This window comes from Papaver somniferum, unplaced genomic scaffold, assembly GCF_003573695.1.
Source record: "Papaver somniferum cultivar HN1 unplaced genomic scaffold, ASM357369v1 unplaced-scaffold_22, whole genome shotgun sequence".
Taxonomy (NCBI): domain Eukaryota; kingdom Viridiplantae; phylum Streptophyta; class Magnoliopsida; order Ranunculales; family Papaveraceae; genus Papaver; species Papaver somniferum.
In genome coordinates this window covers 1,150,773-1,222,861 of record NW_020632152.1, presented here as the reverse complement: position 1 = coordinate 1,222,861, position 72,089 = coordinate 1,150,773, and the positions used below count along the sequence as shown (strand labels likewise).

General features: G+C 36.5%; 3 protein-coding genes and 2 long non-coding RNA genes across 6 annotated transcripts; 3 read left to right on the top strand and 2 right to left on the bottom strand.

The window, feature by feature from the left end:
• Positions 1-26,220: 26,220 nt before the first annotated feature.
• On the top strand, positions 26,221-29,162 carry LOC113340462. Of its 2 annotated transcripts, XR_003355485.1 has the most exons (5): positions 26,221-26,439; positions 26,957-28,240; positions 28,401-28,479; positions 28,622-28,771; positions 29,151-29,162. It is a non-coding gene; the product is annotated as an uncharacterized LOC113340462 (long non-coding RNA). The 2 variants fall into 2 exon arrangements; XR_003355484.1 differs by lacking the exon at positions 29,151-29,162 and having other exon boundaries at positions 28,622-28,940.
• Positions 29,163-34,786: 5,624 nt separating this feature from the next.
• LOC113340502 (dehydration-responsive element-binding protein 2C-like) lies at positions 34,787-36,440 on the bottom strand. Its single transcript, XM_026585640.1, has one exon. The coding sequence runs from the start codon at positions 36,285-36,287 to the stop codon at positions 35,103-35,105; it is 1,185 nt and encodes a 394-aa protein (XP_026441425.1). The 5' UTR covers positions 36,288-36,440; the 3' UTR covers positions 34,787-35,102.
• Positions 36,441-55,567: 19,127 nt separating this feature from the next.
• On the top strand, positions 55,568-57,688 carry LOC113340686 (pentatricopeptide repeat-containing protein At1g62350). Its single transcript, XM_026585806.1, has 3 exons — positions 55,568-56,236; positions 56,479-56,931; positions 57,300-57,688. Exons 1-2 carry the CDS (start codon positions 55,877-55,879, stop codon positions 56,890-56,892), a joined length of 774 nt encoding a protein of 257 aa, XP_026441591.1. The 5' UTR covers positions 55,568-55,876; the 3' UTR covers positions 56,893-56,931; positions 57,300-57,688.
• Positions 57,689-59,730: 2,042 nt separating this feature from the next.
• LOC113340641 lies at positions 59,731-60,274 on the top strand. The gene is made up of 2 exons (XR_003355573.1): positions 59,731-59,779; positions 59,901-60,274. It is a non-coding gene; the product is annotated as an uncharacterized LOC113340641 (long non-coding RNA).
• On the bottom strand, positions 60,215-64,549 carry LOC113340640 (BRCA1-A complex subunit Abraxas 1-like). The gene is made up of 2 exons (XM_026585765.1): positions 63,497-64,549; positions 60,215-60,710 (listed from the first exon to the last, which is right to left on the bottom strand). The coding sequence occupies exon 1, from the start codon at positions 64,491-64,493 to the stop codon at positions 63,534-63,536; it is 960 nt and encodes a 319-aa protein (XP_026441550.1). The 5' UTR covers positions 64,494-64,549; the 3' UTR covers positions 60,215-60,710; positions 63,497-63,533.
• Positions 64,550-72,089: the final 7,540 nt, after the last annotated feature.

Below are 72,089 nucleotides of genomic sequence, written 5' to 3'. Positions count from 1 at the left end.
CAATTATATAAAATATCATGCTGAAAAGAAATAACACAGACACCAGAAATTTTGTTAACGAGAAAACCGCAAATGCAGAAAAACCTCGGGACCTAGTCCAGATTAAATACGCACTGTATTAAGCCGCTACAGACCCTAGCCTACTGCAAACTAACTTCGGACTAGACTATAGTTGAACCCCAATCAGTCTCCCACCGATCCAAGGTACAGTTGTACTCCTGCGCCTCTGATCCTAGCAGGATACTACGCACTTGATTCCCTTAGCTGATTTCACCCACAACCAAGAGTTGCTGCAACCTAAAATCACAGACTTGATAATAAACAGATCTGTCTCACACAGAAAAGTCTATCAAAGGATAAATCTGTCTCCCACAGATAAACCCTAGGTTTTGTTCCGTCTGAAGATATAAAATCAAGGTGAACAGGAACCAATTGATAATCCGGTATTATAATCCCGAAGAACAGCCTAGATTAATCAATCACCTCTCTACAATCCTTCCTGACTACACAGGCGGTTTGTCGAGGAATCACAAATAGTGAGACGAAGATGTTTGTGACTTCTTTATCTTGCCAATCGGAGAACTCTCACGATATCTAGTCAATCAATCGACTGTACTCGTACGATAGAAGATGCAAGATCAGATCACACAACTACGATAAAAGTAGTATCGGTCTGGCTTCACAATCCCAATGAAGTCTTTAAGTCGTTAACATGATTTTAGAGAAGAAAATCAAAGTTTAATGGAGATTGACTCTAGCGGGTGCACTAGTAGCACACAGACGTGTGGGGATTAGTTTTGCACAATTCTAGATGTCTCCTTTATATAGCCTTCAAATCTGGGTTTTGCCTTAGGTACAAAGAAATCCTTATTCACCGTTAGATGAAAACCTGATTTAGATTCAAACTAATATTTCGCAACCGTTAGATCGAAAACTTAGCTTGTCACAGACACTTGGGTAGACGTTTACTAGGTTTGTGAAAACCATGCCCAAACGTGTACGTGTATGTTGGTTCAACATAGTAACCCAAAAAGGTTAACCATATGAGCATTTCATATCAACCTTGTTCTTCTTCACCATAACTAGTTCAATTGACTCAAATGAACTAGTTAAAGAGTTTTTCAATTGCTATGAGATCTTATGTAACTACACAAGACACAATTGAAACAAAGATGATTCGATTCGATTGAATCGGCTCATGAACATTATATCCACGGTTTGCATAAAGCATTCCTTAGTAATTTAATGTTTCATGTTCAGAGAACATCTTTAGATCATAACCTCTTAAGTTCACAAACAAGTTCGCGGACTTAAGTTAATCGGTTGAGTTTTCCAAACTCAGCAGAAATTCTTGGAAAGAGAACTTCCGCCAGTTCGCGGACTGGGTTCGCGGACTGAGTTCGCGGACTTAGCACACAAACGAGTTTTGGAAAATCTAGCAGAAATTCTCGGTCGAGAACTTCCGACAGTTCGCGGACTTGGCAAGCCAATTCCACAATCCTCCCGATTTCTCTTGATCAACAAAGTTCGAAAACTTAGGTTCAAGGAATACATGGTTATGTAATCTAAACTCTCATTTCAATCATTGAGACATTCTCAGAGAACGCTATGTAGCCGTTATTCACAGACCGATTCATGTCAGAGAAATTCTCAAAGTGATTGAAACTTTTCATGACTTTCGTTACTAGGTGAAGATAAACTTGATCAAAGCGAAACGCTTTACCAACACACGATTTCGAGATAAAAGATAAGCAATGAATGCTCATCTTGAAATGTCAAATGTGTATGATCTAGTCTATATAGCGTACGACTTTTGTCTCATAAGAAGTAGGAGATAGAATAGATAGACTTTTGAGTGATAGATAAGTTCAAGTCTCCACATACCTTTTTGTTGATGAAGTTCCACGGTTCTTTGTATAGATATTCGTCGTTGTATGATGAATCGCCATGAAGTCCTTGAGCTCAACTACACTTTTATATCCTAGTCCGAGACTTAGCTATGTAGGATAGAAATCAAGACTTATAGTTTTGATCACTAACATTGACAAACATGCTTGAGATAGCAACGCATGCGAGGTCGATCGAGCTATGCTCTAACACTTTTTACAAGATCCCTGGCATATTTTCCTTAAGATAAGTAAATTTCATCCTTATGTTGTTATATATCTGTAACCCTAAAAAGAATTTTAATTCACCAACATTGCTCGTCTCAAACTCCTTTCCAATAAAGACTTGAAAATATTTTGCAAGTTTCTCAGAGGTTAATCCATAGATGATATCATCTACATATACTTGAGCAATAACAACATCCTTCCCACTCCATTTTGTGAACAATGTTTTATCAGCACCACCTCTCGAAAAACCTTTCCTAAGAAGAGAAGTAGTTAGTTTTTCGAACCAGGAACGAGGTGCTTGTTTTAATCCATATAATGCCTTTCTGAGCCTAAAGACATGATCTGGAAATTATGAACTTTCAAATCCTTTAGGTTGAGAAACATAGACCTCTTCCTTTAAGCATCCATTTAAAAATTCGGATATGACGTCCATTTGAAATAGCTTAATCTTGAGAAAACAAGCGTGAGATAAGAGAAGTCTAATGGACTCAAGGCGTGTTACAGGAGCAAAGGTTTCGTCTAAATAGATACCTTCAATCTGTGAGTATCCCTAAGCGACAAGTCTAGCTTTGTTTCTGACAATTATGCCAACAATATTAATCTTGAATATCCAATTAGTACCAAAAATATTAATATTGGAGGGACAAGGTACGAGTTCTCATACATCTTGTCTTTGGAATTGATTTAACTCTTCATACATTGCATTCACCCACAAGGGATCGCTAAGAGCTTCATCAATATTTTTTGGTTCTACTTGCGATAGATAACATCCAAAATTGCAAATATTTTGAAGTTGTCCTCTCATCTTAGCTGTAGAATCCTTACTTCCAATAATATTGTTAGTATCATGATTCCTTTGAACCTAGAGATGCCGAGGAAGAGCAAGTTCTCGTTCCACAGGAATACCCTGACTAAGGGTTCTCTCCTCGTCACTAGAAACGTCAGGATCAGTAACCGTTGGAACAACTTCTACTGATTATGGGATTTCTTTGACTTTCTCAATTGTCTCGGTTGGAGGCAATTCAGCAGGAGGGTCATCGTGACTGAAATAGCTTAGATCGTCAATGATAACATTTTTTGATTCCGTCATAACATGGGTTATGATATTGTATACTCGGAAACCACGACTGTCAGATGCATATCCAAGAAACATACCTCTATCGCTTTTAGAATCAAATTTTCCTTCTTGTTCTCGATCTTTTAGAATGTAGCACTTACTTCCAAACACTCTGAGATAGTGTAAGTTGGGCTTCTTACCATACCACATAAGGAGTATTTAGGGTCTTTGACCGTAAATAAACACGATTGATCAAATAGCATGTTGTAAAAACAGATTTTCCCAAAAACTTTAACGGTAAGTTTTTGTTATGGAGCATTACCCATGACATTTCCTGAATATTCCTATTCTTTCTTTCTGAAACTCAATTAGGTTGTGGAGTAATGGGTGGTGAGTACTGTTGAATAATCCCCAGTTTATCACAAAATTCAAACACTTTATTGTCCTTGAATTCAGTTCCACGGTCGCTCCTAATTTTCTTTAGTGTGCGACCCTATTTATTCTGGATTCTATCAACAATAATCTTGGATTCATCAAGGGTTTCATTCTTATGAGATAAAAATGCTACCCAAGTGAATCAGGTGTAATCTACCATAGCCAAAGCATACTTCTTCCCAGCAACAGTAAGTTGTTGAATAGGTCCGAAGAGATCCATATGAATTAAATCCAAGCGGAGCTTTAGTGAGAATATCTCGAGATGATTTATGTGGAACTTTTGTTTGTTTACCCTTTTGACAGGCACCACAGACACCTTCAATCTTAGCATTGATTTTGGGAACACCTCTAACAAGTTCTTTGTTAATGATCTTAGTTAGAAGGCAGTAATTGATGTGACCAAAACACTCATGTTAAAGATGTGTAGATTCCACCTTAGTCAAATTGCAACAATTATTAAACTGATTATCTAAGAGATAGCAGTTATTTCTACCATGAGTTGCCTGAAAAATTACTTTTCTAATTTTGTCTACAATGTCACATCCATTCGCATTGACGACAACTTTATGACCTTTGTCACAAATTTGACTAACAGAAAGAAAATTAGCAGTCATACCTTTTACGTATACAACATCATGGATTTTAGGAACGCCTGGTAGTTTGATCATCCCCTTCTTGCTTATATAACAACAACTCCCATCTCCAAATGTTACTGGACCTCCTTTAAAATCGCTTGAGTTCACAAACCAAGAAAGATCTCCAGTCATATGTCGGCTATATCCACTATCAATGAAACATTGAAAGGGTGATGCTGATTTTAGAGAAAAAGCTCCCATACTAACACTACTATCCCAGTTGGGATTTCTTGTTAGACTTGTATACATTTTTAGAGCAGTAAACAATTGTCGTCCAGCTTTCTTGTGAAGATCACTAGCAACATTTAAACTTTTCTTGAAAGTATGTATGTTAAAAATGATCACGAGAACCACAAAACATACATGTACCAACATCTTTAAACTCATCTGAGAACTTCTGAGTCACATCAGGTTTTACGAAGCCTAAACCTCACTTATCCCATGTCTTACGACAATCCTTCAGGGAAGGATTAAAGGAGTTTTTCAAATCCATTGAAGATACTTTAACATACTTCAAATCCTTGTTTTTTGCAATTTCTATAACAAGATTAGTATTGATCTGAATTTTTTCATCCAACTTCTTATGGAGATTAACTACCTCTTCAGAGCATTCTCGAATACCAGAGTTTTTGATATAAATTTCGCAATGAAGACCATAAATTTTCCTTATCCACCGTTGTTTCTCTCGACAAAGATTTTTGATGATTTTCTTTAGATCAAAACACTCAACCTCATCGATGGTTTCTAGAACACACTCGGAGTTGAGCAGATCTAAATCTGGTGAAGCGTTTACAGAGACTTTGTTGTCCATAGAGTCAGATTGCTACAAACAAAGACTTATAAGGTCTTTAACTTTTTTGCCTGCTCTGATACCAATTGAAAAATCGTGGGCCTAACAACCACGCCCAATATTTCATTCGGCAATCTGTATGGACTAACTCTAATATAATTCCAAGAGAATCCACTAGACAGTCTGACACAATCAAGGAAATATATCCAAGAGTTGTATCTCCATTTCTCAATACAATATGCAATAGAACAGATAGGAATCTGTGAGCCCGATTGATATTTGATATGAGAAATAACTTGAACGGTATCAAAAACCAATGTTCAAGTGTCAATCAATTATTACCCAACAAACAAAGTCGAATTTCCCAATTGATTGAACTTGCACAACCTGTGACATTTTAATTATATAAAATATAATGCGGAAAAGAAATAACACAGACACCAGAAGTTTTGTTAACGAGGAAACCGAAAAATACAGAAAAAACCCGGGACCTAGCCCAGTTCTGAACACCACACTGTATTAAGCCGCTACATACACTAGCCTACTACAAATTAAATTCGGACTGGAATGTAGTTGAGACCTAATCAATCTCACATTGATCAAGGTACAATCACATTCCTTACGCCTCTGAATCCCAACAGGAGTCTACACACTTGATTCCCTTAGCTGATCTCACCCACAACTAAGAGTTGCTACGACCCAAAGTCGAATACTTATAAACAAATCTGTCTCCCACAGAAATGTTTATTCTAGTAGATAAATCTGTCTCTCACAAATATACCTATGATGTTTTGTTCCATCTTACGATAAATCAAGTTTCACAGGAACCAATTGATAATCCAGTCTTATATTCCCGAAGAACAACCTAGAAGTATCAATCACCTCACAATAACTTAACTATATTGTACTAGAACAAGTTATTGTGGAATCACAAAGAATGAGACGAAGATATTTGTGATTACTTTTTATATCTTACCTATCGGAGATACATCTCGAGCAAATCGTATAGAAGATAGTACTCAACACGATATAACAAGTAAGATCATAATACGCATCTACAGAGAAAAATAGTTGGATCTGGCTTCAGAATCCCAATAAATTCTTTAAGTCGTTAACCTATAATGGTTTTAGGAAAAACCTAGGTTAAAGGAGAATCACTCTAGTCGCAACTAGTACCACACAGGAGGTGTGGGGATTAGGTTTCCCAGTTGCTAGAGTTCTCCTTTATATAGCCTTTCAAATCAGGGTTTGCTAAGTTAGCTTAGAAACAAAGCATTGCATATTCACCGTTAGATGAAAATCTGATTTAAGATCCAAGCTAAGTTTGCTTGAAACTAAAGAAATATCTCTCCACCGTTAGATGGTCTTAGCTTGTCACACATAAATGAAATAAATTTTCATTTAGATATGGGTAACCGTACCTAAACGTGTATATTGAGTTGGCTCAATAATATATAGTTAACCAAAGTTAGCCATATGAACACTTTTGTCTTAACCACATTCATCTAACATCAAGATAAACTATGATGATCAATCAATTATGAAAGATAATCAAATAAATTTAATTGTGTTTCTTAGAGTTGTTCAATTGTTGACAATCACATAGAAGTATATATGATCCAAATGAAGTAAAATCGGATTGATTCGTGTATGAAGTACAAGAATCAGTTCTTGAACATTAAGCCACGGTTTGCAAAGATTGCATTCCTTATTTCATAAATGGATTTGTTCATGAGTATGTAAACATACTAAACCTATTTTAGAACATTGACCACTAAGTTTACAAACGGGTACGCAAACTTAAGTTCCGGACTTTGGTCTTGTCCAACAGTTTGCAAACAGGTACGCAAATTGTCGTCCCGGACCTAACTCAGGTAGAACCGTTCATATACTGGTATGCAAACTTAGTTCCCGGACTTTAACAGTTATAAAACTGTTCGCATAATGGTATGCAAACTTGGTTTCCGGACCTGAATCATACCAACACAGTTTGTATACTAAGTACGCATACTGTGATGTTTTCCAGACATAGGTTTTAGTTCTAAACTCCCATTTCAATCATTGAAACATTCTTAGAAGACGATAATGGGTGTCTCACACAAACCATTAGCTTATAAAAAAATTTCAAGTGATTGAGTGATCAATACGAAACTTTCCAAGTCGACATCAAATGACTGTCTCACACAAATCATGTAAGATGTTTCAAGCCAATTTCCACATGATCATCTTTTGACTTATTATTTAGTTTTCAACAAATAAATTATTTCCAACTAAACTCGTCAAGAATAATGATTAATGTAGCTAAAGCAAAAAGCTACCAACACATATTTCGAGAAATAAATAAGCGAGTTATACACAGCTAGAAATAACAAATGTGTATGATATGAAAGTCTATATCGCTATACGAATTTTGTCCCAATAGGAGATAGAATAGAATAGACTTATGAGTGATAGATTGGATTTAGTCTCCACATACTGTAGGATCAGAATCTCGCAGCAATAATTCCTCAGCGAAATTACTAACAACACAACACAACAGTGTCGTAGAACAACTTCAGAAATGACATAATAAACGACGTCAGCTAAATCATGAGAAAAATATGATGGTCCTGCGAAAATTAGGGAGTTTGCGAGATTAAAATTTGTAAGGTTGCGAGAATGTCGCAAACCATATCCGAAAATAAAGGACAGATTAGCTGTCATCCACTATGTATTTCCCTATAAATAGTCATTCAGTTGTAAAGAAAAAGAGAGAGATCTTTTTTGAGTGAGAAGCAAGTAAATAGGAGAGAGAAAATTTAGAGCAAAGTTTATTTTAGACTCCTTTATCTTTTCTTGTAAGATTGTTTAAAGATTGATCAATAAAATTAAGATTGTTAATCCAAAAATGAGTTGAATGTTAATGAAATCTTATGAGGGATGTAGTGCAGGATTTCCTGCAACTACATAATGGCGCTAGAAACAGAGAGGGGTTGAAGATTAAAGATTCTTCTAGAAGAAGTTGAAGATTAATATTGTGAATTATTAGAATTGAAAGTAATTGGTGAAAAAAAAACTTACATAATCTCTTACAATTTGTTAGTATTGAAAGAATGGCTAGAAGGAGAAATGTATCGGAACAACCGACAACTGCTAGAAGAAGAAGTAAAAGACTTGCTGGAAGGGAGAGAAGTGAAATGGGAGAATCTACTAGAAGGAGAAATAATGGAGAAAATCAAGTTCAACCGCCAGTTCAGCAAACACCGGTACAAAATGGAACAACGGATTATGATAGAGTGAGTGTATACACTTGGCGATCAAATTCAGCAGAAGAAATAGAAGAAAAGCATCAAACCAGGAACCATAGACAGGAAGAGAGAAATCAAGAACCATATGAAGGAATAATTCATGGAGATGAGGAAATTGGAGCGTTAGAAACGTTGAGACAAAGAATAGATGAAGAAAGAAGAGCTGAGGCAGAAGAACGTGCAAATTTAACAAGGAAAAATCACGAATTGAGGATGGAAAATATGAGACTACAAAGTAGAAGATCGAGAAGTACTACAAGATCATATTCAAGATCGACTAGAAGAGAGATGAGGCGAAACTCACCCACAGTTAATGTTGGAAATAATATTCGAGAAGAAATATCAAATCCTAATGAAGAACATCGCGAAGATAGAGAAAGGACTGATGACCGTTATGTTTCACAAAATGAAACTTTTGATGATAGGCAAAATGATAGAAATCAAGAGAATGGACAACGTCAGGGACAAAATAATCAAGATGGCGAAGGGAATCGAGAGGAAGGAAGGAGAATTTTACATGAGAGAGAAGCTCAAAGAAATCAACAAACGATTGAAGAAGAAATTGAAAGACACTATGCTGAACAAGCACGTTTAACTTGCGAACGTGAAAGATTGAGAGCGGAAATAAAAGAACAAGAGCTTCAGGAGACAATTCGCCAGAACAATCACGACAATCGAGAAACAAGGCGTACACAAAACCGGAATAATGGTAATCTCAATGAAGAGTATGATATAGTACATAGGATGGCTGAAAGACAGCGAATGGAATTGATAATAAATGAACAAAATCATAGAGGGGGAGAGGCATATTTATATGCAAATTCAAGATAGAGATGAGGAAGAGAATCGCAGGAGAACACGAGATGAGAATGATGAAGAAGAAATGCAAAATTTTGCGAGAGAAGAAAGACATGAACGCAGAAGAAGGGAAGCGAAATTAAAAAGACCAATGGATCAAAATTTAGGCGTAAATAAATAAATCTTAAAAAAATTGGAAGAAATGATAGGAATGCTAAATAATAGAGGAGAAGTAGGCAGAAGACAATTAGATGAAGCTATATAAGAAGCTGTGAAAACTCCATTTACAAGAGAAGTACAACTAGGAGGAATCCCTCCGAAATGCAATTTGCCCGCATTAACCAACATCTTTGATGGAACAACTTGTGCAATTCAACACATCAAAGCCTATGTGAGATGCATGTTACAGTGGGAAAATCATGATGTCGTATTGTGCAAGTATTTTGCGTCCAGTCTAACAGGAGAGGCATTAAAATGGTTCGAAGGTTTACCAAAAAATACAATAGCATCTTTCAATCATTTGCAGACCACATTCTTGGGGGCATATATAAGTAATAATTCTTCGCGACCTGGTATTGAAGATGTGTTTGGATTAAAACAAAGGATTGGCGAAAGTTTGAGGCACCTAACTAAAAGGTGGAGAACTATGTGTAGTGAAATGGCTGGCCGTGTGGATGAGAGATATCTTATCTTATCAATGCTATGTTCGCAACCAATCTATTGTATCCAAATTTTCAGAGTCAAGAATACAATCACAATATCTGAACTGCGAGAACTTCAGGAAGAATATCTTGTTCTAGAGGAAAGGAAAAATAAAATGGAATCATACCCAGTTGCGAACACCAATTCACAAGCAGCTAATGCAAGCTTATTACCTATACTAATAAATGCAGTGGCGAGCACATCGCAAGTACAACAAGAAAAGGTTACGGACAACAACAATCAACAGAAACTGGTGGCTATGGGAAGCCGAGATCAAGAAGAGCATGAAAGAGAAAGAAATTTCTACAATCGTGGTGGAAATAATAAGATTCAAAGACTTGATCAGCCGCAAGAAACTTATGGAGGTCAAAGACAAAATTATAATAAATGACAAGGAGGTCACAAGGTAGTACGGGAAGAAATCAAGATGCCACCTCTGAATGCAAGTGTGGAGAAAATATAGGAAGCTATAATTTTGATGGAGAATATACCAACACCATAGAACATGGGAACGGAACCACCTCAAATCCGCAGAAGTCATGAGTTCTGTTCTTATCATCATTTTCACAGACATACTACAAATGATTGCAGAAATATAAAGAGAATTATTCTGAGAATGATAGATCAAGGAAAACTAAACCACTTTCTGGTAGGACACACACAATCTCAACCAACACCATCACCAGAGCATCATAGAGTAAACACGATGAAAGAGAAGGAAACGTTCTTCGTAGAAGTAAGTGCAAAAGCAAAGAATCTATTCTGTCACTCTATCGTACATTCATACAAGACAATTGAAGATTTTCATGACAATGTTTTGAGTAGAGTGTTCGCAAGAGACAATGATGGAAGAGAAACTATGAACATTGCGAAAATCTCGCTACTAGAGGAATGGCATAAGCAGACTATTTCTTTTACCGCAGAAGAAGTCCCCGAAGGTGGAGAGGTACATGACAATCCATTGGTGGTAAAATTAGAAATTAATCCAAAACTGAAAGAAGATGAAGATGATGAAGCTGAAGACTCATGGGCAATTAATAGGATTCTAATAGATATCGAAAGCTCTGTGAACATCTTATTCTATCATACTTATAAAACCATGGGAGGGAGAGATGATAATATTATACCATCAACATATAAGATATATGGTTTTAATGGTACTACCAACAAGCCTAAAGGGGAGGTTACTATGCGAATTCCATTGAAGGGAATATCTTCTGAAATCCTGTTTTGTGTTGTTGACGTAGAATCACCCTACAATGCATTAATTGGTCGACCTTGGCTACATGGGATTCTAGGTGTAGCTTCAACTTTACACCAGTGCATCAAATTCACTCACCCCAGCGGTATAGGAATCATAAAAGGAGATTGGGTTGAAGGAAAGAAATGTTACGAAACTGAGGTAGAATCCTGCGAAGGAAGAGCAAACAAGAAAGAAAGTTGGCGACACAAAATCAAAGAGACACAAAGAAGTGAGAGATTGATGGTGGATGCAATCGAATGAAAAGAAGAATAAATGTTGCGAAACTAATGCTAGATCAGAATAAGAAATGGTGAACATACCACTACCAAGGAAGCATTAGCAGAAAATAACAAAGAAGCAGAGAATGGCAAAGGTAATAAAAATAAGAAGTGTATGAATGATTGATTTGTTGTGACACTCTCGCAACAAATAAAATTCTCAAAAGTATATTTTACTGAATGATAAAAAAGAGATTGAGAAGTGCAAATACGATGTGATGATATGCGAGAATCTCGCAGAGATAATGAATTCTACAAAAGACAATCAAAGAACAATGACAAAAGAGAAATGGGAGAACCTTTATGGCGTACACCCTAGTTCGCGAATACAATTTCGCAAGAGGCAAATGTAAGACCTAAAGTACGTCATATAAGGAGGTACCTGTTGCATGGCTTAGGGAAAGGCTACACCGCCCCTGGAACCTGAGTCATGGAGATTTGGGGTCAATAAATCCCATCCGGGAGAGGCACCTTGGATTCTCAACTTAAGCATATGACTTAAGTTGGGCGACTAAGGTAATAAGGACTCTCCCAAGGAGTGCAGAATCTGACAAAGGCGCCGAGGTACACGGTTGAGTCAAGAGTTCCAGGGGCGGCTGGAGCGTACCTTGCCATTCTTGACAAGTCTTGGCTTATACTGCACTCGGCCCGAAGAAAACCCCACTTAGGGTGCAGTCTCGTAACCATAAACCCTATAAGTAAAAGGGATAAGAGGCTGCAAAAACAACTGGTTGTTGTTAAGACCGGATGGGAGGAGCCAACCTTGTATGATAGAGATACACCTCCTTGAAGGGACAACCAGGAGGAGATAAGGGCGGCACCCTCCATTAGGGAGCTGATAAGTGTCTTAAGATGCAAATTTCATGAGGCTTTTTACTCACAAGGGTATTAAGGCTTGTCATATTTGTGCGACAATCCTGAAGAGGCAATAATACTAAAGAGAAAGATAAGACGAGATAAATGGGTTTTCGCATGAAAATGCGAAGACGTCCTGCGATTTCGTCGCAAGACGGCAATGTAATGGGGCTTTATTTTCGCAAGAATATTTAGGCCTGTCATATTGTCGCAACATTTCTGAAGAGGCAATAATACAAAAGAAAAAGTTAAGGCAAGATCAATGGGTTTTTGCATGAAAATGCAAGGACGTCCTGCGATTTTGTCGCAATGACAAGAGGTGGCATAATAAGACCTTTAACTAGGAAGGCAAAATAAGACCACACAGGAATGAGATTTTGAAAAGAATCAAAATTCACTTCGCATATGATTGCAAAATTATACATAAATAATTGCGAAGTTGAGGCACAAAATAAGAAAAATCTGTGAAATCTCTCATTTGGATACAAATAACAGAGGCAAGTATGGGAATGAATGAAAATAGAAAATTTTATTTGTCTCCACATGATATATTTACGCAAAAATTCAAAAATTAATGATTATGTTGATTAACCATATTGCAAGGAAGAATTGTTTTAATGAATGCAGGTCGAAATGAAAGAAACTCATATATTAAGGAATATGGGGAACCAAAAGAATTCGCAAATATATAAAAAGAAGGAATAAATGTACAAGTATTACAGAAGATCAAAGAAAGAAACAAAGACTACTTCTTAGTTGATCCTTCATCATCTCCATCAGACTTGTTCTCTTCTTCGTCTGCATCAGAACCTTTATCTTCATCAGAACCTTCATCACCATCAGATTCTTCATCATCAGCTTCGCTATCAGAGATGTTCAGACTAGGAATGTTCTTTGGGATCTCCTCCAAGAGACAAGGATAATCATAATGGGGAATACTATGGTCATCACAAACCATTTGAATAGTTTGATTGCGAAAGTGCAGAGCGTCGTTCTTAAAGTTCGCAACAGTGATCTTGATTTGATTCTTTAATCTAGAATATTTGTCGTTGCGAGAAGAAAGATTCTTTACGAGTTCCTCTTTTTCATCTTCAAGTTCCTCAACTCTTTGGCGATATCTACTTTCAAATCCCGCGAAGCATATAACAATTAATCAGTAACTTGATAAAAACTCGTGAAAAACCAAAGATTAATAAAGGAAAACAGTTAATGACCTTCTCTCTCAGAAATCATATCTTTATTCAAGGATGTATGCTCAACTTGGAGAATAACATTTACACCTAAATATTTTCTGGCGTTATCCAAGATTGTCGTGGCCCAAGCGAACTCATCATCACTATTCATGAGAAGACGAGAACGAACTTGGTTTTCCCTCTCGCTAAGCACAACATTTTGACGTTTGGCTTCATCTCGTTCAAGTTTAACCTCAATAAGAGACTCTTGGAATTTCGCCAAAGCCTTAACACCTTGATCAGAGATACGATCTTTATCATCTATAAGTTTGCTAATCTTGGTTCTTAATTCATTGATCTTCTCTTTAGAATTGAGATAAAAACGTTTAAATTGGTTGGTTAAACCTAAACTAGATCTATGATCAATCTCTAAGAGGCGAAATTTGGATTTAAGTTCATTCAAAGGAATATATGAAATTTTATCATTAGAGAAACTATTCAAATATTTATTAAGATGTTCAAGAAGAGTGTCATTATCTAAGGCATCGGGAAATGAACGAAGAAGAATGGCTTCATCAGAAAGACCATAAATGTCTGCAAAAAGGATTAATCAAATAAGATAAGACAATATGATGAATGAATGAAAAGAAAGGAGAAAAATTGCATACCATAGAGCTGATCATTAGCTTTTTGAAGAGTAGAGATTTTGTTTCTTTGCGAAGAAGTGTCGGTTTCCAGTTGTTTGTTCTTCTCGCGAAGACCTTTGACTTCATCTTCTAATTGTTCGTTCTTCTCACGAAGACACTTAGCTTCAATTTCCAGTTCCTCATTCTTTGTACGAAATTGAAGGTTCTTCTTTTCAAGAATTTCGCGTCTCCTCTCCAGATCTGAGGCAACAGCGAAAGACGCTTTTCCAGCCTGCGAGAAAATACAAGAAATGCTAAGATAAAAAGAAATTTTGAGTCACAATAATGAAGAAGTAAAAAGACGAAGACATACCAAACTATTGAGAGAATTTAGGAAGCTAGAAGTCACTGATCTGGAGACCCCACGAAGTGATATATCACCATCCAACAAAGGAGTATCGCAAATAGTTGTGATAGCTTTGCATATACTAGCGAGGCAATTATCTCCCATCCCTTGCCAAGAATCAGAGAAGATACCAGATAACTGTGCCATAGAGGATTCAGGTGGAGAATATTTATTCGCAGCAGAGTCGTCATCATCATCTTTGTTGTCTTCATCATCTTCAGAACCATCAGGGAAATGAACATCTGAAGGAGGGGGAGAATTCCCTCTCTTTCTTTTCTTTGAAGAGGATGCAGATGATTTTCCTTTGCGAAGAATATCTTTACCCTTATCACCAGCCGTCGCAGCTCTGGTGGATTCTTCTACTTCAACAATAATCTTCACACACAAATGAAGATAAGAAATAGAGGCAACAATATATTGTTTAAAATCATAAAAGAATATTTCTTACCTCATCTGTGTATGAGCGAAGAGCTAACAAGGTACTGGCTTTCCAGTCCTACGGTAGCTATCTTTCAGTTTCTGGATCTGTAGAATGTCGCAAGAATCAGCGAACAAAAGAATAAATAAAAATAAAGAAATGTAAAGTGGGCGAAACTGGAAGAAACATACCTCTTTCTTCTTCTCGGGCCAAGAGAATACCTAAGGTTGATAAGTAGCGATATTCTCAGGAAGAACATTTGACCCAGCAATGTAAGGTCGTTTCAGCATCAAGGGAAAAACGCACCATTTATCATCTTTGGATTGGCGAGGGGTTGTGTTCTTACCAGAGTGCCAATCAATGTCATGCATAAGCATTTTATCTTCAGCAATAACATCCTTCCTTTTCAAGCGAATACCCCAGCGAGTATTCTCTTTCTCCATGGATATTAATTCATAATTTTCGAAGAAATTCGCTACTGTATACTTCTCAGCGTCTATCTCTAGATCTACAAATTTAGGATCCCTAAGTTCTTTGGAATAAAGAGATCCTTTACCAGCACCACGATTAGCGAACTCCAGCATCAGACGGATGCAATCCCCACTCAATTGAAGATAGCTCGCGAAAATCCCGAGTGAGCGAGAATTTCATAGAACAAAGGAATATCTGGGTCATAAAGAGGAATGGGGAGACCTGCGAGAATTTGAACCAGCGAAACTATGATTGATTGATCGTCACAATATTGATCAGAGAAAAGTTTGATAGAAAGTGTGAAACCTTTCTCGGCAAGATCTTTTTGAACTTCCTTTAAGTTTTTCTCATGTTTTTGACCGCTTGGAGGCATATCTGAATATAGAGTATGGGAATGAATGAAAAGTAAGAAGATTGAAGAGGAAAGAATTACAGTAGAAGAACTTACGGAAGAACAAAAGAGTTGCATAGATGAGAGAGTAAAAAGAGAAGAGAAAGTAAAAAGAAAATGGAAAGAAGAGTAAGAAGAATATATAGAGAAGATTTTTTACTCGAAGAAATAAACACCATTAATGCGAAAAGACGTGAGCGGTTGAAAAGCAGCGGTTATAGATGACGTGTCAAGAAATAGATGGAAGAAAAGATACGTGTGATAAATGCAGAATATGAAGACATGGACAGCTGCGGCATTTCTCATATCATTCTCTACTTCACAGAGAAGATATAAGAAGAGGCAAGATGTAGGTTCAGAATCTCGCAGCAATAATGCCTCAGCGAAATTATTAACAACACAACACAACAGTGTCGCAGAACAACTACAGAAATGACATAATAAACGACGTCAGCTAAATCATGAGAAAAATATGATGGTCCTGCGAAAATTAGGGAGTTTGCGAGATTAACATTTGTAAGGTTGAGAGAATGTCGCAAACCATATCCGAAAATAAATGACAGATTAGCTGTCATCCACTATGTATTTCCCTATAAATAGTCATTCAGTTGTAAAGAAAAAGAGAGAGATCTTTTTTGAGTGAGAAGCAAGTAAATAGGAGAGAGAAAATTTAGAGCAGAGGTTATTTTTGATTCCTTTATCATTTCTTGTAAGATTGTTTAAAGATTGATCAATAAAATTAAGATTTTTAATCCAAAAATGAGTTGAATGTTGATGAAATCTTATGAGGGGTATAGTGTAGGATTTCCTGCAACTATACATACCCTTTGTTGATGAAGTTCCCCCGAGTTCTTCAGTAGATCTTCGTCTTCAGTTGTAACCGCCGTGAAGCTCAACTACACAATTTATCCTAGTCCTAAACTCCTATAAATAGACCAGAAATCAAGACTATGGTTTTGATTAACTAAACTTGACATACAAGTTTGAGATAGCAACGCTTGCGAGTTCGACCGAGCAGTGCTCCAACACCTACGTCCTATGAATAAGATCTTGGTATATTTACGTTATAATTCATTGAATTTTAAAGACGTTTCTAAACTTTTTTTTTCCATCTAGATATCAATGTGTTGGGCTTGACTCATGTTACCTAGCTTATATGGATCTAACTCGAAAAAATGTGTTACTTTTTTTTTTTGTCAGACTTGACTATTCTTGCGATGTTGTTTTCATCAAAGTTCTCGCGATTCCAGACTCATTCTCTTGCGTTAATTGTTCAATAAAAATATCGAACCAAAAACAAAGCATGACCTAGACCATGTATGAGGTGGAAGTAGGATCCAAAAGTTTGTTCTATGATGCGCTATAAAAAGACATGAAAAACCATATTGTCTCTTTTAAGTATCTAGATAGCAGTATAAGTTTGGTTACCAATGAACCAAAATAAAAATAAGATTTCATGTGAAAAATTCTATATTCAAAACTTCCTACATCAAACCTTGTTCACTGATGATAATAACACCGATTCAGGCTTGAACTTATTCAGGTAAAACATTAGAATTGAGTTAAAAGATAAATAGAGATATCCTCGAAGTAGAAAACCCGCATTGAATAGACAAACATAATTGAGTACTAAATTCCCCATTTTATCCCCGATATCTGACCCATACTCATTTAGTTTAAAAAAGCGAAGGGTATTGTGAAATTGAGAGAGTAATCCGGTCAATATGTATTATACTAATTTAAGTCTCCATGTCCTTGCAGTTTATATTATACTTGTTTCTCCTTACAATCTGATGGTTTGGTTGGATTTCCCACACATGATCTAGTTGAAAATAACAAATAATAAAACTGACTCTTTTATCAGCATGGCAATCAATGATCAAGAAGTATTTTCGCATCGATGCATGATAATTCTTTGATTTTTTATACACTAGAAGAGAGTTTACAAATGACTACTACAACCTTGAAATCATAGAAAGCTTTCCACTTCTATTGTCAACTAGTATCCCAAGTGGTTACAGAAAGACCAATTAAACTCAAAAGACGAAAAAACATGTAAACCATTAAAAATAAAAAGCTCCCACTTATTTAGCTTCTAATTATTCCTAAGAGGTTATAAAAGAAACCTAAAATCCTTCACAATAAATCTAAATTTGAACCAGTTTCATAAATATAGGGAATTGAAGAGCTATTATGGTGAACTAGTTACCAACATCCATACCAACTGGTAATTTATCACCATATGTACCGGATCTAAAGGTGGTTCTGCAGCTTTCCAGAAAACTATGATCTCTATGTATCCTGTCCTAAACACGTCAACAACAACCACGACCAAATCCTCCACCTCTACTGGGAAAATGAAGTATGACCAACTTCGAGAATTTGGGTAAAGTATCGTTGTCGTTTCTTGTATAATTGTTAATTACCTATTCTATAACGTATCTTCATCTTGACTTTTTTCGCTTGTTTCGTTATCTTGCAATTGCCATACATAATATTAATTTCATTATATCTTGCTAATTATTGTTTGTTAGAACATTGCTCGGTTGGACCCACCAAGTATTAGTATTTTAAGTTTGGTTGTGATATTTTAGTTCCAAAACCTGACTCTCTTGATTAAATTACTAGAGTCAACTTTATTAGGTTAGACTAGGAAATCTGGAAATATTGAGACAAACTCGTGTTACTCTAAAGAACCTGGAGACGTATCGACAACAACAAACACATTATCCTTCTGTTCGAGGTTAGTATTACAAGAATTGACTTGTTTCCATTTCTTTCTATGTTGTTTTCAAGTCATCATTTGCATGTATTGAAAACATAACATGAGAAGTTATACATATATATGAATCTATAGTATTAGTAACTATGAAACACAACTTTTGTATATTGAAACACGAAGTATTCTTTTAAACTTCGTATATGCAACATAACACTATCTCTATAATTATTTACTAGATTGTGTGATGAACTTTAAGTTGATTCTATGCCCAGAAAACTATGTTTAACTACACCAGTTTATGGAAGTAGACTTGCGAAACTTTTTCATAGTTGAAAGGAAACAAAGGGATTTGGTGGTGCGATTCCTATTGGAGATCTCTAGCAGGACCAATCCCTAATATCAATTGTATTTTTGATATTTGATATACACTTTAGGGTTTACATGGAATTCAGAATATGAGTTGCAATTTAGGAAGTTCATTGTGCCGACATAATGAGTAATTCAGATATTCCTAGATACTCAAGGTGAAATCCCAGATCGAAATATTTGAAAACCGTTTATTAAGTTTTCAAATTTCTGTCTTTACTTTCCCAGCAAGTAAAGCATATCTTTGGAGAATATATTAGTAAAGTACACTTGTACGCTAGCTAATATTGAGTTGTCATCCATGAGAAATTGCAGTACATTAGTTGGAATTAGACAAACCAAAAATTGATATTTATTCCATAACCTTTGATATTTTCGGTTATGGAAATTCCATCTGTCTAAACTACTTTCATCTATAAATTGTGAAGTGTCTTCTTCTTACAAACTTATCCCGACGTTGACTACATTTTGTAGTCAGTGTGACAGCCAACTGTTAGTATTATTCGTAATGCTATCTTGGAGAGGAAAGTAACCTAATTAGACGAAATCTCTTACATTCACTCTTTAAAGTCTTCAATGGGATCAATAAGCATCTAAAAGTACCATAGGTGGGAAACTAGAATCGTATTGTTATTTTAGTTTTTGATTATTGATTTGATTGACTAACGGTGGTTGAACCTTGATAATCACCAGTTTGTTTATTCTGGGATCCTTCTCTTCTGATATAAGGTCGGTCGAACTTGATCAAGGATCAACAAATTTCAGATATGTTTTTAAAATTTAAATATAGGCTTGTGATCATCCATTGTTAACAAACTCTTCTATGTGTAATTGATCATAAGGGAACCGATTTATTTGTGCAGGTACATTGAAGACCGAAGATTTGAAGACAAGAATATTTTTTATTGGTTTTTGAACCTTGTGATATACTTTGTTGGCACTTGATTGGATGTGGTCTGACATAGCTTGTCTATCTTGATAGCCATCTTATATCTTGTCGTAGAGATCGACGATCTATTTTTGGTGGTCTTTTTCAGGATTCGAATCTGATAAATTAAGATATGATCTGATTATCTTGATAATATAAATCTTAGTTGATCTGAACCGGTACATATGAGTTTATATTATTTAAACGGGAGGCCTTTGTATAACTCAGCATATATCTTTGATTATGTTATTGAGATTTAGAGCGGTTACCGAATACAAATTAATCCTTTATTGTTTCATAATACGATCTAAAGAAGCTGAGTGGTAGAAGTCCTCACAGCGGCTGAAGCAACTTGATCTATTTAGGATTCACGCGCGTTAACCAGATTGGTAGTAGGCGCATGGATACTGAAGGAACTATGTAACTTGGAGTTAGTTACTTGGTCTCAACTATACAAAGTTGGTAGTAGTATTTTTATAGCGATTTAATTCTAAGAGTACTCAAAATTGGAATAGATCCCGCGGTTTTTCTGCATTTGCGATTTCCTCATTAACAAAATCTTGTGTCGTCTTATTTACTTTACTTCCGCATTATTTTGCTTATCTTTATAATTAAAGTAAATAGACTTGTACGTTAATCCAAACACTCGGGTGATCCCTGTTAAGGTTCGGTTTCTGACTTATACTATATACCAAGTGTACACTTTGTGGTTGTTGTCTTCTTGACAGTCTCTATATATAGGAGATCACTCGAGGTGTGTGTCATATAGGTTGATCTCGAAAAGATTATGGTATACTTGGTACCATAATCATTTCAAGGACAAAAAATAATAATAAGGCGACTTTGATGCAAGTTCATACAATAAAAAAGTGTAACACAGACAGAAATCCTAGAAGATAAGGGATTTCATGAAAATCGAAAAGTAATAAGTTATTCATTTTCGCAATAAATCTAAGGCTCTAAATAATACCGACAACATCAAAGAACACTAACTTCAATTTATAAACCCTATATTGTACAAGAAGTTGGTGATTTTTTTATTTTTTAAAACCTAACTAACATCCGACAACAAACCTTATCAACAAAAAAATAATGACTAGATGAGTTGAAAGAGATGGAGAAGATGAGTTGAGAGAGATGGGGAGATTAGCTGAGAGATATTGACAAAATCTATGTTTGAGTTGTTTTGTTCTAATTTCGAACAAAGAAGAAAAGTCTAAAATAAAATAAAAAAATCGTTATATATAACTGAGGGAAATTTAGACATCATACCCGATTCAGAGGCATGATAGAGTCAAGGAGTGAAATAATACCAGACTAAAATGGGTGTGAGTCGGAAATTTTATCCGATTCAGATTCAGAGTTCTTCCCAGATCGAATAAACAAGTTGTAAGACATAAAGTTACAATTTACATCACAGTGAACAATTTTTTGAAATCGTGAACAGCGGAGTGACTCATTTTTTTCAATTTTGAGGATCGAATCGTATGTTAAATCGTGGCTCGAAGATTCATGGTTGATGGTGAATCTTTTATTTTAAGATTTCTTATGTTTTAGAATCGATCTTTAAAAATTTATAAGTACCAAGAATATTCAATCAGTAAACAACAACTAGCTCATAAAACAGTGAATAAGAATTTACAATTCTGGTTCGAACCTTTGCCAACTCTTGAATTTTTCCTAGGTTATTGGTCATTTATGAGTTTGATTTGGCCAAATGTTGTGACATGACTCGTACGAGCGAGTCTAAAAACATTATGAAGATCCTATTTTTTGGTTTATATATTTGCTAAAGATGATATTGTGGTGAACATAGTTTGTTGAAAAGGTCATCATAGCATATGGCTATGCTTGCAGTATATTTTTCCTGGTTTTTCGGGTCTTGAATCTTTCTTAATCTTTTGCTAGGAAAGATGATTATATTGATCCATAAAGGAGTACAAAGTTTAGAAGATGAAATGGGAACGGGTACTTCCCATTCACCTGTTACATCATTCTTTCTACTGATTTTCTCGGCCAAATTCAGATCTCGACTAACATAACAAAAATTGTAATATGAGAAAGACCTCAGAAAAAATAAACAATCATCTAAAATAGAGGAACTAGACCAGTTAATCTGGTTAGAATTTTATTTAGATAGGAAATGACATTTTTGACATCCTTATAATAGAATTCTCTGAGTAGTCTAATATTTTGAGCCATTTGACAGCTTCCAAAACTGCCAGGTTTTCAGCTTCTTTCGCGTCACTTGGTACTCTTGAGATGGTTTGCAGCCCCTGTAACCGCCTGTTGTGCCTGTTAAGATTGGACCAATTCCAAGACTTGTGAGTATTTGAATCAAATGGGGAATCAATCTTTCTTGATCTATTCATGACATTTTGCATTTTACATGGTTATTTACTAATCCAAGTCTCGGCAGTTGATATTTGGTGTGCAATTTTCTTATTAATTTTTACGTACAAGTCCAAATCTTGGTTTTCTCGCATAATTACACCACTATTAGTTAATGTCTTTTATCTTTTGCCCCCACTTCAAATAAGGGCGCTGCTACACTTATCGAAACTTTTCAACGCAAAACGTCCTTAGAAAAATGAGCCGATGAGATCTAAGTTCTCTAACACTTGAATTGGTAATGGGCAAATATGGGTCTCCCTCCTATTACACGCCCAACAGTAAACTATCATTTCCGTTTCAAATAATTTAAGTATTGCCCCCGCTATACTGAATTGCTAGATCCGGAACCGTTTGCCATCATTGGTTTAAAGGTTTTGTGCACCACTGTTTCTCTAAGAAAGTTTTCATCTCACCCTACCAAGAAAACGTTGCAGTACTATATGCTGCAGATCTTGCAAGAAAACATGAGTAAAATGCAAATCTTGTAACAAAAAGTGGCGCATAAAAGTGCAAGAATATCAACATGATATCAAAGGTGGAGGGGTCATTGACTAGTATTTCATTTCTATATGCGGCTACCTTTTGTGGAGTGAATCATTTCACATGGTTCAATGTACACCAATAAGTTCATTACCAATTAAAACAAGACATTGTCGGTAAATAAGCATTAACATAATATTAATAATAATGACTGTTATAATAGGTTACCAAATTACACAAGAGTTACCGAAAGGTTTTTTGTGCTGGATACCGATAACTTCCTGCGAAATAAAAGTTGTATTTACCTGGTAACTTCGGGTGAAATTTCATAACCCCGTTAGTAACCATGTAGCAGTAGTACTACTGGTGAAATGAAAGATTTGGTTGAGATCGTTCCAGATAAGAAATTCCATACTAGAGAGCAGCAGTACTGTAATATGAAACCTAGAAAGAATGAGTAATCACTATCCATATAGCTGCTAAGCTAGGAAGTAGTAGTGATAGTGATTCATGAATGATGATGGCCACAATCAATAGAAAGGGAAAAAGGTGTCATTGGAAAAGTGAAATTCAGAGTATCTATAGCCACTGTATAGAAGTAGGTAGTGATAAAGTACTACAAATTGATTGATTGATTGAATGATATTTGTTTGTTTACTTTTGTTTAGATTACTGTGTATAAAGAAAATGGGTGTTCATATGCCATTAAAAGGATATCTGTTCCAAATATATTTTCATGCAAAGATTGTCTCTTTGCTGTTGTTTGATTGTCATTCATTTAATTACTTGACTCTGAAAGTATATATATGCGTTGCAGTCATAGGGAGGGGGTGGCTCTAGCTCCACGGAGGTCGTCTTCAGTAGAGTCAAGACTACTGACTGAATTACTTATCCTCACCTTTCACTGGGGCTAGATTTTGACTATGAAAAAAAAGATCACTTGGAGGACGACAGAACCATGTTACTTGTTCTCAGCGAAGTTCTACTTCTAATCAGCGTTTTAACAAAAATCAGGCCTATAATATCATATTAAAATCGTAAAATTGTTGTATGTTAATACTTGCAACTTACGTCTGAACGGTGTAGGCATTTTACTTCTTACAAAGAATTGTGGCATTTCGAGATGAGGTCTCCATGATGCAACTACGTATTCAGAATCTCTGTCCGACCTGATATTATGGTTGCCATTTAAATGGTAATTACTTTGGATCCGATTAGAATAACCTAACCTTGTTGAATCTAACTCATGATGAATAAATTACTAGCTAGCTTGCTTTAGCAGAGGGAGGGATTGACAAGTCTGAGTAAGTAATTCTGACACCAGCCGTATGAAGCTACTTACTTTGTGGGGGAGGTTATGGTGTGGTCACAAGTCACAAAGTTTAGCGCAAGTTCCAAGGCGCGTCCTTACAGAGTCCAGAGAGAACAAGAGAGAATCAATGCGTCACCTTTTTTCATCGTCAGAAGAAGAAGAAGGACGCTGATGATAGATTATACTCGGATAATAATCAGAATCCTTATCATCACAAGATTGGCGAATCATGCATTATCCTCTCGCAACATGCAGCAGCAGCAGGAGGAGGATTAGTGCCCCTGCTTCATCTTTTAGTATTGTATCATTCAGGACGGCACTACACCCACCATAACAACTCATGTAAACAAAGCCAAAAGTTTACTCTCTTCAACTAACCCACCTATTTTTTTTTGTACTAGTAAGTACTTTTTACTCACATTCACATAAAATTTATTTCAACCTCGACAAAGGTTACAACGCTAACAATTTACACCATGAAAATTTTGCAATACAGTAAAACTTCGATAAATTAATAACCTCGTTAAAATAATATTTTTTACCGGTCTCGAATTGGGCCAGTGTATTAAATTAATAACCTCTCTAAATTTATAAGATAATAAAATTTTTAAGTGTCTAATAAGACCCAACTGAAATATAAATTAATAATCCTTATAATAGCACTACATTATGATGCCTTACTAAAAAAAAAAATTCCAAAATTGTTTGTTTCTTGTTCACATTTATGTAACATTGGACTTTATCTATGATATTTTGTAGTCCTTTCAGGAGTGCCTTTTTTAAATTGTAGGAGGAAATCATCTAATTTTACTATTGATAAGATTTCTTTTTTACGAGAATCTGGCTCCACAACGCAACTATCATGCTTTAGTTCCACTTCTTTGGGATTTGATATAACAGTCCCAATAATTTCTTTGCCTGTCCAAATTTACGTGTTATTATCATTTTCACCTGGATAGTATAGCAAAATGTCGACAGTTATTTGATTACGCTAATTCAACTCCTTGATTATGAATCCAAGTTCATTAATACCTCCATCTTCAACGAGTACTGGTACATATCCATTTTCCTGTGACCGAAGTTTACAATGTTGGAAACAATTTGCAATTGACTTTTGTTGAACATATGTTGTCCATGACGAAACTGCAGTATTAATTACCTCGCAAGGACATTGATTTATTATGAACTTAATTTTCCCGTTTCATAACCTCGAATATATCTGTTGTTATGAGAATTTTTTAAGTTAACTTAAATATTTCGTGTTCTTTTATTTTTGAAACTTAAAATTAGAATGTTTCGATAATTTAATAACTTATTAATTTATCGATAAATTAATACTTCGCTAAATTGATAAAATTTGACAGTCCCAACATTATTAATTTATTGAAGTTTTATTGTAAGATGATAATGCGCATGAGCAGGGGCGAAGCCGAAATTTCTAGGTTGGTGGTGCAAAAATTTAGTGTGGGCACAAACAAAATTTTCGGGTACAAAGAAAAAAGACTAGGCCATAGTCTAATATCTATTATTGGACTTAATTTTAAGTTTTGGAGCCAGCTGGGAAGGGGGTGCAAGTGCACACCCTCACAATAGGGTGACTCCACCCCTGCGCACGAGCATTTATCATCTCCATGCAAAATCGTTTAGAATCTTTGGATGCATTATGGAGTCATGAATGCTCATAAGTCGTATGCTCCCATTATCCCATCAATCTTGAAATGAAATGTAACGCCTGTTGTGAAAAACGGGGTATTCAAGTATTTCACCGTAATAGGAAGTTGGAGAAGGGAAATGCAGTGACCTTTTTGGTGCAACCAAACACACAAGTACGTACTACGTATATTGAAGGTGAAGGGTATGGATGAAAAGAGAGCGGGGGTCATTTTCCGATGGGGCATTGAGTGGACACTGGCTGAGTAAGTAGGCAGTACAATCGATTCAATTAATACTCAGAAATTCAATACATGATGAAAAAGTTATTTTAGTGTACCATTCCCCATTACTTTTACTAGTATTATTGGGGATGTCAGCCATGATATATATATCATCATCTAACGTCTAGGGTGGTCATATGTTGTTATTTTAAGAAAACGGCTGTAATCAATCATCCATCACTTCACATCAATGCTTATACAACACTAGTGTTTGGTGAGTCATGGGACGGCCAGGATACATTGGCTTTTCCAACTACTGGCTGTTGGCTGTGATCTTCCCTCTCCTCCTGGAAAAACGTACTGGATTTGTTAGATCCAATGGCTGGGCGTTGCCCGGGTCGCACGATATGTGTATTACTGTACTGTAACTTTAAAGCGAATCATAAAAAGGGTTTTCCTCTTAACTTCCATTTTCCCTAACGTATCATGATTCCTTTCGATTCTCTCTTGCATAGTCGGTTCAGGGTTCATCTAGATACTCTTTCCATGAACTTCTGCTCAAACCCAACGAATGAGCAACCCTCTCATGTCCCTCTCTTTGGTTGATTTTCATCGTTAGATTAAAGCACCTATCTATAATCTATCATCCCAGTCGAAACAACATCCGCTCCCTTACCTGAACAAGGTTTCTTCTTATTCCTTTCTTCAGTATTTGGTACCGTAGTATGATATGTTGTTCAAGTTATTACTTATTCTTAGTTGGTCTTCAGTTTAATTTTATTAATTTTAGATTTTGTTTGGTGGTTTGTCTACTGTAATTTGATTTGTTATTCAGTATGATTCTTTTTCGTTAATCACGTATTGTTTCAGTTTAATTTTGTTTTCTTTAGATTTTGGTTGTTTATTAGATATTGTATGTGATTCTTAAAATATATGGTATATTTTTTTTCCTGTAACATTCCCAAGCCCTAGAATGCATTCTTTGGCTAAAGAGGAATTCATTGTAAAATAAAATTCTTTTGGTATAGGAAAATTCATTGTATATCATCAGGTTAGTTAGATCAGCAGTATGTATCATTGGTCTTTTATCTCCAATTTAGATTTATCAGATGTTTAGTTGAACCTCTTCCCTCCATATCCCCCTTCAAGTCAATCTATGGTTTTAATTATTTTTTTTTACTGGATTTGGATGTATGTTCCAGACCAAATCTTTCGATATGGCGTCCCAAGTGACATGCAAGCTACATCGAGGTAGGTTTCTTGGCAAAGCAGGACATCTTCAAGAGCTTATAGGCCCTTGACGAAGGTAAATCATGTGTATTACCGTTCCAGACTTCCAGTGTCTAGGAAATGGAAGAGTTGGACTTTATATCTTTTTTCTTTATATCTACCAATGATGTAACCGGTATAAATGCAGTTATTGTTGACGAACAGGTAGTTATCGTTTCCACTTTGGGATCCAACTCGATATGCGATTCTCCTATTTTACTTTACGTTTTGGAAATTTTGTTGTCCTAACACATTCTTTGATACGGAGAGATGATTTACAAGCCATTATTCAAAAGGAATCTTATCTGGAAATTTGATAAAAGGTCCACAAAGAACTTACAGTGGTCCACTGCCAAACCCAAATTCTAGCCATCTAACAGCATAAAAGATAATATCCTTTTGGTGGAATACAAAATCATCCCGTTGTTATTTTCTGCTAATCATGACATTCCTGTCACTGCTTTCACTCTATTTTTATTTTTACATCACTTTATTTTCCTAAGTTTCCATAAAAATTGTGTTCTGAATGGTTCAATTATGCCAAAACCATCTGAACTAATTTAAGGAATACATTTTGATTTATCTGTAGGCTTTGCCATAACTTTGTCAACAAGATAGCTACTGGATCATATGCAGTTCCAATTTAAAGTTTTTGATTTCTAAATATTTTGATATTCGTAATGTAATTTGATTGAACATGAAAGTAGTACTCAAACAGTACTGAACTTAGTTATTTGGGAACTTAGTTATGTAGAACTTTGAGTCTTCGATCTATTTAACTCCATGAATTTGCACAAAGTACATATACGGTAACTTGATATCTCTGTTAGTGGATTCAAGGTTTACTAATGGAACTTTAAGACTTGAAAAGGACTTAATAAACTTATAACCAATAGAGATGCACTAGGAAGCTATTCAGGCAGATGGGGGTTATCTCAATCAATTTTGTTGACTAGATACGAGGACGTATTTTGTATGACGTTAAAATTACCATCATCAAAATATCTTGCAAGTCAAAATATTTTATGACTGCAAGAGTTCACTATTCTGTTAAAATTACCATCATCCCCCAAATAATCTGAATGTACAATAAATTTTAATAAAACTTTGAACTTTTGGTGCTATTTGTTGAGCAATCTTCTTCATTTAGGTATTCGTTGGTTCCAGGGATGCTGTCAAACTCGCTTTTGGGCGGTGCTAATACTGAAAGATCAAAGGTAAGTGAAAAGAATTGAATATACTTTGTAACTCTATTAGGTTTTAACTATTTGTACTTCTGAATTTAAGCGAAAACCTTATTTCCCTCATTTTTATGAAAGACTAAGCTAAACTTTGGCTCTTCATCTACTTTCCTAACATATATTGGTATTATTGCAGGGAATTTCTGCGTCTCCGTCAATGCTTCCAAAGTGTACTCCAATATTGACATCCCAGTTGTTGTAGAATTGCGAGAATGGTTAGTATTTTCTTATTTTGCTATTTCACCATTAAGGCTTTTGCATATCAGTGTTTGAGGCCGTAGCTTTAGACATTTTTACCTCTATATATCAATTATTGTTTAGAAATCCTTTTGGTTGTTCTTTGTACAATTCGTTCAGAATTTCATGGGGAACAAGAACGAGTTACTTTTCATGGGGAACTGGAAATCTTATTGATGATTGAAGTTTCGGTAGATCTCAAGTTGTCAACACTATAACTTCCAATTTAAGCTCCATCTGTGTTAAGATTAAGTTCTTAAGATTCAAAGTGTGAGTCTTATGTGCCTTTACTATGAATCCTTTTGGAGGTTTCCTATCTTTGGTTATGACTGATTCAATTTTCGTATAATTTTGAATCGTTGTATATTGTCCTTTTCACTTTTACATTACTCTATTTTGTGTAGCTTCTCCTTCCTCAATTTATCTACTTTGGACCTTACATGGAGAATTTCCACTTTCACATTAATTTGCGTTTGAGTTTATCCTTTTTGATAGTCAATGTGCCTGCTCTATTGGTTTCATGCAAACCCTTAGATGGTTCCATATGTTGGGCGAGATTTTATCTCACAAAAGTCTTTACTCCCCCACTTTAAGTTGTGATTTTCTGATTGTAATTGTGTGTGTATTCTTTGCTTAAATTTGCTATCAGGATTCAGGGGTTGTCACAATAGAGTTAGTTGCAGTCTTCATAATCCGCATGTTAGTTGAGAGAACTGAATCACAATAGAGTTCACAAAAAAAGATACAAAAAAAAAAAACTAAACTGTCTTATTAACGGAACTGCGGTATTCTTCATTTTTTTCTAATAATTTTATTTTTTTCCGTGTAGTAATCAAGGTTTTCTTTGGTTTGTTGTTTTATAATATTCTTAGATATTGAGCTTCCATAAGTATCTGAAAGCCTGAATTCTTAAGTCCTTATTTTCTAGACAGTTGGTGCTCCCGATTGTTGTAGTGGATATAAAAGAGGACTTGGCACAGGTCATGAAAAGTGGTTCAGTTTAATAATGCGTTGGAGGACAATTTCAGTGTGCGGTAAAACTTGGTGTGATGTAAATATAATTTGATACCCTGTTTGTAGCCTTTAGCTACCAACTTAGGCATTTGATACTTAATTCCCTTACAGGTAGGTGTCACTCCCCCAATTTTAAGCTATACTGGCATCACTTTTCTGTCTCATATATTTCGCTTTGAATTCAATTTGGAGCTTCTAGGATAACATACTCCGGATGCTACATGTCAGCTCAAACATCTGAACAGATATTTGATTTTATTAGAATCTAAATTCGCTGACGTTGTCCCTTATTTACTTCATATTTTTCTATAGTTGTCGCCCTTTTATATTTTTTTTGTAGTTGTCGCCCTTTTAATTGTTCTCCCTTTACCTTATCAAGGGAAACACAACAAAAATTGGAAATGCAACACAGATAGCACAACGATCCACTCAGAACTATGCAATTAAATATGATTGACGAATAAATTAAATTACAAAGTATCTTCATGCTTATATAGATTCATTTAGATAAATTTACAAAACAGTATCTTTTTTCTTTATTTACTCCTCTCTTTTTTTCTTCTATTTTTCTCTAATTAATAGAATTTCATGGGTGAGTTTTGTTATCAATGTGGATACGTGAGAGTTCTACTTTAAAGAAGTTCTTGGTGAGTGTATTGGCTTTTGATGCAGTAAATGTGAAAACAAAATGGATATGCCCATGACGGTATATGGCCTTCACTCTCGAAAGAAGCTGTATACCACTTCCATCGGTCCATTCTCTTTTTGTGTATCCATGGTGTTCGCAACCACCAACGATAAACCCAGAATTGATCAGAAAATTGAAATTACATAGCGGCAAATTAAGAAAACTTAACACAAAAAGTGATTAATTTTTTATTTTGGGTACGAATACTGATTTCTCGGGGAAGGCACTACATGAGTACATTCGGAGATTATTGTATAGTGTACACAGGAAAACAATACTAACTGAGATACAGTACATCTGATAAAAATTTCTGCAAATTATCCGGTGAGATAGCCACTGTCGTTTCTCAAGCAATGAGTAAGAAGTTAAACTATTACAAACACCCCAGCTCAAGACTGTGTGAAATACCGGCACGGGTGATTCCCTAGTTACATTACAGTAGTATGGAAAAATGATTTAGGAAAAAAGCTTCACTTTTGAGTTTTTGTGTGTATGCTTTCATTTACTGGGGTGCTGAGGGACAGATTTAGCCATACTTGCAACCATGGTTTTTAAAAACGTAAGCTTCACGTTTCACTTCAGTTTTTTCTGGAAACGCTCTGAAGCGTTACCTATGAAGCGTTCTGACTGTGAAGCGTGTAGTCAATGATTTTGACCAAAGTCAGAAGCGCAAAATGGTCAAACTTCAAGAAATAATGTTTTAAAAATTAAAAAAGAATGGTGGAATTCAAACCTACCACCTCATGTGTCGTATGTGAATGCTCAACCACTGTTCTACATGGTTATTTAGAGCTTCTCCAATGGTTGTTGTGTGTGATTCCTAGGTGGCAACACATTTAGACATTTTCATTCCAATTTTTCCTTAAGTTTAGGTGAAAAAAAGAATTCATCTCCAATGGTGTTGCTTGTGATCATTTTTTCATTAAATGTAAATTTTATTTTTAGTAATTTAAATATTTTATTAGAACTAAAAATGGTTATTTTGTATATTGGAATTAATTTTAGAGAAGTAAAAGCTTACTAGGATAGTTTGACATTGTCAGGGTGAATGTCAAGTTTTAGACATTCACCTTGACAATGTCTAACAAAAAGTAAGACATGTCATCTTCACATGGATTTAAGAAGTTGGGGTTGGGGAAGGATTTTAAGAAAAATGAATGTCTATCTTATGTGGATTTAGACATTTATCTTCACATGCATTCTATTGGAGAAGCTCTTAGGATAATATCTGGCTATATTTTATATTTATAAATATTTTCATACCTATTTATAGTATAATCAAATTTTATATTTTACGATTCGCCGCCAACCATGAAGCGCCGCTTCACGCTTCAACCTGCGCATCGTTTCTCAAAAGTATAAAACGAGTCACGCTCCGTTTCACGCATTCAATACCTTCCTTGCAACCTATTTATTTCTTGGTAACCAGAGATTTTAATCTTACTTGCGGTCTGACTCGTCTGACTACGTTGAAGGTCAGATACCAGATCTTTTGTTTTTCCATTCTGTGATATTTGATTCAGCTTACATCTCTAAATTAAACGTATAAAGGTAAAACCACCGACACTTATTTTATTAGATTCAAAGAAACCCCTTGATTTGATTATTTTTGAGTCATGATCACGAGTCACTTGAGCCAAAAAAATAAAAGAAAGGGAAAAGAACTCACATAGCAAAGAATGATATGAGAAAGGGCTTAGTATTTATCGGTGATTCGGAATTTGAATCCGAGTTTGTATCTCACATCTGACTCGAACATCCGAGTTCGTATCTGATTCTGTTCGAGTCAGATGTCAGATCGTTTCATTTTTCTGAAAATTTGGTGAGGTATGACTCTGCTCACGAAAATGCTTTATATCTACCGGATTTTTACCCAAAAAAATACCCCGTCTATGTGCCCACCCTCTATTGGTCCCCCGAAAGCTCTCCCAGACCCACCATTTCCCATCTATGGCTGCCATTCATGCCACACGGGTGTATTTAGATGGTGTATGGAACCGGTAGATGGGAAGCAGCTTCGCTCTGCTCACACCTACGACTCAAAGGTATTTGAATCCGGTACACCTTTAAGTCTGACTAGCTAGATTCATAAAAATTATGGTTTGATAATTTTGTAATCAGTTGAGTCAGAAAACACACACCCTGTTAGCCCACTTCACTTGGTATTTTAAATAAACGGCCCCTCCTCCTTGTTAATATTTGGGGGATAGACGTGGCTCATTGTTTATTTGATATACTGCAGTGCAGTGCAGCCCCCTACCCACTTATTAAGATTTCAATAACACCACTGGATCCCACTACTCAGATCCCACTTAGCATATTCATATCCCCCAGCCAACCAGTAGTACCAAATAGCTAGTCACTATACCATTCTTATAAATAAGACCCTCATCTCCTCCAATTCTTCTCACTTGCCCATTCATTTGATCTGTGATCATTTCAACTTTCTTCCTTCAAAAGTCCCTTCAAACAATAGCAGCACCAGTACTACTGTAGTAGGAAGCATCTGTGAAGCTCAGGAGGGATAGCGCCATAGATCTCTCTCTCTCAAACATGTACACTCTCTCTCTCTCTCGATCTTGATCATGCATGAGTAGAGGAGATAAAGAGAGATAGATTGCGCTATCCATCCTGAGTTTCATCTGATCTTCTTACTCATCATCTTCCTTAGCCATCTTGCAACTGCTGATCTTTGTACTCATGATCCCATTCATTTCCATTATAATGTCTTGCATATGCAGTACAGCAGCAGTAGCTATTCTCCATTTACATTTTCTTCTTCTTGGTTTTTCCAATTTGTTACTACTTAATCTTGCTTAATCTAGTACTTTAATCTAATGTGTTGCTTACAGTAGCTAAGCTTAAGAGTTTTACTGATCCTTATCTTTCTTTTGAATCCATAATGTGCAAAAGATGATGCTGGATGAATCTGAAGGCAAGTAGCCCTTTTGGTAGCTGTTCATCACTCACTCATTCATTCATTAAGACTTGATTACTTCTCCTCCTTCAAACTTTTAGGAGTCAATTTCTTTTAGCAGTAATACATGACATTACTACTTCAAGCATAAAGAGATCCCCTTTTTCCATGACATTATCTTTGCATTTGTTTATATTAAGCAGGGTTTGGTAGTGGTTAACATGTTCATCACTGTGGAGGTGGGATGTTATTTTCCCCATAATCCACAGTTTTATGTCCCCTTCCACTCTCCACTTTTTCTATATTTGTGATATTTTTCTTTGTCTGTCATAGTCTGATTCTTTTCCCCATACCTAGGTTATAGAAAATGATATACTTGGGAATATCTTCACTAGATGTAATGCAGGATCATGGCCCTCCAAACAAGATCCGTGAATTAGGGGACTAGTGAATGGAGGTCCAAAATGTTTTTCCGTGTCGACCTTAAATTTTTATGTCAGTCGAGTTCAACAGTAGTCTGCAAGTACCCCCATTCTCCCATCCATAGACAAGTCACTGACTTGATGCGCTTCTCCCTAAAAATGGCTTTTCAGGGCAACAAACTGCAATTCCCCCCACTAACCTTTTCTTTTTTCTTCTCTGAAATGGAGTGATGATTCTAGAAAAATGCAGGTGAGGGTGGAGGATGAGGACGATGATGTATTAAAATCTTAGTTAAGAGCAAGTCTGAATTTACTCAGACTGTACCCTGTTCTTCTTTTTCTGCTGCCACTGACTAGGTATTAGTTAGTGAGCAGATAAAGTGTAATTTCAGAGGCATCCATACTAGCAAGAGATAATACCAACCTGGTGGTCCATTTCCATATCATTTATTACATAAACCTACCCCCACATTTCCTCTCTAATCCATTTTCACCTTATTACTCCACTTGATTAGTCTTGAAGTCCTAAACCTGTGAAAAAAGTCTCCGATACCGGAGACCGGCTAGCATAGCCGTTTTCAAGTACCTGAGAGTATGGTTGGTAATATCTCCACTCAATGTGTGTGCACATCTGCTGCAAATTTCCAACCTTAAACAAGGATGATATAGTGGGCAAGTCATGGGACATTACATATTTGGTTTACTAGGCCAAAGTAGTATTTACTGTATTTTGGTCACACAAAATTTCTTTACCACCCAGGGTGGTGAATAGTGTGAATAGTGAACTAGTGGTATCTACTAAGCAGAGGATAAGTCACAAAGGTAAGCCCACCTAAGAGAAGCACTAGCTATAGGGAAAGTCTTGAAATCCTAACTGATGGTTGCTTCTGTTTGTGTAGTTGTCTGTCCCTCTCTTTACGTACCTTGGTGGAACCTCCTATAATTGTGCTCTGAAGACTCCTACTGATGGACAGAAATCACATAATTCCACAGAATTCTCAATAGTTTCATGAAATTCCATCCATTGAGTTTTTCAACTCTAGAGGTCATTGCAAATGAACAACAAATAGTTCACCAGTCTAACAGTTCTGGAAACACTGCATTGGCACCAAAATTTTGCAAGTCCACTCCAATTTTAGAGTAACCACTAACCACTGCATTTGTTCTACTTCTAGCAGCGCATTTGCCATAAACATCGCAGGAAATGCAAAAACACAAGCCAAGAACATAGCAGGCAAACGAAAGAAAAAAAACAACAGCATAAGATTATTAACATTTTGTACATATAGATATATTTCAAGCTCTAGCCAACTCCTAGCTATTACAACCATATTGGGTTTTATTATCCCTTAACATGAGCCTATCCGGCCGTCTCTCATCCAGAGATTCCAGACTAACCATATGTACAAGAATGAAACAAAGAACGAATATCGCCACGGATTAGAGAGATTGATAAAAAAGATGTTCTCTAATGATCCGGACGCCCTTATACTAGCTATCAAGAACTACCAGCAGTAGAACAACAAAATCAGAATTGAATTCGAGTCAAAAACAACAACCTTAGAAGCCTCCCAAGTCAGGGAACCCTGTCTCGAGCATTCCTTGTTCCTCATCATTCAACAAGTACCCAAAGTTGATGTCCTCTTGCTTAATCGACGGCTGCTTCAAGAAATCAAAACTATAATCAACACAAGTAGGCGTTTGCTCCATATGGTGCAAGCTCCCAAGCAACTTGGCATCCGGATTTTGCATCTGGTAGCTGAAATCAGCTGTACTACTCCCACCACATCCCAATTGCCTTGCACCACCGTCGCTAGACTCAATTCCACCACCAAGGGGATTCTTGTTGTTGTCTTCGCCGTTCAAGCCTTCGTAATCGGCATCAATCGACCTGAGAAGCTCATCCACGTCAAACATCTCCTCCATTGGGAAATCATGGAGGTAGACCAACGGATTACTGTTCTCGTGCTTCAATTCAAAATTCGGCTCCACTTTCATTTCTTTAAGCTTCTTCTCTTCTCTATCTCCATCTTCATAATCAAAATCCACCACCTCCTCCTTCACTCTAACCACCGTCGTCGACGGCGACGCCTCATCATACACATTTGCATCCCCAATTCCATCTTTCCTCTGTTTAATTCCACTTTCATTGTGATCAATCGTCAAACCCTCAACCTTGACTTTACACTCCTCAGCACCATCCTCCTGCTGCTGATTCGACGTAGTAGTAGTCGACTCCTCCGACGTCGCCGTCGCCGCACTCGTCCCTGTCCCCGTCGTCGTAGTCGTATACGAAGAATCCTTATACAACTCTCCCTCTTCCTCCTCATCATCATCACCAGATCCTGCAAAATTCAACCTCGCATTTTCCCCATACATAGCTTTAGCAGCATCATCATAAGCAATTGCAGCTTCTTTCGCAGTAGCAAATGTACCTAACCACAACCGATTCCCCCGATTAGGTTCTCTGATTTCCGCCACCCATTTCCCCCATGTCCGCTGCCGTACTCCTCTGTAATTGCTCAGTGAATTCTCCGGTCCTCCTTTTCCTCTCATACATCCTTTCTTTGATCCTTTTGCTGGTACTCTCCGTACACCTCCTCTGGTTGTTGAATTTCTTCCGCCATTAATCTTCGTTCCTGAACCAGAAGATGATACTAATTGACTGTTGATTTCTTTCCACTTTGCTAGAGTTTCCGCTACTGAACTGCGTCTACTCCGCGATCTCTTCTTCTCTGAAGACATACAAAATTATGATGAACCCTAAATCAAAATCTGAAGATGAATTTTTCAATTTTGTTAGCTAACACTGGATTTCCCTTTTTTGGGTTTTTTGTTTGGAGATGAAGAAAAAAGTATTGCTTAAAGGGGGTAGAGAGATATTTATACGGGGGGTTCTAGATATTTCTATTACGACGTGGCTATGTTGAGCTACTGGTGTCAAGGTTAAGTATGGCCACCCAATGTTACACGCGGCGACTGTTTGGTTCTAGAATGGTCTCTTGGGTTTGGGGCTCACGCATTTTTTGCCTTCAACGGGAAGATTTTTTGTTTTTCGGCTCTATTTACCCTTGTTAGTGCTATAAAATTACGGATTGTGCCACTTTGGGGGTGAGGGGGGCGGGTGCCCTTTAGTAGGGTCATGGTGTCATATATGGCGTATGGTGTGGTTGTTTTGGATTGAAGTGTTGGTTTTTGTGCTCATTATTGTTACTTAAATAGCGGATTATGTTGAAATGATGTCATGGCTTACTGTTACGATGGGAGGGAGGATTATTGCTTTGCATGACACACTAGAAAAGAGGAAAGTAAATGCAGAGTCTTTCTTGGTGTCGATGCGGTCCACGACTGTCAGGATTTTTGGATGGATGATGATGGCACGTGTTGCTCGGTGTAATGAGAGACGATGTGGTCGAATAATACTGATTCCTTAGAGTTGGACTGTAACAAGATTGGTTTAAGTATTGGTGCAATGGAAAGATAAGTTTTCAAGATAAAAAAATTCTGTACCAACCGAGAGCTTCAAACATTGCAAAAACCACCTCTCACAAAAATTTTGTTGGCCGCACAATAAATGGACCCAGCATAAAAACTGTGACAGCTTTTTCACTTGTGGTTTTGGTGTGGTTTGGGAGCTCGGTTCGTTTAGAACCATCCTTTCAAGATTACACTAGCTTTTGGGACATTTTATATAAGACAAACATCTCTTTACCTTTTAATAAGAAAATTTAGCTTAAGAGGAGTACAAGCTTGAGTTAGTAGGGGTGTAATGAGCTCCTCTGATTAAAGATTTAACATGTCAAAGCCGAATTGAAAAAGTATAATTTCTTAAGTTTTTGTGAATAATTTTTCGACATACTAAAATAAAAAGAAATGGAGTTGTGTTGCTTGCTTCATCGTCACTTTTATCCATCCATATAATTTTTTATGGCAATTGAGGTGAAATCAACTTTTTTAGTATAATATGGTAAAACAAAGTACAAAACCTCCATAGTTTCAGTTTGGATTTCAATATTGAACCACTGTATTTCTTCACCTTTGGAATGATATACTCCTCAGTAAATTAGCGCTCTTATTACACCAAGCACGACAATAAATGTTTTGGATTGAGCGATAGCTTAATTATGGCGAATGCTCCAATTATGATCCCTCGTTTAGCTATAATGTAACGAATTCGTTTGGCTTGGCGATGGAGTGCAACACATATGTTCCTTATCATATTTAAACGGAGCTCTATGAAAACTCGACTTCTGGAATAAAAAGTATGATTTTCATAGAAATCGGGTAGTACTAGATTTTTTGGTTTTTACCTATTTTTATTCGTCTTGGAGTAAAAAACTATGATGCGTCTTCTCATTGAGTGCCCTTTTGGTGTCCAGGTGTGGTTTAGCCTATTAATATGCAGTCATATTAACGAAGCTCTACTACTTTCATTGATTTGATAAACTCTTGGATAGAGAAAAATAAACAACAAAGTGTTACCTGTGCTACTACTTACTGCTACATTTGGAAGGAAAAATATGGCATGATCTTTGACTCTGCTACTCTTAAAGTGAAGCAAACAATTAAAAGTATCAAGAATCATCTCTATGACTATAACAAGTGCATAAAATTCAGAACTGCATCTTAAATAAACATTATTACAGGTTATCTGACACAATAAAACCAACTAGTTGTACTTCAGCTACCTCGGGGTAATATGGGGTTAATATAAAGATTTGTAATCTTTCAAACGCTAATAATCACACTAACTACTCCCTCCGTCCCAAATTAGATAAGCTAGTTGTAGTTTGCACAATTCTTAAGGCAAAGAGGAAAATAGAGTATATTTAAGTATTTTCTTACAATTATACCCATATGGATAATAACTAGTAAAACTTAGAAATGATTTATCTCTTAAACTATACCACGGTTTTTCCTAAACTTTATACGGTTGAAAAGCATTTTAAAACACCTACGTAGCGAATATAAACATGGCTATTAAATTATACATATTTCTTATAGTAACGATAACCAATTAAAATGGTAGTTTTAGAAGTATCCCCTTCATTAGAGAGATAGCTCATCTTATTTTGGACAAAATCTAAAACCAACTAGCTCATCTAATTTGGGACGGAGGGAGTATATTGCTTTAGCTGCTTATGACTTTGCAGGACGCCTCGTTGGGTCTAGAGGATATTCAGGATATTATGGGACAGATGGAACAAGCAGAGAAGCTGAATTATCTTTTGGTTGGGCAAAAGAAATGCTGCAAAGAATAAATGTGCCTGAAAAGGAGAGGATACAAAGTACACCAACTTTTTAGTTCGACAACTTGTATGGACAAAGCCTAATATAATTGCAAGTAGACCAACTTAATGATCCTTGAAAAATATGTATATAGAGTTTATATCTTTACCTCTTCACAATCAGAAAATCAAGACAAGAAAGTCCGTGAACCTGATTGTATGGAAAAGTACTTGGACGATCTCAAAAATCAATATCGAAGATCAATTTAGTCGTATCCAAATAATTGAATCTGAATATGAAACTTATTATCTATCTTTCAAGATAGGAATTCTACAAGAACGAATCTCGTAATCGATCACAATTAAGATGGACTTATTTACTAGAATTGATTATGCACTACGTGTGATAATCCTATTATAAAGATTAACAATATAATAGGGAAAAGGAAAAAATACAAGTGTCTGAAATTTCGTTGACGAGGAAAACTACTGCAACTGCAGAAAAACCCCAGAACCTTATCCAGATTTGATCACTTAACTGTATTAAACCTCTACAGACACTAGCCTACTATCAGACTTCGAACTAGAATGTAGTTGAGACTGAGCAGTCGTCCTTCTTACGTCTCATGAACCTCGCAAGGGTCTACGCAATTGATTTCCTTAGCTGACATCCTTTACAACCTAAGAGTTGCATCATCCTAAGTGAAGACTTTTAATACCATTCTGCCTCTAACAAATAAGCCTATTTGATTTTCCTTTAGATTAATAGATCAAGGCTTGGAAATTTGTTTGCAATTAAATCTAGCAAACCTCAAAAATCCGAAACACTTACACAATGTTAGCTGAGAAGCCTGGATTATTAACCACCTCTCAATAAAAATCTTAAACCAACCAATCAAGAAGAGTGTTAGATATTTATCTTGAGGAATCACAAAGTTTGAGACGAAGAGAACTTTGCAATTTCTATTTATCATGTTCCTGAAAGAGATTACTAAAATCTCGATAACAAAAAGAACAAGATCAGGATACACGAACTATCAAGGTAAAGATAGTCGGACCTGGCTTGACGGATCCCTGAGTGAAGTCTTTCAGTTGTAAACCCAATTATGTTTCTCGAGAAAACCTAGGTTCATAGAAGACGACTCTAGTAAACAATTACCTCACAGAAGTGCCAGGGATTGAATTTCCTGGTTGTTTGAGTCACTTTATTTATGGATTTTCAAGACTAGGATTGCATGTTAGAAGTATGTCTTGAAAACACGTAGAAGAATATACACTAAGGTCCAAAGTACCAATGATAGTTCTTAATAAATATGACTTGTGAACTAATACTTAAGACTTGACTCATGAAACACAGACACAAAGTGATTTAGTGTTCAAAATGTCTTAGAGGTGTATATGAGAGTCATAGTAATTCCAAACATATTTTAAAAAAATAGTCTGAATGCATCTGCGTAAGTTCGTACAAGGTATGTGAAAAGGTTACGCGTTCCTATGAATCGGTTCGTGAATTCAGAAGGCCAAGGTGTTAGAGCACTGCTCGGTCGAACTCGCAAGCGTTGTTATCTCAAACTTGTTTGTCAATGTTAGTGATCAAAACTATAAGTCTTGATTTATAGTCTACTTATAGATGTCTCGGACTAGGATAGATTGTGTAGTTGAGATTTAGACTTCACGGCGTTCATCATTTGAAGACGAAGAACTACTACGGAGAGCTTGTGGAACTTCATAAGGTATGTGGAGACTGAAACTCATATATCACTTGGAAAGTTTATTTCTACTCTATCTCCTATATTCAGGCATAAGTCGTGTTATGATATAGTTTTCTATTATACACATTTGAGATTTCGAGCTGAGTTTAACTCGCTTACATATTTCTCGAAATATGTGTTGGTAAGCTTTCACTTCAACCAAGTTCATCTTATATTCTTGACGAAAGTCAAAAGATGATCATGTGAAAATTGCCGAGTAACATCTTACATGGTTTGTGTGATACAATCATTTGGTCTAGACTTGGAATGTTTCATTATGATTATTTCAATAACTTGAAAATTGCTTTGATGCTAATAATGTATGAAAACGACTATTATCATCCTCTAAGAAGGTTTCAATGATTGAAATAGATTTTAGAATACTTAACCATCATTGGATTATAAACATAGTGTGCATTCTTGCATGTATTTGATCCATGACTGAAACTAAAGTATATTTTCATAAGGTATAGGTCCGCGAATTTCTGCTGGGTTTTGAAAGCATACTTAGGTATGCGTACCCGTTCGCATACTGGAGAACCCAAACTCGGACCGGCTACTTAAGTATGCGTACCCGTTTACATACTTGAGTGGTTAAAGTTCTAGAATCGGTTGCGACATGAACTAATACATTTATATATTAAGGAATGCATTCTTTACAAAAGGTGGCTATAATGTTCATGAATTGATTCGAGTGAATCAAACCGATTTTGCTTCAATTGTGTTCTTGTATACTTCTATGAGAATATGTAGCAATTAAACAACTCTTTAACTAGTTTCATTTGAGTCATTTGAACTAGTTATGGTTAAGATAAATAAGGTTGATATGAGAGTATTCATATAGCTAACCTCGGTTGAGCCAACATGGTGTACACGTTTAGGTACGGTTACTTAAACCTAAATGGAGGTATATTTCATTTGTGTATAACAAGCTAAGTTCGATCTAACGGTTGAAATATATTAGCTTGAATCTAATCAGGTTTTCATCTAACGGTGAATATTGGATGCTTTGTTACCAATGTAACTTAGATTGCAAACCTTGATTTGAAAATTATATAAAGGAGAACTCTAGCAACGGGGAAACCTAATCCCCACACCTCATGTGTGATACTAGTTGCATAAGCTAGAGTCGATTCTCCTTTAACCTTAGGTTTTTCACGAAACCCTGTAGGTTAAAGACTTGAATACTTCATTGGGATTGTGAATCCAGACCCAACTATTTTCTCTGTAGTTGCGTGTTCTGATCTTACTTCTTATATCATGATTGAGTATTATCTTTGCTAATATTTTCTTGATATTTATCTCCGATAGGTAAGATTAAAAAGTAGTCGCAAACATCTTCGCCTCATCGTTTGTGATTCGACAATATCTTATTTCGCTACCATACAATTAAAATTATTGTGAGGTGATTGATAATACTAGGATTTTCTTCGGGAATATAGTCTGGTTTATCAATTGGTTCATGTTCACCTTGATTTATCAGATTAAAAAGTAGTCACAAACATCTTCGTCTCATCGTTTGTGATTCCACGATATCTTGTTTCACTACCATACAATTAAGATTATTGTGAGGTGATTGATAATACTAGGCTGTTCTTCGGGAAATAAGTCTGGTTTATCAATTGGTTCATGTTCACCTTGATTTATCAAAAGACAGAACAAAACTCGTAGGCATTTCTGTGGAAGACAGATTCATCTATTCCAATAGACTTTTCTGTGTGAGACAGATTTGTTTATCAATTCTTCAACTTTGGGTCGTAGCAACTCTTGGTTGTGGGGGAGATCAACTAAGGGAATCAAGTGCGTAGTATCATGCTGGGATCAAAGACGTAGGAGCGCAATTGTACCTTGAATCAGTGTGAGATTGATTAGGGTTCAACCACAGTCTAGTCTGAAGTTCATTGGAAGTAGGATAGTGTCTGTAGCGACTTAATAAAAGTGTGGTATTCAAAGCTCGACTAGGTCCCGGGGTTTTTTTGCATTTGCGGTTTTCTTCGATAACAAAATTTTGGTGTCTGTGTTATTTCTTTTTCGCAAATTCTCTTATATTCATTCGGACTCGCAAATTCCTATTTGTTGAGTGCAGATTGAATTGAGAGATTGAGATATAAAACTCTTTGATATACTTTTCTCTAGATTGAGTCTGACTGTCTAGTTGATTCTCTTGAAAGTATATTGGAGTTTGTCTATTCAGATTGCCAAACGAAAGTTGTTAGACCCCTGCTTTTTCACAAGGTATGCGTACCGGGTATGCATACCCTAAGGAAATTCACGACTCATTCCCTTGAGGTATGCGTACTGGGTGCGCGTACCTCACCCCTTTACAGGAACTCAGAAGTAATAGGTACGCGTACTTGGTGCGTACCTATCCTTATTCCGGAACTCAGAAGACAATGGTATGCGTACTTGGTACGTGTACATTCATATTTTGAGACGTTTATACAAGGCAAGCTTGACCCGAAATTTCTTATTTGCAATATCTAATAGAAGTCATATGACATAGTCTCATATAGATAGGATGGTAATAATTGTGAGCATTCACATACCTCTTTGTTGGTGAAGTTCTCTAAATGTCATCGTTTGTTCTCCAGTCTTTAATCTTCAAGGATTATTCTGTGACGTCTGATACTCAGCTATCATACTCTACCTAGTCCGAGACTTGACTTAAGTAGACTAGAAATCAAGCTATAATTTTATGTTACTAACATTGGAAAAAAATCAAGCTTGAGATTAATAAAAAAACTTGCGAGTTCGACCGAACAGTGCTCTAACAGTGTGAGTGGAAGCTGAAGAAATCTATGACTTAGATGTTCAAACATATTTACCAAGATACGGTGCAAGGGCGTTTCTCAATATGTTATCATGTTAGCTATCAGGGAAACAGAGACGAAAGATTGCATCAAATCTCTTTTGTGCTTACAAATCTCTTGCTTATCCATAGAACATACAACAAAGGCGCTTTAAAACTATCTTTATTTTGTAAAAAATTGAACTGTCATAAAATTATCACTTAGTCTAAAAACTTAGACTCTTTCTTTGCTGATTTTGGGCACCATACTGGTGATGGCAGGGAGTCTATCCCAAAACCAACTACAGTTATGGGCCAAGGCAATGCAGCTGCATGACCTCTGTTATTTCGCTGTTAGAAAATGTATTAATAGTAATCTCAAATTTTATTTTTGCTTTTTCTTTTCCTTTAGCAAACAAGAGGAAATTTCAATTTCTTTTATTAACTTCCAACAAATTACTGATATATGAAATCTTTTTTTTTTTGCGCTTTAAATATGTGTTACTCCAGTCTTATAATAGAATTACAAGTTCTTAACGTATTTGTTTCGGGTTACAGTGTGCATACTGAGTTGTGAGCAGCGATGGAGCCAACCTATGTCAAGGGTAGGCAACTACTGGGCTAGTTGCTAGGCCTAATTTACTTTATGTAATGGTTTCCAAAGTGCACTCTTTTGTGTTTGCCTACCTAAACTATAGCAAGATTTTTTTTTTGTCTTCATTCAGTATGTCTTGGAAGATTTTGGTATGCCCAAAATTATTCTGGCGTTTTTAGGGGCCACTCAAAAGGATTTAGGGGCCAACAATAAAACAAAAAAGGTCACCCAAAGGGAAAATGTAGCCAGCCCTTATCTCGCGTAATTCGTAATGGCGAAATTACCCTTATATATTCGGAGGATATGATAACATTGTTACCCTCCGAATGCAATCGGAGGCCAAAATATTTGCCAGACGTCCGATTATACGAGGTGCAGTATTTCTTGGTTCGTGTTTTGGATTCAGCGTTAATCGGGAGTTAAATATATTACAAAACCTACCGATTATAAGTTGCCGCAAATTCAAATTTTGAAAGCTACCATAATCGGTAGATATGCTAAATCCAATACCTACCGATTATTGGTTTCTCCACATTCAACTTTCGTCAAATTAGCCGTTGGAGTTTTTGGGAAAAACAAAAAGAGCCGTTGGACCCTAAACCTATATAAAGAAACTCATATCTATCACCCCAATTGCACCAAACTCTTTACTCTCTTCAGTTTTAATTTTCATAACAAAAAACATGGATATTGCTTTTGCCGAAGAAGAAGATTGTGCTATTTATAGAGCGTGGGTTGTGGTAACTACTCATGATCGTGTTCACAAGCTCCACAAATCGGAATCCGAAGATCAGATATGGAACCGTATCTTAATGGTATTTGAGGCCTTAGATGGTAATCGAATTCGAAGATCATCCAATGACATTAAGATGAGAAAGAATGCGCTAGATAAGGAGATTGACAAACTTGAAGATGAGGAACGGTTTGTTAGGAACGCTTTTCCTTGGTGGACGTATGAAAAACGAGTAAGTATCTCTGTAACTCCAATTCACATTAACAAAAGTTAGTACTAACTTGTTACTCATTCGTAATTTCAGAGAAATCTTGCGGATCGCCGGTATGTGGACCTCTACGGGAAACGATTTGAACATGAAGGATGCTACAAAATCAAGAGGGACAATTTCTATGGTCACTGGAAGTTATGATCTGTTTTAATACTTTTATGGTCAATTAGGAGTATGGATTTAGGTGCTTTTGACGAAATTGTAAGGTTAAGGCCGTTTGAACTTTATGTAATGGATGTAATCGGAGTATTATTAATATAAAAACTAGCCGATTATACGAAATCGGTAGATTATTTTGTTAAACAACCTACCGATTGTAATATTCGGTTATTTTATGAGTCAACTTTCTTTCCGATTATGGTGTTGTTTGGTCTCAGGAAACATTTTTTTTTGAACTTGTAATATTCGGAGGATAATGTTTTTGTAAAGTTCCGAATGTACGATGGCCCAAAAATCAGAATTTGGAAAAACTTATACTTTTCAAATTTTGTCTTTGAAATAATCGGACGTTAAATTAGTTACCAAAACTTCCGAATATGGGATGTCTAACCTTCAATATTGGCCCTTGGAACCACCTGGAGCCATGGCGTGGTTTGTTTTGAACTTGTGATATTCGGAGGATAGGTTTTTTATAAAGTTCCGAATGTACGATGGCCCAAAAATCAGAATTTGGAAAAACTTATACTTTTCAAATTTTGTCTTTGAAATAATCGGACGTTAAATTAGTTACCAAAACTTCCGAATATGGGATGTCTAACTTTCAATATGGGCCCTTGGAACCACCTGGAGCCATGGCGTGGTTTGTTTTGAACTTGTGATATTCGGAGGATAGGTTTTTTATAAAGTTCCGAATGTACGATGGCCCAAAAATCAGAATTTGGAAAAACTTATACTTTTCAAATTTTGTCTTTGAAATAATCGGACGTTACATTAGTTACCAAAACTTCCGAATATGGGATGTCTAACCTTCAATATTGGCCCTTGGAACCACCTGGAGCCATGGCGTGGTTTGTTTTGAACTTGTGATATTCGGAGGATAGGTTTTTTATAAAGTTCCGAATGTACGATGGCCCAAAAATCAGAATTTGGAAAAACTTATACTTTTCAAATTTTGTCTTTGAAATAATCGGAAGTTAAATTAGTTACCAACACTTCCGAATTTGGGCTGTCTAACCTTCAATATGGGCCCTTGGAACCACCTGGAGTCATGGCGTGGTTTGTTTTGAACTTGTGATATTCGGAGGATAGGTTTTTTATAAAGTTCTGAATGTACGATGGCCCAAAAATCAGAATTTGGAAAAACTTATACTTTTCAAATTTTGTCTTTGAAATAATCGGACGTTAAATTAGTTACCAAAACTTCCGAATATGGGATGTCTAACCTTCAATATGGGCCCTTGGAACCACCTGGAGCCATGGCGTGGTTTGTTTTGAACTTGTGATATTCGGAGGATAGGTTTTTTATAAAGTTCCCAATGTACGATGGCCCAAAAATCAGAATTTGGAAAAACTTATACTTTTCAAATTTTGTCTTTGAAATAATCGGAAGTTAAATTAGTTACCAAAACTTCCGAATATGGGATGTCTAACCTTCAATATTGGCCCTTGGAACCACCTGGAGCCATGGCGTGGTTTGTTTTGAACTTGTGATATTCGGAGGATAGGTTTTTTATAAAGTTCCGAATGTACGATGGCCCAAAAATCAGAATTTGGAAAAACTTATACTTTTCAAATTTTGTCTTTGAAATAATCGGAAGTTAAATTAATTACCAAAACTTCCGAATATGGGATGTCTAACCTTCAATATGGGCCCTTGGAACCACCTGGAGCCATGGCGTGGTTTGTTTTGAACTTGTGATATTCGGAGGATAGGTTTTTTATAAAGTTCCGAATGTACGATGGCCCAAAAATCAGAATTTGGAAAAACTTATACTTTTCAAATTTTGTCTTTGAAATAATCGGACGTTAAATTAGTTACCAAAACTTCCGAATATGGGATGTCTAACCTTCAATATTGGCCCTTGGAACCACCTGGAGCCATGGCGTGGTTTGTTTTGAACTTGTGATATTCGGAGGATAGGTTTTTTATAAAGTTCCGAATGTACGATGGCCCAAAAATCAGAATTTGGAAAAACTTATACTTTTCAAATTTTGTCTTTGAAATAATCGGACGTTAAATTAGTTGCCAAAACTTCCGAATATGGGATGTCTAACCTTCAATATTGGCCCTTGGAACCACCTGGAGCCATGGCGTGGTTTGTTTTGAACTTGTGATATTCGGAGGATAGGTTTTTTATAAAGTTCCGAATGTACGATGTCCCAAAAATCAGAATTTGGAAAAACTTATACTTTTCAAATTTTGTCTTTGAAATAATCGGAAGTTAAATTAGTTACCAAAACTTCCGAATATGGGATGTCTAACCTTCAATATTGGCCCTTGGAACCACCTGGAGCCATGGCGTGGTTTGTTTTGAACTTGTGATATTCGGAGGATAGTTTTTTTTATAAAGTTCTGAATGTACGATGGCCCAAAAATCAGAATTTGGAAAAACTTATACTTTTCAAATTTTGTCTTTGAAATAATCGGAAGTTAAATAAGTTACCAAAACTTCCGAAGTTGGGCTGTCTAACCTTCAATATGGGCCCTTGGAACCACCTGGAGCCATGGCGTGGTTTGTTTTGAACTTGTGATATTCGGAGGATAGGTTTTTTATAAAGTTCCGAATGTACGATGGCCCAAAAATCAGAATTTGGAAAAACTTATACTTTTCAAATTTTGTCTTTGAAATAATCGGAAGTTAAATTAGTTACCAAAACTTCCGAAGTTGGGCTGTCTAACCTTCAATATGGGCCCTTGGAACCACCTGGAGCCATGACGTGGTTTGTTTTGAACTTGTGATATTCGGAGGATAGGTTTTTTATAAAGTTCCGAATGTACGATGGCCCAAAAATCAGAATTTGGAAAAACTTATACTTTTCAAATTTTGTCTTTGAAATAATCGGAAGTTAAATTAGTTACCAAAACTTCCGAAGTTGGGCTGTCTAACCTTCAATATTGGCCCTTGGAACCACCTGGAGCCATGGCGTGGTTTGTTTTGAACTTGTGATATTCGGAGGATAGGTTTTTTATAAAGTTCCGAATGTACGATGGCCCAAAAATCAGAATTTGGAAAAACTTATACTTTTCAAATTTTGTCTTTGAAATAATCGGAAGTTAAATTAGTTACCAAAACTTCCGAAGTTGGGCTGTCTAACCTTCAATATGGGCCCTTGGAACCACCTGGAGCCATGACGTGGTTTGTTTTGAACTTGTGATATTCGGAGGATAGGTTTTTTATAAAGTTCCGAATGTACGATGGCCCAAAAATCAGAATTTGGAAAAACTTATACTTTTCAAATTTTGTCTTTGAAATAATCGGAAGTTAAATTAGTTACCAAAACTTCCGAAGTTGGGCTGTCTAACCTTCAATATTGGCCCTTGGAACCACCTGGAGCCATGGCGTGGTTTGTTTTGAACTTGTGATATTCGGAGGATAGGTTTTTTATAAAGTTCCGAATGTACGATGGCCCAAAAATCAGAATTTGGAAAAACTTATACTTTTCAAATTTTGTCTTTGAAATAATCGGAAGTTAAATTAGTTACCAAAACTTCCGAATTTGGGCTGTCTAACCTTCAATATGGGCCCTTGGAACCACCTGGAGCCATGGCGTGGTTTGTTTTGAACTTGTGATATTCGGAGGATAGGTTTTTTTATAAAGTTCCGAATGTACGATGGCCCAAAAATCAGAATTTGGAAAAACTTATACTTTTCAAATTTTGTCTTTGAAATAATCGGAAGTTAAATTAGTTACCAAAACTTCCGAATTTGGGCTGTCTAACCTTCAATATGGGCCCTTGGAACCACCTGGAGCCATGGCGTAGTTTGTTTTGAACTTGTGATATTCGGAGGATAGGTATTTTATAAAGTTCTGAATGTACGATGGCCCAAAAATCAGAATTTGGAAAAACTTATACTTTTCAAATTTTGTCTTTGAAATAATCGGAAGTTAAATTAGTTACCAAAAATTCCGAATTTGGGTTGTCTAACCTTCAATATTGGCCCTTGGAACCACCTGGAGCCATGGCGTGGTTTGTTTTGAACTTGTGATATTCGGAGGATAGGTTTTCTATAAAGTTCCGAATGTACGATGGCAAACTTGAAGATGAGGAACGGTTTGTTAGGAACGCTTTTCCTTGGTGGACGTATGAAAAACGAGTAAGTATCTCTGTAACTCCAATTCACATTAACAAAAGTTAGTACTAACTTGTTACTCATTCGTAATTTCAGAGAAATCTTGCGGATCGCCGGTATGTGGACCTCTACGGGAAACGATTTGAACATGAAGGATGCTACAAAATCAAGAGGGACAATTTCTATGGTCACTGGAAGTTATGATCTGTTTTAATACTTTTATGGTCAATTAGGAGTATGGATTTAGGTGCTTTTGACGAAATTGTAAGGTTAAGGCCGTTTGAACTTTATGTAATGGATGTAATCGGAGTATTATTAATATAAAAACTAGCCGATTATACGAAATCGGTAGATTATTTTGTTAAACAACCTACCGATTGTAATATTCGGTTATTTTATGAGTCAACTTTCTTTCCGATTATGGTGTTGTTTGGTTCCAGGAAACAATTTTTTTTGAACTTGTAATATTCGGAGGATAATGTTTTTGTAAAGTTCCGAATGTACGATGGCCCAAAAATCAGAATTTGGAAAAACTTATACTTTTCAAATTTTGTCTTTGAAATAATCGGACGTTAAATTAGTTACCAAAACTTCCGAATATGGTATGTCTAACCTTCAATATTGGCCCTTGGAACCACCTGGAGCCATGGAGTGGTTTGTTTTGAACTTGTGATATTCGGAGGATAGGTTTTTTATAAAGTTCCGAATGTACGATGGCCCAAAAATCAGAATTTGGAAAAACTTATACTTTTCAAATTTTGTCTTTGAAATAATCGGACGTTAAATTAGTTACCCAAACTTCCGAATATGGGATGTCTAACCTTCAATATGGGCCCTTGGAACCACCTGGAGGCATGGCGTGGTTTGTTTTGAACTTGTGATATTCGGAGGATAGGTTTTTTATAAAGTTCCGAATGTACGATGGCCCAAAAATCAGAATTTGGAAAAACTTATACTTTTCAAATTTTGTCTTTGAAATAATCGGAAGTTAAATTAGTTACCAAAACTTCCGAATATGGGATGTCTAACCTTCAATATTGGCCCTTGGAACCACCTGGAGCCATGACGTGGTTTGTTTTGAACTTGTGATATTCGGAGGATAGGTTTTTTATAAAGTTCCGAATGTACGATGGCCCAAAAATCAGAATTTGGAAAAACTTATACTTTTCAAATTTTGTCTTTGAAATAATCGGAAGTTAAATTAGTTACCAAAACTTCCGAATTTGGGCTTTCTAACCTTCAATATGGGCCCTTGGAACCACCTGAAGCCATGGCGTGGTTTGTTTTGAACTTGTGATATTCGGAGGATAGGTTTTTTATAAAGTTCTGAATGTACGATGCCCCAAAAATCAGAATTTGGAAAAACTTATACTTTTCAAATTTTGTCTTTGAAATAATCGGAAGTTAAATTAGTTACCAAAACTTCCGAATTTGGGCTGTCTAACCTTCAATATGGGCCCTTGGAACCACCTGGAGCCATGGCGTGGTTTGTTTTGAACTTGTGATATTCGGAGGATAGGTTTTTTATAAAGTTCCGAATGTACGATGGCCCAAAAATCAGAATTTGGAAAAACTTATACTTTTCAAATTTTGTCTTTGAAATAATCGGAAGTTAAATTAGTTACTAAAACTTCCGAATATACCACACAAATCATTGTCATTTGAACTTGTCTAACTTAGTTACCCAAACAAATTTCCGAATGTACAATAAAAATCATTGTCAGTTATCTGCTCTTCTTTACTTTACGAACGTGACTACCTCCCAGTCCTGCACGACCACGGGTTTGATCACCTTCAGTTTGAGCACCTTCAGTTGGAGCAGCTTCAGCGCTCGATGAAGCTCGAGTTCTTTTACCCGTCTTTGATACTGCCACCTTGGGATGATGCCTCTTCGTGACTTTCTCCCCAAACTGGGCAGCATAATCTTCGTTATCCATATTATCAACTAGATCTCTAGCCTCTTTGATCTTCTCAGCTGGCATGGGATCTCCGCTCTTCAAGCATGCAGTTAACATTTTGGAAACACGCTTGAACCTATTCACCTGTTTTTTATACGTAATGACATAACATCAAACGGTAATTACCTAAGATTTATAGGAATAATATAAAATGAACAAAAATATAAGAACACACACCAGTCTATCATAACCAGCTGGTTTGTCTTTGATGATACAATTATAACTTGAACCCGCCGCAGTAGTGTTGGATTTGATTTCATGGATAACCAAAGGATGTGATACCTTGTTATACCAACTCATATAGTCTGGAGAATTTTCATCACCTCGGATGGTTCGTCTACCAGTGTCGATAATGAAGTCATTCCTCTTATCCCAGTTATCAAGAACAGTAGGTGGGCCTGTGTGAACAATCGTGAGATTGTCACCACTAGAAGAACACAACTCCAACTCCAATTTGTAGTAATCCCCCATTTTCTCCAGAGGTTGATGTTGTATATACCCGTGTTGTCGCATCACCCTAGAGGGGTTATACATCACATATCCTGTGGGGTGCCACAATGGTCCAAAATAAAGGGACAAGTCCGACCGAACATTTATATGCCCACTGACTCGATCTTCCTTGTATGGATCAAAGCATACGTCTGAGGCCTTCAATTGGTCCAAAATCTCCCTCATGCGAATCAACTGCTGCTCCTTTGTCCTAGAACGGTTGTCTTCAAATATATACTTTGTTCCTCTAGGAGTACCTTTGCACCACCCCGGGTTCTCTCCGGCCAACTTCAGGATAGGGAAGTGGTCATAGATCCATGCCTATATACATAAGAAACCAAGTTTTAGTAAATAGATTGTGTATATTCGGTAGTAATTTCCAAACATAATTTTCGATTATATATAATCGGAAACAAAACTGAGTAGCTATCCAACGAATACACAACATTCGAAAATATATATGGATCATTTCCTACCGAATATGCGTCATTTGGAGTTCAGTAACCTATAGCTTTTCTGGCCTGTATATTCGGTTCTAATATCAAAAGAATATTTCCGATTGTATATAATCGGGAAAACAATTAAGTACCTAGCCACCGAATAACCAACATTCGGAAAACAAGATGGATCAATTCCTACCGAATATGCGTCATTTGGAGTTCAGTAACCTATAGCTTTTCTGGCCTGTATATTCGGTTCTAATATCAAAAGAATATTTCCGATTGTATATAATCGGGAAAACAATTAAGTACCTAGCCACCGAATAACCAACATTCGGAAAATAAGATGGATCAATTCCTACCGAATATGCGTCATTTGGAGTTCAGTAACCTATAGCTTTTCTGGCCTGTATATTCGGTTCTAATATCAAAAGAATATTTCCAATTGTATATAATAGGAAAACAAAGTAAGTACTTAACCACCGAATAACCAACATTCGGGAAAAGAGATGGATAATTTCCTACTGAATATGCGTCATTTGGAGTTATGGATATGCATCATATGTATTTTCTACTGAATAACTATAGAGTGAGTTATAGAGTTAAAGAAAAAACCTGCAATAGAGCCACATTCCCGGCAACTTGGCAGGTTCCTAGCCTCGAAGCCTTTCTCAACTCTTCCATCAAGAATGCTAGGCATGTCGTGCCCCAAGAATAGTCACCGACTTCATGGAGAGGATCCAAAAGTTGTATAAGGTTGGCGTCGATCCGGTTGCCAGAAGTATTGGGGAATATGACACATCCCAATACACAAAGGAGATATGCGGTGGCAGCGTGGTTCACTTGCCCATCAGTTAACGTTCCATTCTTTTCCTTCTCCAAGGTGTCTCGAAACATATTCATCAAAGCAGTAATGTTGATCTGTCTTGTTCTGTAACTTGCATGCCTCCTAAACTCTGTTGTTGTTGTCTCTTCATCCCAACCTAAGCACTTGTTAGTTAGAGAATAAAGTTGTGCCCAACTTAACTGCTTTGTGTAGTTAAACTTCACAGCTGTGCCTTGGTCGGGAAGGTTAAGAATCTGCACAACATCATCCGGGGTGATCGTCATCTCCCCAAACGGCATATGGAAAGTATCGGTCTCAGGATACATTCTCTCCACGAACGCCGATATGGCCACACGATCATGTTCCAACAATGAATTCTCGGCGGCATTAGCTAACCCCGAGTTGGAAACAATTGTCTTGAACCTTTCACATTCACCGGATAAAGGACACGCAAGCATTTTTGTTGGTGCGGCGGTAGGTTTGAGTAGACGGACCACATCTTGATGATCCTATTAAAGTACATAAAAAAAATCCTTAATACAAGTATTACGATATAACACATAGACAATACATTAATAAAAAATAGTAATTTTATTACCTCGGTTTCATATATTTCTCTGGCCCATGAGTCTTTGTATCCAAATAGCAATTTTCCTCCATCCGCTGGTAGTCCAAGGATTGTGCCTGCTGGAATACCCTTCTTCTTCAAGTGCTGAGGGACAAGATGTGATGCTTTCTTAGCAATATCCTTCCTTACAACATCTTTTTCTTTTTTGGCTTTTTGGGTACCACTTGGTTGTCCTTCTTCCTCTACTCTTTCCACTGGATCAACTGGTTCAACACTTGGTCCTGCACTTTGTTGAGCGGCTTGTTCAACACTTGGTCACACCCCTTGTTCACTGCCTTGTTGTTCAACAATTGGTTGCACTCCTTGTTGACTGCTTTGTTCTTGTTCGCTTTGTTGAGCACCTGAATTATCTTTGGCACTCGTTTCCCTCCTAGCACTAGCTGTCACTTTCTTCCTCCCTTCTCGACTTTGTCTAAACAACAAAGAAAGGAACAATATTTACAAACTATACAATCGGAAGACAAAGTATGGAAATATAACCCGAATGTACACATTCGGACGTAAGAAGACACATATTGTTCCCGAATACAAAACAATCGGACGCTAACTAAACATACTTGCAACCGAATATACATCAATTGGAGTTCAGAAGCTGTAAATTTTTCATCCTACACAATCGGAAGAAAAAGTGCACCTCTATAACCCGAATGTACAAATTCGGAAGTAAGAAGACACATATTTTTTCCGAATGAAAAACAATCGGAATATAACTAAACACGTTTACAACCGAATATTCATCAACTGGAGTTCAGAAACTCTAAAATTTTATCCTACACAATCGGAGGTATAAAACATTATATTGTCTTCCGAATAAATACTGGCCCCAAAATGGGATTTTTCCTATATCATAAATTTTGAGATTTTTTCAATATATACATTCGGTAGTGAGTGTTCTTCCGAATACTTTGTGTCTACTTAAATATATTCGGTAGCCAAAAAATTCATTAAACTACCGATTATTAGCAGTTTGTATCCAGGAAGATATGGCCACCAATATTCGGCAGATAATCATCAAATCTTTCTCCCGAATACTGTCGATGTTCTTGAAAAATGAAGAACACGACTACATTTGGAAGTAAATGAGCATGCATATCGTCCGAATCTGGATAAATAACCGAAAACCCTAGAATTTTTTTTTCTCGATTCGACGAATTAAAGCGAAATAAACCCCAAAAATGATAGATTCTTACCTAATTGGGGCCATTTGAAGTTGACGAAGTGTTTGAGTCTCGGAATCGCCACCACCGACTACATTGCCGGGTACTTGTTCTTCGCGTTCTTCTTCATTTGCAGCAAGAATTTCTTTATTTCTTGCTAAAATTCCAATGTTTGGATCGATACCCCGAGCAACATTTTTGGTTCTAGGTCTGTGGGTTTCATTTCTCTTATCCATTGTTTTATAATCGAATCGACGATGTTTTGATTTTACGATTCGCGGCGATGTTTCGGTTGAAAGAGGAATTTTTTTTTTCTTCCACAATCGGAAGATAATATGAAACTGGAAGAAGAAGAGTTGAAATGAGTAGAATTGTTTTTGATTTGGTTTTTATACAGTTTTACCAGAGGGCATTTATGTAACTTCAATATCATATAGGGTACCCCTTAACTAGAGTCTTTGACTGGGTATAAATTGATGGTCCCTAAATCCTTTTGAGTGGCCCCTAAAAACGCCAGGAAAATTATAGTTCATTTTTATTCCTACCCATAGCAAGATTTTTTATTTTTTTTTAAAGCATTATAGCTAGATTTCTAGCTCTAACCTCGGTAGTCATGCGATATTCATGCAACAATTTCTTAAGTAATAATGCAGTTTTTAGAATACAAGGCCACCGTTACATTACGTGTTTTTTTAATAAATTTCAAGTCATTCAACAAATTTTGGGTGATACAAATTTTGGATCACTGCTAACTTTCAAATGACAATGCAATTTTAAGAGCCAAAAGATACTAGACAAATTCTATTTTTGTACACTAGAAGCTTTTTGTGTTGCCTTGACAGTTGACACATTATGAATTTCGGTTCACATGGATCAGGATGGATTGGTTAACCGTGCCAAAAGCACGAATTATATTACCTTGTTCACCTTTTACCTACCTCATGCTCCTCAAATTTGTTTACCAGGAAATTAGAGTAAAATTTTGCACACACCACCACCAAAAGATTTACCAACGAGGATTGGATTTTGCATAATATAGACACGTTGATCAATCTATTGGGCTGCCAAATCCAAACCTGTTCCAACCATTCTCTAACCCCTCTGCCAAACACGCCTGCAGAAAATAAAGCCCCAGCTTCAACCATTTCGTATGCCTGTAATCTGTATGTTAAAACGCTTCAAAGAAACGCCTAGGCACTGAATTCCCACCCCCTGTTTTCCGTTTAGCATTGGGAAAGATGCTGCGCGTGGCCTCGAATTCACTACTGCGAAGGGGAAGAGGATCAAAAAATGCTATTCCTCTGATAACCATAGATGATTTAGTCTATGACTACCATGGAGCAAAAGAGGAAATTGGTGATTGTGCGCGTAGATTCTCTGTGTCGGGAGCTTCCCCCAGTTTATCAATATGGAGAGGAAGGAAAAAAGAGATGGGTAAAGAAGGTTTAATCATTGTAAAAGAACTCAAACGATTAAAATCAAACCCGATTCGCCTCGAAAGGTTTATGGAAACTCAAGTAACTCGTCTACTCAAATTAGATCTTTTTGCTGTTCTTGCTGAATTTCAACGTCAAGATCAAGTTCTCCTATCTATGAAGGTATGCTCACACCTACAATTTTAAAAATGTGCTATCTGTACTCCATTTGCAACAGCCAGTCCTTGGCAAACTGAGGGCATGAGATCCTAAACATGAGTCCTAGTATCGTAAAATGGAACCTGATATATTAAGCTTTTGTTCGTCTAGAGATGGCGTAAACAGGATACAATTTGCACATTTGTAGTCCAACTTTGGTAGAATTTGAGTCTTATTTTAACAGTGATGTTACTTTGTTCCTTTAGATATACGAAATGGTGAGAAAAGAAATATGGTACCGGCCAGACATGTTCCTTTACAGGGACATGCTTATGATGCTTGCAAGGAACAAAGAGATTGTAGAGACAAAGCGGGTGTGGGAAGATCTAAAGAGGGAACAAGTACTGTTTGACCAGCATACATATGGCGACATTGTGAGATGTTTCTTGGATAACGGATTAGAAACTGTGGCAATGGAGATTTACGAAGACATGAGGCAATCACCTGATCCCCCTCTCTCATTGCCTTATCGAGTTATCTTGAAAGGACTCCTTCCATATCCTGAACTGAGGGAAAGAGTAAAAGATGACTTTCTTGAACTTTTTCCAAATATGATTATGCGTGACTCTGAAGACCTATGTGAAGATGATGAGCCGAGCAGTGAAAGCGAAGACGATTAAGATGTTGCCTCTTCACTCTTTCGAGTCCAAACCAAAATGGTAACGATCTTCATACTTTTTTTCCATCTTGCTTATAGGAAGGCATATCTCAGATATCTTTAATTAGATTTCTTCGGACACACACCTTTTAATGATGCAACATGCTTGGTTGTTAAGCTCATTGGCCAGGTAGACTGTAATCTAGATTCTCATTCCACTGAAGTGAAAACCACACACGCTGTGTGTTTGTGTATGAACGCCCTTTACGTATAATTCTTAATGAGATTCTATGAACCCAAAAATGAATGATGCGGAGATACTCCGTTATCTAATTAGGATAATGGTTTAGTTTAAGTAACTTAAGGATTTCAACAGTCATCAGCGACAGTAAACTTTCTTTCACTAACTATGTGATTTCATTGCCACAGTGAATATCCCTGTGAAGGTGAAAGCCCTGCTACAAACTTTACTGCATCAGATAAGCTAATTTGGAGTTTTTGCTGAAAGCTGCTAGGCGCGAAACAAGATGAAGCAACAGCGAAGGCTCAGGAAGAGACTCCAAATGTGACAGTGATGCCCATTCTTCCTGGGGTTATCTTGCTCTACCGCGACTGTGCTGGTCAAGAAGTTGCTAGCCTGACCCTTGAGGGATAAAGGTCTTGCATGACTTCAGTTGTTTCGCTCATTTTACTCCATAACAAATAAAACCATGTACTGAAAAGAACTTTTGAATTTTAGAACTTGTTTCTCAGCATGTTATTCCAGTAATGTCCAACTTTTGGGCTTTGATTTTTAACCAGCTCCCTGGTTCGGGTCACATCCACCAAATCTTCAATTGTTGTAGCTGCATTCTTGGTACCTTGCCTGTTTCATTGCTCGTTGGTAATAATAATCATAAATGCGGAATTCATAATTAATGCTATGTAATCTGGCAAAATAATATCATGGTAACAAAGGAAATCAATATTTCAAATTCACGCCTGCCACAATTTTAATGAGATTCAACGCGTGAAGGTTATAAATATGGATCCTCTCTTCTCAAAAATCAAACACTTGGAAGAAAGCTGAAAAAAACTAAGATATCCAGCAGTATCTTTGTGCAGAAATCCAACAACAAAGATGAATTTTCATTGCTATAGTGATCCTCCCTGCGATGGTAAGAAAAGTGAACGTCTTTTCACTGTCAGTGTTTTCCTTGCGATGTTCTTCTGTTTCTTTTTTTTATAACATTCTTTTCTATGATCTGCATATAATGGATGATGTGTTGCAGGAAAGCTAAGATGGCCAGAGCTGGTGGGTGCAACAATAGCCAAAGCAAAAGCAAATATCCTGAAAGACCACCCTGATCCCAGCCTCAAATTTTTCATCGTGCGGCCAAATATGGTAGCCCGCGGGGACTACTGCTGCAACCGAGTCCAACTCTCTGTTAACTGGTCTGGAATTGTTATTAGCGAACCCATTATCAGGTGATGTTGAACTTTTACAGTTACAGAAACTGCACCAGATGCAGGTTGTTGTACTTCATTTGCAGGAGAATAATAACAATGCATGAATAACAAAATGAGTGTCCTTAAATTTATTCTTTAATGAACATGATTACAACATTCTAGTATCCCATTCTACAGATCTTGCATGTACAGCGGTAAGGAAGAATTTTTTTTGTTTTGCCTAGACACGAATTTCAGGTCCCACGGATGGATTAGTTAACCGTGCCAAAAGCACGAATTATTACCTTACATTCCTAATGAGTCATGCTCATGCGCCTCAAATTTCTTTACCAAGAAATTAGAGTAAAATTATGCACACACCATCACCTAAAGATTTACCATCGAAGATTAGACTTTGCACAATATAGACACGTTGATCAATCTTTTCTACAGCCAAATCCAAACCTGTTCCAACCGTTCTAAAGCCTCTGCGAAACACGGCTGCAGAAATAAAGCCCCAGCTTCAACCATTTCGCATGTAATGTGGCTTTGAATTCACTACTTGCGGATGTCAAGAGGATCAAAATGTGCTGTTTCTCTGAAACCGATAGATGATTTAGTCTATGCTTATTGTGGAGCGAAGGAGGAGGAAATTGGAGAGGAAGAAAAAAAGAAATGGGAAAAGTAGGTTTGATCACTAAGTATCTCGTCTACTTAGCAAACCGAGGGCATGAGATCCTAAACATGAGTCCTAGTATCTTAAAATAGGACCTGACATTTTTTTATACTAAGCTTTTGCTCACCAAGCGTTGGCCATTGATCACATTGAATTTTTGTTGGTGCATTCTTGGTACCTGGCCTTTTCCGTTGCTCGTGGGTAATCATAAATGTGCAAATCTTACGTACCTGTCGTGTTACTATTTAATTCTGTGTAATCTGGCCATTAATCACATTGTAAAAAAGAAAATCAATAGTATTTCAAGGTCACACCTGCCTCGATTTTAATGAGATTCAATTATGAGTGCACATATCCTACCCATACCCGCCAACCCTATCCTACCCGCCAGTTTTCTAACTGTATCCTACCCTATCCACTATTTGGCGGGTAGGGTTACGGGTAAAGATTTTCTTAACCGCTAGTAAACGGGTAGGGTGGCGGGTATAAGCCATATCCTACCCACCCTACCTAGGGGTACACATACCCTACTCATACCCGCCAACCCTACCCTACCCACCAGTTTTTTAACCGTATCCTACCCTATCCATTATTTGACGGGTAGGGTGACGGGTAAAAATTTTCTTAACCGCCAGTAAACGGGTAGGGTGGCGGATATAGGCCATATCCTACCCACCCTACCCGTTGTGCAGCCCTAGATTCAATGCTTGAAGGTTATAAATATAGATTCACTCTTCTCAAAACTCAAACACTTGGGATCCAACAAAGATGAATTTTCATTGCTATAGTGATCCTCCCTGCGACGGTAAGAAAACTGAATGTCTTCACTTTCACTGTTTTCCTTGCGATGTTCTTCATTTTTCTGTTTCTCTTGCAATGTAACGTTCTCTTCTATGATCTACATTATAATGGATGATGTTTTGCAGGAAAGCTGAGATGGCCAGAGCTGGTGGGTGCAACAATAGCCAAAGCAAAAGCAAAAATCATGAAAGACCATTCGGATCCTGACCTCAAAATTTTCATCGTGCGGCCAAACATGGTAGCCCGCGCTGACTACTGCTGCAACCGAGTTCAACTCTCTGTTAACTGGTCTGGAATTGTTAATAGCGTACCCTATATCGGGTGATGTTGAACTTTTACAGTTACAGATACTGCACCTGGAGAACAGAGATATATGATGCAGGTTGTTGTACTGTAGAATAAGGAAATTCTGTGTTTTACTTCATTTGCAGGAGAATAATAACAAAATGAGTGTTCTTGAATTTTATTCTTTAACGAACATGATTACAACATTCGAGTATCCCATTCTATAGATCTTGCATGTACAGCGATGAGGAAGAAAAAATCTGGGAATTCATAACCGAAGTGACACATGCAAAACAGGATACACGCAAAATGATCAAATTACAAGCTGTTTCTCTATCCATGTTCGTTTTTCGCTTTCGCTTCGCCCGGGATAGAAAAGTGCAGCCTACATGTCCCCATAGGGTGGATAAAAATGGAATCCACAAAAGAATACATAGACTGACAATCTAGACTTGCAATTTGCCAAAAAACTAAACAAGAACTTACGGATTACAAAATGAGAAGATACCATCCACATCTCTTACCGCAATCATCTCTTGCAATTTTAGCACAAAAGCTGGTAAAGGTGAACACACAATGTTTTCACTGAAAACCGCCTTGTGTTTTCAGACCTTTACCAGCCCTGGAGAGTGGATTTACGCTGTTCCTTCCTGTTTGACGGAGTTTCAAAAATATTAGAGAGAATGAAAGAAGGAATTATCACTGTTCTTGAAACACTGAAATACAAGCCAACCCAAACCATTCGATAAACAAGTCGAGCACCAATCTGCAGAATCTTGACTGCAAAAATAGTGCCAAGTCAACTTGAAGCCAAGGAAAACAAGGTTTGGAATGAGATGAGGGATACACGGCTTCCATCGTTAGCAGGAAAATATGGTCAGTTAATGTTTTCACACTCAATGCCTATTCATTCATCTCTAGGTATATTAGAGAAAGAAAGAGGTAAATATTAGAGAAAAAAAGAAATGGAGATTATATGGCTGTTCAGCACTCATAAAAAGGATGTCAAGTTTCACTAACATAGGGAATACATATTGCTAATATCGACCCAATTCATTCAATGAAATCAGTATAAACAAGTCCAGCACCTCCCTGGAGAATCTTATGAGTGAATTACTAGTGCCAAGTGTTGAGGTAAGGAAAGCAAGGTTAAGACTGAGATGAAGGCAGTGAGGCTTCCACTACTAGCAGCATTATGTGGTCAACTGCCAAAGTTTTCATATAAGAAAGATGCAGCTTGTGCCAACCACATAGACAATCAACCAACACTCACTCAAACTTGAGAACGAACCTTTCTACAAGCGTTTACACATTCCAATTTTCGATTGAGTTTAAACGTAATGTTCGCCAGGAATCTAATATCTTGCTTAACATAAATCAAATGCATTATCCTAATAATCATAAGTCAACTTGAGGTAATGCAAACAAGGTTCGGGCTGGGATGAAGGGCATGAGGCTTCCACTACTAGCAGCATTATAATGAGGTCAACTGTCAATATTTTGGTCGATATCTCAATGTCTACACATTAATACCTAGGTAAGTTCAGATGTCCAAACAAACACAATACACTTATGTGGAACATGATAGGTTTTCATTTAATTCTACATGTAATACACACCAGCTATAGTATTATATGTAGATTTCACACAAATTAAGTTTGCACGATCACAAAATTTTATAGTTCTACTGTATTTTAGAAAGGCACCTAAGTTTTCGCATAGAAGATGCAGCTAGTACCAACCACATTGACAATCAACCAACACAGACTCAAACTTGGGAACAAACTCTTTTACACGTGTTTACGCATTCTGGTTTTCCATTGAGTTTAACGTAATATTCTGCTTAACATAATTCTATAATCAAATGCATTATCCTAATCACAATTGTTTTAACGTCATCTTCAACTCATTAGCATCTGTGAGAATAACTACCATATTTTGCTTAAGAACTCCTCTCACTACCATAAAGAATACATAAATCCATAAAGAATACATCAACCCAATCAATGAAATCTGTCTAAACAAATCTAGCAACTCTCGGGAGAATCTTATGAGTGAAATACTAGTGCCGAGTCAACTTGAGGTAAGGAAAACATGGTTAAGACTGAGATGTTCAAATAGAAGCATTATAATGAGGTCCACAGTCAACGTTTTGGTCGATATCTCAATGCTTACACTCATACCTAGGTAAATTCAGATGTTCAAATAGAAACACGATACACTCATGTGGAACATGATAGGTTTTCATTTAATTCTACAATGTAATAAACACCAGTTGTAGCTTCACATGTAGAACCCACACAAAGTAAGATTGTATGATAAGAAAATTTTATAATTCTACTCTATTTCAGAAATAAAGGCACCTAAGTTTTCGGATAAAGAAAGACACAGCTTGTGCCTACCACGTTGACAATCAACCAACACAGACTCAAACTCAGGAACAAACTCTTCTACACATGTTTACGCATTCCAGTTGAGTTTATAGCGTAATGTTCACCAGGAGTCTAATAAATTGCTTAACATAATTCTATAATTCAATGCATGATCCCAACCATAATTGTTAGTTATCAACCCAAACCATTCGATGAACTCAGTGTTAAACAAGTCTAGCACCTATTTGGAGAATCTTGGCTGCAAAATTAGCGCCAAGTCAACTTGAAGGCTAGCAAAACAATGTTTAGAATGCGGAGCCGGCGAGGGATACAGGGATGCCATTACTAGCAGTAAAATATGGTCAATTAATGTTTTATACAAATCTCAATGCTTACAAGTTCATCCCTAGGTAAATATTACAGAAAGAAAGAAACACAAATTATATGACTGTTCAGCACTCACAAAAAGGACTATCTTAGAGAATACATATCACTATATCAACCGAATTCATTCTACGATACCAGTATAAACAAGTCTAGACCTCTCTGGATAATCTTAGGAGTGAAAAATCTAGTGAGGTAAGCAAAACAAGGTTAAGACTGAGACGAAGGTCATGAGGCTTCAGTACTAGCAGCATTATGCGGTCAACTGTCAGTGCTAACACATTCATACATAGGGAAATTAAATTCAGACGCCTAAACAGAAACGTCAAATCAATACACTCATGTAAAACATGATAGGTTTTCGTTTAATTCTACAATGTAATATACACCAGCTATAGTTTTACTAGTCGAAGCCACACGAATTAAGCTTGCACGAAAACAAATTTTATGGTTCTACTCTTAATTTATAAATGAAGGCACCTACTTTTCCGGATAAGAAAGATGCGGCTTGTGCCAACCACATTGACAATCAACCAACACAGGCTTGAAATTGGGAATTAACTCTTCAACACGGGTTTACACATTCCAATTATCAGTTGAATTCACAATGTAATGTTCAAGGAATCTAATCTATAACTCATTAACATATATGACAATAAACAAAAATCGAGAACTCGTACCTGACAGCCCAAAAAGATCTCTTGAAGTATGAACAAATCATTCCAGCCCCGCGAATTTGTTCCTCATTTTCCCAATCCGGAGTTCCTGCTCGATAACCTTCTCATTACTCTTCTCAACAACCCGCGCCAACCCTTCAAGCTTCATCAACATTGCCTCATACAAAGCCTCCAACTCCTGAGTATAATTCATCGCTTGTGAACCCATTAACTTACTCAATCTCCCAACCTCAAACCCTTGAACAACATTATCCAATTTCTTCTGCCCTTTCTCTCTTTCCTTCAACTCACTCAAACTCCCTTTACTCTTCTCACCATCACCACCTCCAATTTCTATCCCATCACCTTTAAACACACACGGCAATAATGGAAACACCGAATTCGGCTCAAAATCATTATAATGCCCACGAAATGCAGGTCCAATATTCACAACATCCACCGTCTTCGCCTCGAATTTGCCCCTCCGAAACTGAAACGCTTGATAATCATGCGTATGTATAGTCTGATCAGTCACCGGAGTAGTAAAAATCATGAAAACAGGCGGTAAATTAAACAATTTCGTAAGGGCATTTTTGGTAGCTAACGATTTACAAACTGAGAATTCTCTCATTGACGGTCTGAGACAAGTTCTCCGTCTACCTACAAACCAACCGATCAAGGTCTGATTCTGATTCTGGTTATTACTGAGTAATGATTGTAAAACGGGGAGATTGAGTTGACCCAGTGAGTTATAAAAGCTTAAAACAGTACCAGAACAGAAGAAACCAGTGATTGTAGCGATGGATGTTGAAGAAGACGAATCGGAAGAAGAGCGAGCTGAAGATGACGATTCGGCAAGAACTACATCGTCTTCTAGAAGTGGTGATGAAGATGTGATGTGTCCGTATAATAAACCATCTACATCTCCTGGTGATGATGAGAACCGTTGGATTATTGATGTTAATGTGGGTCCGGAGATTGAGATCTTCTGTAATGGTGGAAGATCTTCTGCTTCTGCCATTGTTTGAGAGAAAGAAAGTGGAGAAGATGCAGAGACAGACTGGAGAGAGAAAGAGAGAGGTGTAAAGGGGAGGAACATGTGATGTAGTACTCCCAGGTGCTCTATACATGGGATACGTCTGTTCAAATTGACTTGACTTAGACTTTTTTTTTTTTACTATATTGAACAAGAAAAATGAATAAATTACCGACCTATGTGTGGAGTATGGGCTGTGGAGTGCGAGTAAATTTATAGCGCATCTCTGGATACCTGAAGCAGAAATTAGAAGCAGAACTATTTTGCTTTTGATTCTAGAAGTCGCATTGAAATTCGATATATAAATTGACTTTTTATTTTTGACTTTTAGAAATCAAAATGTAAATTCTAACTGCACATCCAAACATACTATTAGAAACCTTATTGTTGGGGTGCATTGATTTTTCTTATAGGAGTGTGTTAGGATTCAAATATCCTAAACGGGATAAGGAATTAAAAAATAGTAAATGTCTAAGTTGCACTTTGAAATTAAATTTTTACCGTGATGAACTTTTTTTTAATAGTGCGTTTGGATATCAGAAGTAGAATTATTTCCGTTTTTCCAGAAATAGATATAGAAATCAAAAGCGGAAGTCAAAAACAATATATTTTTGCTTCACAAAAAATTGACTTTTATGTCTAAACTAACCTCTTGTTGTTTTATCCAAACTAAAAGTCAAAAAACTATTTATGGATGTGTATCCAAAAGCACTATTAAAATTCATTCCTAAAACAGAAAAAAAAAACCCCCCGAAAACAAAACCTAATCTATTCCAACTTTAATCTCCTTTTTCCCCGAAATGGTGTAAGGTTAGGTCGAATTTCCTATCTGTAAACATTTTTTTTCCAACACCTATAGCTAGCAAATGATAAATCGCTAGCCGTAACTTAGACGAGGAATCTGTACAGCTAGTACTTTCATCAAACTCCTAACCGTAACCGATTAGTTTTTGAATATTTGTCGCACCATTCCTGACCTCAAATGGTGTTTCCCCGACGTAGACATGAAAATTCCAAAATAAAAGTTTATACTGGATCTAAGAATGACTATTAGTTTAATACTCAATTGAGTGTCGAGTACAAATCTACTTTTTTACCGTTAGTGTATGTCGAATTTCCAAATTGTAGTAAACAAGTTACGGCTATATTGTAGTTTAAATTTCTAATCATATATTGGTTTTTACGATTAAAACGTCTTGCATAGGATAAACGTTACAGTTAGGAAATTTAAACCACGGCCTAGCCGTAGGATTCAGAAACTTAAAAAATGAGAGGGGGTGTATGCCCTTTTGCTAATTTGAAAGCTAAATTAAATTCAATAATTTAATTGAACTATTAAAACTTTTTTTCATTTTTTTATGGAAAAGATCATATAATAAAGCTAACAAATGTAGTACAACAAATTTACAAAATCATTTTTATCAAAAGAATTAGAATCTATGCTAGATTTATGAACTTTTTGGTATAGGTTTTCTGATATGTGTTGTAGCATTTTTATCCTTGCCTCCTTAACGATGTAGTCTGCTGCATTGTTGTTCTTTCTCTTTATAAATTTCACTTTAGCTTGAGGTAAATCCCCCAATATTATCTTTATTTCCTGCAAGGTATTTTCTGCCGACCACGAAGATTCTGTAGTAACCCTGTTTAAATTGTTTGCCAAAGCTTTGCAGTCAGTTACAATGACCACGCTTGATAAAATATATTCTTTTAACCACGTAACTGTGTTAGCAAGGCTTTTGCTTCTGCGTGGAAAGCTAACGTTCCCACTCCGAACCCGCAAAAAGATGCATGAAAGTCTCTTCATCAGCAGAATATAGGATGAAAGCGTATCCCATCGATGAATCCTCTTTCTTATAAGAAGCATCAATGAAGATTATCCAATCTGAATTTAGGTTGGACCAAGAATTGTTGATTGATATTTTCTTTTGATTCTTCTTATTGTTTTGAAGGGTATTCGACGGGGAGGAATTTAAGAAGCTATTTATTTGTCATATTAAACTAGCTGGGTCTGGGTGGATTTTCTGAAAAACTACCGAACATCTGTATTTCCAAATGAACCAAAGAATGGTGGATATTTTTACCTGAAAATGGCTCAAATCAGCTTCCGTAATCCACTATTTAACCCAATCAATAGCGGTGTTGGGAGAGTATCTAAGGATTATATTATGTAGGGATAGACCAAACCAAACGACTCTTGCAAAAGGACACTCACAGAAGAGATGAACCTCCGTTTCTTGCGCTTGATTGTTACATAGTTGGCAATCGGGCCGATTTCTGTATTGTGGGCACCTAATCTAGCCGATGTTGGGAGAACTTTTTGCACTATTTTCCAGATGAAAAGTCTAATTCTTGGGATGGCTTGAATTCTCCAGATCGTGCTCCATGGGAAATCTGGGTTATCATTATTGTCGAGATCCTGATTGGCTAGAAAAGTATAAACATTTTTGGCCGAGAATTTTCCTGAGTGATGGTGTCTCCATGTAATAATGTCTTGCTCATGGTTCCTTGGATTTAAAGCTTGGATTTTTTCCTTGTCCTCCGGGTAGAAGAATTGTTTTAGATTTTCTTGATCCCATCTATTCTGATCCGTAATCAGATTTTGAACTCTTGTTGGTGCCTGTTCTTGAGTGTTAGGGATTTTTTGGATTATATCTGCGTTAGGGATCCATCTGTCTTCCCAGATTTTCACCGAAGCTCCATTTTTGACTTGCCAAATAAAATTACCTTTTATTAACTCTAACCTTTTGTATGATGGTCCAAATCCACGAAAGATTCGAAGTTCTGGATTTTTCGAGAGGGTGGGAGTTTGGGAAATATTTTTCTTTTAAAAGTTTGACCCATAATTGGTCTTGTGTCAGTTACCAGTTTGCTGAAAAGTTTAATGAGAATCGCTAAGTTAAATTGATGGGGATTTTTAATTCCTAAACCACCTTGGGAAATGGGTTTGCATATACTTTTCCAAGCCCTTATAAATCCTCCTTGTCTTTTTTGCCCATTTTTTTTCCACCAGAAGTTTCTCTGAATGTGGTCGAGTTGATCAAGAGTTGTTTTTGGCAGGGTGAGGACTTGCATTGGTATGTTGGGTAGGATTGGAGGATAGATTTTATCAAAACAGTCCTCCCTGCTTGAGATAACAGTTTTGATTTCCAACCTTGTAATGTAGAGTAGTAACGTTGTAGCAGAGGCTCAAAGTTGGATTTTCGGTTTTTGTCGAAGAATAGCGGTGTACCCAGGTACCTATCATTTTTGGTCATCAGTGGGACTTATAATATTTTTGCTATGATTTTTCCATGTCTTGGATGTATTTTTGGGCTGAAATAGACACTGGATTTTTGTAGGTTAACCATTTGGCCCGTGATGTTCCCGAATAAATGTAATATTTCCAATAGGCTTTTCGCTTCCCCCAGGTCCTCTTTTGTAAATAAAAAACAGTCGTCCGCAATAAAGAGGTGAGAGATATTTGGAGCATCTTTGTTTATTTGGAACCCAGATATTCTCTTGTCTTCAATTGTCTTTTCGAGGAGTTTAGAAAGAATTTCCATGCAAATTAGGAAGATATATGGTGATAAAGGGTCTCCTTGTCTTAAACCCCTAGAGGTATTGAAAGATGGTCCCGGGGAACCATTTAGAAGAATTGAAAAGGAGGTTGTTGAAATGCATTGCAAAACGGTTTTGTCCAGAATTACGAAAAGCCAAAAGCTAAGAGGACTTTCTCAATAAAGTTCCATTCAACTCTATCAAAAGCTTTTTATAGAACTAGCTTTGACGTCAGGAAGCCTTTTTTTCTTGGATGTTTTCATCGAATGGATAAGTTCGTGAGCAATTATGATGTTATATGTGATTTGTCGACCAGGGAGGAAAGCTGATTGACTAGGGGAGATTATTTTACCGAGAATGGTTTTTAGTCTATTAGCTAATATTTTTGAGATGATTTTATAAATGGTATTACTCAAGCTAATAGGTCTGAAATCCCCCAGCGTCTGTGGTATGGAAATTTTTGGGATGAGGGTTAGGAAAGAATGATTAAGATCTTTGTCGAGAGTGGTTGAACGAAAGAATTCTTGGACAGTTTCGATGATATAATTTCCTAGAATATCCCAGTTGGCTTTAAAGAAACCTGGCTGAACGCCATCCGGACCTGGAGCTCCCCATTGATTCATATTGGAAAGGGTGAGCCAAATTTCTTCTTTACTGGGAATTACAGTCAATGAGGCATTTTTTTCGATACTGATGCAAGGATTTATGATGGTATATAGATCAAAATCGAAGTTGTTGTTTTAAGACGAGCCTATTTGTTGGAAGTGTTTAACCAGCAGAGAGTTGATTTGATCTCTATCTGAAAGCCACAGCCCAGAAGGATCTCCAAGAGAATTTATCGCATTGATTTTTTTTTCTATTTGAGGCGGAGGCATGGAAATATTTTGTATTCTAATCATATTCTTTGAAGAACTTATCCTTAGAAAGTTGATGGTAGTAATCATTTTTGATTTTGTACCATTGTCCTAGCTCCGCTTGAAGATCTTTTAGTGTGTCTATTTCTTTAGAGATATTTCCGGATCTATGAATACTATCAATTCTATTGTTTATGGATTTAATATTTTTGTGTATGTTCCCAAAAATATTTGTGTTCCAATGGGATAAGTCGGTGGAGAGTAATTTTAGAAGCCCAGTGAAAGATGTCTCATTGTAATTGGCGGAATGTAATTTCCAAGATGCTTCGACTACCGTAGGGAAAGTGGAATGAGTTAACCAGGATCGAAGACATCTAAAAGGTTTCTGGAGCCTATTTTTTCTGGGTTTGAATCTAATAAAATAGGCGTATGATCAGAACCTACCCTCGAGAGGTGAATTACCTTAGTGTCCGGAAAACTCTGTATCCATAGATGCGATATCAAAACTCTGTCAATTCTTTCGCAAATATTCACATCTTCTTGTCTTTTATTCGACCAACTGAAGGGGGCTCCTTCATAACCCGCATCTTGTAGACCCATATCATCTATCGTTTTAACAATGAAGGATTTGCTACTTGATGAATCTTTGTTTCCTACTTATTTTTCCTTCTTGGTTAAATATAACGTTTAGATCCCCAATTAATACCCAAGGATTATTTACCTGTAAGGCAAAATCTGCAATATATGTCCATTGTTCGATCCTATCATCGACATATATTGTTCCTTGGGTATATTAACACAAATTAACAGAGAGCATATTAGCAACTACCTAAAATAATGAGATAACGGGTTTGCTACATAATAAACCTATTATGTCTGAAAGTTACCATCCTACGGCCCCGCTAATATGTTTTTGAATTTATGCTTGATAGCAAACGGGCTAGTATAACCCGTCTATTCTTATAAAGAGCATGTGACATATTATGACCTGGCTCGGGTTGGCCTGTAAAAAAGACTCGATTTTCGAGTCGTCGATAAGTTCTTTGGACCATTCGCTGGAACGCTGTTATCAAGAGTTTTGGTGACGTAGCAGAGTTTTACTGACAATATAAAACGAGTATTTGAAAATAGGTAAACTGAATTCATACCAAACTGATGAGGCTTGTAACTTCCTCACCGGCACTTAAAATCAACTAATATATGTTATTTGTCTTTATTCATCTAAACTGAAAGTATCCTGGGAGAAAAGTGATATGAGATGCTTAATAATGAATCTTCAACTCTAATTATTAGTTTGCAAATTTTTTATGGAGAAATGAGAGATACCACCTAAAGTATCAACCTTCATCGGACAACATTTTAAAGCTCTATTACAACCTTAATAAATCTGTAACATAGAAGAAATCGAGCTAGGTGTAACAATTTTTTGAGAAAAAAGTTCAATATATTAAAATAAATAAATCATAATACTAGTTCAAAAACTTTTAATTTTGTCTTTGTTTCTTCTGACTTCACTTACATTGTTTTCCTTTACCATATCAAAAATATGACTTGATGATTTAAGCGATACTAAACTCTTCTCATAATTCACTAGTTAATTCCATGCCATATAAAACCCTGGATTTTCAAAACCGCAAGTTTTCAAAACTTTGGTTGAATTAGTGTTGGGATCATATAAAATTTTATCATGGCGTGTATGCATTAAAAATGTAAATCCACCGTTCTAAAGCTGAATTGCTTAGTCCAAGATTCTCTCACCATAATTTTGCATTAACCACATACCATGAATAATCAGACAGAGATGGACTTCTAATAGCGCCACATGTTAATATGTCTTATTATATATCTGTCGATGATTAAGAATTATTTCTTCTGGAGAAATCGACAAACCTCTGGCACCTGAAATCACAAAAGACTATACCACTCTGGAATTAGTTGCTTTGATAAAGATTGGTCAATGAAGAACTTAATTCAAAATCCAAACATGAAAGGTTATCTGGAAGAGCAATGTATCGGTGTATGCATTGGATAGTTTTATATGAGTTGGATCCTAGTGTATAGACTTCAACTTGAGAATAAATCTTAGTTACCAGGAGTGGGAGCATGGTCGGGAGCGGGAACGAAAACGGATTCGAGAATCGTAAAATTTTCAAAATGAAATTCGAGGAGGGTGTCAGGAGCGTAAACTAGGTTTTATAGTTTCATAAATATATTGGTTATACTGCTAATTTTCCAAATTAATAGACAATAAAGAACACACAAAAACATATAACATTTACATTTTCCACCTATTTTCTTATAATATAATCGTAGTATTGAATAAGATTAATGTAAATTGGAAATTGTGGTCCTATATGTAATACAAGAACAGAGAATGGTATAGTCTGATCGCATAAATGATAAAATACAAGATTGTAAGGAGCAAAACTGAGTTTCCAAAATTTACACATATTTTCATGTTATGTGTGAATTAGGAATTAGGGTTTGCTAAGATGAGAAACTTCTGGATGTCGACATTATTTGAACATGTGTACAACTCTTATCATTTATTGTTCAAAGATATTCGGATTATTTAACGTTTAGTACCCAACAAATGACCAACACCTAGCTTTGGTACCCAATATTTGAAATATTAAGGGTAGGTATCTTGACCGGTCATAGACCCCGTCAAGTCAAACATTGACTAAACCATGCATCAAATAAATTAATGTATTTTAAAAACATTGATATATAGATAACTATCTAACAGACTTAGATCTCGATAACACATGGCATTTAAGAAAACGCATGGCATTTAAGAAAAATAGTATCTCTTGTCGTTTACATGGAACATCAGATTTTGTGGTTTAGAGAAACCAAACCATGATAGTGACCCTAAGTTGTTTTCCATCTTCTTTGCTGTCGTTGATGAAACCTCCACCTGAAACTTGTTGAGATTTTTTCTTTGCGCCTCCGGCAAAACTTCAGATCCTAGTTATAGTATGGGCGTTCCTTTATATACCCCTAGAAATACTAACAGTATCGCCAATAATCAGTTAAGTTAGTTATAATTTATTTAACATGAAAATTGTTGAATTGTTAAAGATTTGTTTATATCCATACCCCCTCTTAAAATAGGGCGTTCCTTAATTAGGGAACTAATTACTGTTGATTAAAAAATCGCTTGGACGACAAGTTCAGAGGCTTTTAA

Bases quoted from the DNA above. Each gene is read 5' to 3' on its own strand.
- LOC113340502 (XM_026585640.1), bottom strand. From the start codon at position 36,287: ATGTCTTCAGAGAAGAAGAGATCGCGGAGTAGACGCAGTTCAGTAGCG.
- LOC113340686 (XM_026585806.1), top strand. From the start codon at position 55,877: ATGCTGCGCGTGGCCTCGAATTCACTACTGCGAAGGGGAAGAGGATCA. The intron at 56,237-56,478 runs GTATGCTCACAC...TTGTTCCTTTAG, and splicing joins AAGTTCTCCTATCTATGAAG to ATATACGAAATGGTGAGAAA.
- LOC113340640 (XM_026585765.1), bottom strand. From the start codon at position 64,493: ATGGCAGAAGCAGAAGATCTTCCACCATTACAGAAGATCTCAATCTCC.